The 72,089-nt window shown below is 38.5% G+C and overlaps 1 protein-coding gene across 1 annotated transcript; it reads right to left on the minus strand.

Moving 5' to 3' along the window:
- Positions 1–17,328: 17,328 nt before the first annotated feature.
- On the minus strand, positions 17,329–17,904 carry LOC149261810 (uncharacterized). Its single transcript, XM_089371222.1, has one exon. It carries the CDS (start codon positions 17,902–17,904, stop codon positions 17,329–17,331), a length of 576 nt encoding a protein of 191 aa, XP_089227348.1.
- Between the last annotated feature and the right edge of the window lie 54,185 nt (positions 17,905–72,089).

Here is a 72,089-nt window from a genome sequence, read left to right on the forward strand (position 1 = left end):
CGATATCTTGTTGCCCAAGAGCAAGCAATTTCACATTTTGAAAATATGTTTAGGCTGCTAAGAGATGATAATACACATGCCTGCTAAAGGAAATGGAACACACTGCCACACAACTTGAAGATCAGAGAATATCACTCCCCTCAAAGGTTGAGAGAGGCACTCAACAGGACACCTATGTATAAGCAATCAATGCAAAGGTTGAAGGTCAATTGAATAGGCCTAAAACTCAATCCACCACTACTCCTAGGGATGCTAGAAGGGAGAAAAGAAGAAGAGGAAAAGAGGCAGTGGGAAGAAGTAGAAAGGAAAGCAGGCTTCTATCAACAAGAAGAAGAGACCACAGCAGAAGCATGGGATGTCAGAGAGGCTACCAGAGCCATGAAGGACATGGAAATTGACTAAGTTGCTCAGAGGATGAGCAACACTTTCAGTAGGGGGGTGATGATGAGCCTCATCATTGAGCAATTATATGGGCCTTAATTGGCCTTAATTCACCTCCTATCTTAGTAAAACCAACTATTCTCACAACTCATTGCATACTTTTGATTATATTTTGTTTATGAAATGAGTTAGAGTTGGATATGTTGCTTTGTGGTCTAATGTGCATGAAATGCAGGAATAAAGGATAAAAGCAAGGAAAATGTAGGTAGAAAGGATAAAAGCAAAGAACTATGGCAAAGACCTTGGTAAAGACTCGAATGGGACAAGGGAGAGTAACTATAGGAGGTAAATCCTCCTCATTTACTACCCCTCCATTCGAATATTCCACCATCAGTTCAGAGTGCACACAGCCATCACGTTGAAGACTAAAAGACAATCGAGCAAGTGAAAGTGACACAAACCAATTTTTCTTGAGTTAGAGGCCAAGCCTCCCTAATGGGAAGGAAGTCGTTAGAGACTTCAAATGTATAAATAGAGAGGCTTAGGACCTCAGTAGGATTGGGACTTCTATTGTAAAACTCTGTTTTATTTCTGAGCTGCAAAGACTTGTGACAGTTTTCTCTGTAATCCATGGTTTTTTTAATAATAATGAGTTCTATTTAAGCCAACTCTGAGTTAACTCCGAGGGCTGAAGCTCTTAGGATAGGGCCTGACCCAAGCAACCAAAGCTCCTCTTCATTGTACATATCTGCTAGCATAAGAGTTTTGTTCTGTTTATTTGCTTAAGTAGTTTCATGGTTTGTTGATTCATTTGCTCAAGTAATTTTCTGGTTCTGATTCATTTGTTTAGATAGCTTTCTAGTTATGATTCATTTGTTTAAGTAACTTTCTAGTTCTATTCATTTGTTTGAATATCTTCCTGTTTCTGCTCATTTTCTTCAGTAGCTACATTGGCTTTAAGTTTACTTTCATTTGTGTTTTTTTTAATTCACAAGTTAGTTAAAGGAAAAGACTACTATCAGTCTGTGCACAGGTGTCTCGACCTCATCTCCTCCCTCTGGGACCATGACTTAAGGCAGAGACCCTTCAGCAGCCCCAAAAACATAGGTCTCTGGTTCTCGCATGGGCTATGGAGTTCATTGTTTAAAGTAGTTGTTTGTTCACCCGCACTGGTTCTCTCTATCATTTTCATTTGAAATCACCTCCAGCACGTTCCTCATGCATCGCTTCATCGTCATCCGATCACCAACAAACCTTCACAATCACCGTCCAATTCACTATTTTCTCCAACTGCTGCCTCGCATGGAGTCCACCACTCACTTTATGAACTTTAAGTCCCCACCGCCAATCTGCCTCACCTGATCCAACAGCCATCGCGTCACCTCCACACCTTTAGGCATGTTAAACCTCCACCATTGATTTGCCTTTCCTGATTTGATGGTTGTTGCTTCACCTGATCACTAACTAGCTTGGATGATCTCCACAATTGATCGGCCCCGCCTAATCCAATGGTTATTGCACAATCTCGTGCAGATTAGTGCACGAACGTTATCCGCCTAAGAGCACACAAGAAAAGTAGTTTTCTCACGCTATGTGTCATGCAGTAAGGCTAATCGCATGAAATTTCCAAAAGCTTCTTACAGCCTGAAGGTAGTGTGAGAAACTACTTACCGCATTAGAAACTCGCCCCCTCATTTCCGCATGTTTCTTTTCCCAACGATATGATATCTGATGTCCATCTCTTGACTTCACCTGCGCGATAAGATCTCGACCATTCATCTCCTTTGTTAGCCTTGTCCATCCATCCCTTGACTTAACTCGCGTGATATGATCTCCACCGTTCATCGTGTGCGTTCATCCTGTTCATCCATCTAGTTGCTTAAACCTTCGCAATAAGACCTCAGTCGTTCACCCTGTTCATTAACCCTATTCACCCATCTATCTACGTAACCTCCTACGATCCAATCTCTGTCATTCATTTGCCTTTCACCCAACTGATCCAATGGTTCTTATGCATTGTTGCTCCCTCACGTCCTCCTTTCACTAATTTCGACCTTCGATTGCTTTTTCCAGTTGAAACTCGATTTAGCCTAAGTTTCTTTGTTACACTTTAGTCTAGTTTTGATGCTCTTTACTTCTGCAACTTAGATAATTAGCAACAGGTTAGTGTTAATTTAGCAATTCTGCTTAGCATAACTGCTTAATTGTTTAGTTAGGTTATGGTGTAAGTTTAGCATTTCATGTTGTTTTCTTCATTACCGCAGTAGAGTAGCTCTCTCTTAGAATAGGTTTTCTCTCCTTCCATCAAAGAATTAAGCTTCTTCTGACCCTATAGAAGTTTGGCTTGGAAACCCTGGGGTCTCTTTCCAGACAAACAGTGACAATAGGCAGGACCTTCACTTCTACTTGTGCATATAGCACTGTCACCTCCAAGTTTTTACGAACCCCGGGTTGATAAGTAAAGCTGGTAGACCTGGGAGTTACGGCATTCTTGTTGCAATACCTAGGCTCATAACATACATTATATCAGGTCTGGTTGTTGTTAAATATATCAAGTTTCCAACCATACTTTTGTATAATGTCAGATTTGTGTTGTTGTTATAGTGTCCCTTGTTGTTACAACCTTCCTTGTTGTTACAAACATATTTTCTTAATTTCAACCCCATAAAAGTTGGAATTGGTGCAGACTTATTGTCATGCATATTATACCTCTTCAAAATGTTTGAGGCATATTTTTCTTGAGAGACAAACATCCCATTTTTTGGTTTCTTCAATTTTATGCCCAAGAAATATCTTACTAACCCCAAATCTATCATTTCAAACTCACTTTTCATGACTTCTTTGAAATCAACAATGAGGAGGTCATCACTCACAGTGAAAATATAATCATCTACATATAAAACAATAATAAGAAGATTGTTTTTACTCTCATGGATGTAGAGAGTAGGCTCACCATCACATTTGTCAAACCCATTGTCCATCAAATATGCATCTATCATGTTGTACCATGCACGTGGTGCTTCCTTCAGCCATAATGTGCCTTTTCTAGTGTATACACTTTGTCTTCTTGGCCTTGAACCGCATAACCTAGTGGATTCTCCAATTATACTTCATCTTTCAGCACTTCATTCAATAATGCCAACTTCACATCCATTTCATACACCTTCCATCTATGTTGCGCAACTATTGAAAACACTATGCGCACTGCCTCCATTCGTGCAACTGGTGCAAATATCTCTACACAATCTCTTCCATGGTGTTTCTTATATCCCTTGATGACCAACCTTGCTTTATGCCTTTCTATCTTCCCTTTAGTAGTTTTTTTGTCTTATAGACCCACCTAACACGTATGAATTATTTTCCTTCCAAAAGGTCCACTAACTCCCATGTGTCATTCTTTTCTATTTCTTCCATTTATTCATTCATTGTTGCAACCAATTTTTCTTCTATAACAATGTCTTCAAAAGGAATTAGATCATCTACAAGACCAAACATAGCATACAAACAATTCATACCTTCACTACTATTGTAACAGCCCTGGTGAAAATTCCATGTAAAAATATATAAATACCACGGATGACTGGGACACGTATTCCAAACTGAATGGTGGGGAAGACATCCTAGGGGGTGTTCATTTGATTGTTTATGGATAAGGAAATTGCAAAAGGCAATGGCTAAGGCATTAAAGAGGCAAAAAGGTATTTTGGCACATTTATTTATGAAAATAATGGAAATTAGGAGAAAAAGTAGGTGAAAGGTCACAAGTTGCATGGAGGAGGAAAATGAAAGAAAATAATGAAAATTAGGAGAAAATGAGGTGAAAGGTCATAGGTTGAATGTGAGGAGGAAAATGAAAGAAAATAATGGAAAATGAAGAAAATAGAGACCTCATTAATAAAAAGGCTTATGAGGATCAATGGGCAAGACTTGGTCAGTTTAGCTTTGGAGCTCTCTCATTATTCTCTCTCTCTCATACTCTTGGACACTTAGAGTTTTCTTGGAGCACTTTGGCATTGGAGCAAGAAAAGCAAAGAAGGCAATAGGAAGCAAGGATCAAGTAGGGAAAGACAGGATCAAGTGGCTACAACAGGCTTCATTGCAGGTATCAACTTTCATGTGTATTTTCCTTGCTAGATTTTGCATGCATGGGATTGCATGTGTTTCTTTTCTACCACGGCATGGGTTTTTCCAGGTGTGACAGTATTTTCAGCCTAACCTTTCCATTTCCTTATAGCTTTGATGATATGGGTTCTCTCATGCGTTTTGTGGGGGATGGCTGGATTGGATTCGAAGTTGAGTGTGGTGGATCTCCGAAATTGACAAACACATGGTGGTAGTGGTCCCTGAACCAGACTGAGGATGCATGAAGCCACTGGCCTAGTGACCCCTGAACCAAACTGTGGGTTGCGGTAAAGCCAGATTGTGTGCCTCGATGGGCCTAGGAATCCTTGCCGATGAATTGCGAGATATATGGTAAAGCCAAGAGGTGGATTTTCTCTCCGTTGGGTCTAGTGATTCCAGGATGGAATGCACGGTAAAGCCTGGAGAGTATGTCTCGGTGTAGGGCCTAGTGATCCCTAGATCGAACTGCAAATGCATGATAAAGCCTGAGAGACTAGGAGGCACTCAAATTCCTCACGATGTAGGTGGAGAACTCTGGTGGCATCCACAATGATTGGTGTTTTTTATGTGTTCTATGAGTCCCACATTCATGTTTGGAATCTGGCACGAGGGTGATTGGCTGAAGATAGACTTGGCTCAGCTAATCTATGGTCGGGTGGAACGTGGTAGTCCCATCACCAGTTAGTTCATTGCATTATTAATGAAAAGAATTCATTCCCTTGATTTCCATGTGAAAATGTAATGATGTATATATGGATTTTGATGGCTGAGATTTTTATTGTATTTATGTTCCTATTACGTTTTTTTTTTATATGCACATTTACCCTGGAGGGTGTTACAAGTGGTATTATAGCATGGTTCAAACACTTGGACTGGATGGGCTCTATCATAGGTAAAATGAAGAACAAAGGTTAAATTCTAGACCTTTCTGTCATATCTGTTATATTTTTTCTTCTGTGGAACATTAGAAGTCAAAAATTTGTCCATATTGAAGATAAATCTCACTTATAATGTGGTAAAAATTTCAGATATTGGTTCACAATACTTTAGAAATTATGATCCAAAGAAGATGACCTTCTTGAATGCACCCTTTTTTTTTTCACTTCTGCTTCACGGATACCCATGGTCAGTGGGTCCGCTACATCTAGGGTTGTTCAACACTAGAGTGGACCCCACCCGAAGGGGATCAACACCCCTCAACCTATTTACTAACCTGACCCCAAGAGCTTTCAGGAATTGACCCTGTGACCTCCCAATTGGCGAGGCACTAATTTGACTGATTGAACTAACTCTTGGGGCTTCTTGAATGCACCTTTAAACAGGTCACGTTGGAATTTCTGCAATAACTTTTCTTCTATAGGCTTTCAGAAGCTGAAAATTTGTCCACATTGAGGTGACATACCACTAATTACGAGGTAGAAATTTCAGATATTGGTTCAAAATATTTTAGGAGATATGAGTAGAGGGAGTAGAGCCTTCTGAATGTTCCTAAAATCAAGCCTCAAATAGGTCACGATGTCATTTTCGTTATAACTTCTCTTCTGGGCACTGTCAAGAGCTGAATTTTTTTCCACTATGAGGGGAAATCACACCGATATTGTGATAAAAATTTCAGATATTCATTCGCTATATTGTAGGAGATATGACCAGTGTAAATCGAGCTTTCTAGATACTCCTAGAATTGTGCACCAAATAGGATTGTGTGGGTATTTTGTTATAACTTTTCATATATGAAGTATCAGAAGTTGAAACTTGAACCATAGTGAGGGAAAATACCACTGATCATATTGTTCAATTTCCATAACTTGTACTACTATAGTTTAGGATATATGCATTGAATCATTCGCTATATTAGCTTGCATGAAAAGTGTTTGATGAAATGCTTAAATTGTTCAATGATTAATTGCATACAGACTATTTAATAAAATGCCCCAATGAATATGTTTTTTATGGTTTGGGATAACATTGATGTGTAATAGTATTTCTGTAGTGATATATGCTTACTTTTATCCAAATACTTTGCTATATTAGTTTGCATGTAAAGTGTTTGAAGAAATGCTTACATGCAAATGTAATAGCATAGTAGTTGTTTGAAGAAAATGTAGAAGTATGGTAATTGTTTAAAGAAAATGTTATTTTTTAAATGCAATAGTATTGTAGTATGATAATATGGATGTAGCTGATCTATGCGTATTTTGCATGCAAATAATTTAAAGAGTTGCATAGGGAATTTGAAAGGTTGCATGCAAGGAATTTGAAAAGTTACATGTAAGGAAATGGAAAAGTGGCATGTTTTTAGTTATTATGTTACAAATGGAATAATTGAAATGTTTTTGACTTAGTCTCATACAAATGTATAAGAAATAAAAATCAGTTTATTTTCAAGTTTGATTAAATTTAGTAGAGCTTTGGAGATCAGGTCATTATAGTAGCTTCCTCCTTCTACCTTAGTGTGGACCATGGATAATAAGGGGTATGCTTATAGGTTGTTAGTATTGGTGAATGTTGATTTCAAATTAATAGACACAATGTCTTGAATTTTGGAACATGTGGCTCACTTTGTATGGATTATATGTCACTTACATGTTAATTTCATGATACATACTTACATCCTTGTATGTTAGGTTACATTTTTTAATATTTTGATTACATGCATCAGTCTTGTAGGTTGATTACAAGAAATGATCGATTATGTTCGACTACATGCGGTTATGCGTATTGGTAGTTGGTTCGACATTTCTTATGCATATTCTTGGTTGCACATGGAAATGTGAACAATGGAGTAATGGTTGTTATCATGCATGAGATCATGGTTTGTGTACATGATATGGTCATGCATTGATGACTAGACTCTAGCTATAATGATGCGTATATGGTTTTGTACTCATTTGTTATGTGTGTATATGTAGTTCTTATGCATGTATAGTAGGTCAAACATGCCTTGTGAAGTCATTGTATGCAATTTAGATCATCATGATGCTATTGGTTGCTATGATGCTAATGTGTTGGATGAGATAGAGTAGGAGATGCAGATCATCATAATGAGGTTGCAGCATTGTACTTTGGGGTAAGAGCATATCGTCATATAGGTATTGCATCTTCGACATGTAGGTATGTAAGTTAAGGATTTTTATATGCATTAGGTTTATATACATTAGGTTTATGTACGTCTTTTGAAGTTATGGTTACATTCATGATAGATGTTGGTTGATTAGTGTAGTTATATGCACATGTGTTAGATAGTCAAGAATGATAGTAACCTGTAGTTGTTTGCATTGCTATTATTGTTTTATATTAGATAACCCGATGATTATGTTATATGTTGTTGATGAGTATGTTATAGGTTAACTTGTTGATTGTTATATGACAGTTAGCTTGATGATTCAGTTTTAAGTCGTTGATGAGTATGATATATAGCTTATTGTTGTTATATGCTATTAACTTGATGATTAGGGTCATTTCATTGAGATATTGATGTTATAATTTGGATTGGTCATATGTGATGGTTATTTTCATTGCATTTAATATCTTGATCTTATATATATTGTTTTAACCTGGTTTGACCTATGCAAATAGTTATGGTTGCGATATTCAGGTATGAACTAACATATTTGTGAGATGATGTCATACTAATCTAGATTGTGTTTGCATATGTGTATGAATTTAAGATGTGAACATGTTAGTTAGATATTGTTAATAATGGATATCATGATCTTATGAGTGATTGAGTTGACATGTAAAGTTATGTCTCGCTAACTAGATTGATTATGTAGACAAGATAGCCTCCCCTGAATTACACTAAGGTATGAGTTTGCTTATGTATCATACTTGGTGTTTCATAGTTGATTATGTCGTCTATTTGATATTTGAGCGTTTGGTGCCTATTATGTCATCTAATTGATTTATTTAACATGGTATGTTTGCAAGTGGTTGAATGTTTGATGAATTGCATAATATGAGTGTGTGTTCAAATGGTCTTGTTTTAAGATGATTGTAACAAAATATATGTGTTGAGACAGTTGATATGTACTTGAGTATAGTAGGTGATAGTTGTATTATTATGTCTAATGACTATGAGTTGACTATGGATTATGACATGATTGTTTGTAAAAGATGATTTCAAATTGATAAATATGATTTTCTTGATATTTGGAACATATGGTTTACATGTGTGAGCATGATGCAAGGAGTTGGCAAGAGAGGTTGCCATGAAATATTGAAGATGGCTCGGGTTGAGCTTTCCCTGTGAACCATGGGGATTGAGTCATGGTGTTTGTTGTTAGTCTTGAGATTTGGTCTTTTATGAATTGTTGAGCTTGATTTGTGGCTTTTTTTAGTGTATGGCCCTACCACTTTGTTTTGCGAAGTCATGTTGCTTGGCTTTTATGGTCTTCTTCTTGTTTGTTTTTTGATTTTCCTTTTATGTTTTGAGTCTTTAGAATTGGTTGGGAAAGATGAAATTTGATGGAAATAAGGAGAGATGTGTGGTAACCAACCGATGATATAAGACCCAGATGAAGCTTTATGTATGAGTAAGTGTAGTGGAAGGTAAGACTATGACATTTGGTTGGACTGAATGGATCCATTGTGGTAAATGAACAGTAGCAGTGCAGACACAAGAAATGTAACTAGAAAAGGTAAAGTAAATCGGTTAGAAGTGGCATATGCTTTGGCTATGTTGGGAACTTTTGCTCTCAATGCCTATACATAAATAAGGAAGTTCTCTTAACCTAGACCTTATGTTATCTGGTAATTATTTTGTGATCATGATTATGTTGAAGTTTATATATGTATACATATATGTATGTATGTCATTGTTTGACAAGATCATGACTGTTTTATGCTAACATTTATATATGTATGTATGTATCCATGTATCTATGTTACTATCTCACAGGGTTGTCAGGGATCATTCTTGTGGAGGAATGATTGCTTATGCAAGAGAATGACCTGAAGAGGTTCCTGATATTACGAGGAATCAATTGGGAAGAGTAGTCATGACAAATATATGAGGTCAGTATCATGTGGATATGACTTGGTATTGTATATTTGCATTATGCCTATGTTCATGTTATGACAGGTAATGTTGAAGGATACATCAGCAAAGTGAAAGCAGTGTGGTCTGCGGCATGCTAGGATAAGAATGGATGAGATACCGAAAGCAAGGTTTCTTGGTAAGGACAATGTAGTTTTGGATGTGTGGTACTATTGTTGTGCATATGTTGTATATGTTGTACATGTTGCATCTATGATGTGTGCACTTGTGATGTTGTGTATACATAGCATGTGTACATGTTATTTATGCAATGTTATGTACATGAAGGCACAAATAGGGTTGTGCGAATATTGCATATGGGGTGTTGTATACATATTCTATTGTCTTCATGATGTATATGCGGCGTGTGTGCATATGGTGCTCTGTGCATGTTGGATATGCAGTGCTATGTACAAGTGGTGTTGCGTGCATGTGGTACATTGGTACTATGTACATATGGTGTGGTGTGCATGATTGTACAATTGGTGCAGTGTGCATGTGGTGCTATGTACACATTGTACAAGTGGCATTGTGTGCATGTGGTGCTATGTACATGTTGTGCATATGGTGCTGTGTACATGTGGTGTCACGTACATGTCATGCGTGTGGTATCGTGTATGCATTGTATAGTGGTGTAGTGTACATTTGGCGTTATGTACACGTTGTGCAGGTGGTGCCATGTATATGTGATGTTGTGCACACGTTGTGCAGGTGGTGCAGTGTACCAATGGTACTGTGTACATGTTGTACATATGGTACTGGTGTACATGTGGTATTGTGTGCATGTCATCGATGTTGTGTTATGGACATGCAGTATTAGTTATGTGCATCATGTAGTCATGGTATTGTGGTGTTCTTACTCGTTGTGTAGTACTCTATGTAGGTACCTGCATTGGGTGGTATTACACATTGGGTATAGATGGATGCACTGTGTTGAACACTGGGTGTAGGTGTATGTGTTGTATGTCAAGTGTAGCTGCATGTATTGCATGGTGTGGTATGTTGTGTGGTTGTATATGTGTGATGCACACTATGTGTCTATGCACAAGGTTGAGTAGAAGGCACTAGGTGTTTGTTGGGTGTAGCAACTTATCTAGAGTGCGTATGGAATAAATACAAAAATAGAAGCTAAGGATTGATGAAAGGATAAGTATCATCATTTTATTTCAGTTTTATTATGCATGTGATTTATGACTATGGTATATGATGATTATATGGGATCTATGATTCTGGTTTATGATGGTTACATGTGATTTATGATTTTGTTGGTTATGTTTTGAGCTAACTTGATGTGATAATTTTATACATGTTTATTTGGTCAAATATGCTAGTTTGACTTGTTGTGACAGGAAGCGAACACGATTGCAAATGTACCTTATTGATGAGCTACCAATGAGGTATGTTTTGAAGTTATTTAAATTTATTTTGAATATAATGGAAGTTATGTTCTTGGTATAGGAAGAATGAACATGCCCATTTAGGTGGTTGAAATCGACTACAAGAATTAGCAGCAACAATGAAAGAAATTGGAACATGCACCAGTATGCTAGTAAAGCACTTGAGGAGCAGGGCCATTGTGGGGCACTGGTACCCAATAGTGTCCATTGATTTCCATGAGCATGCTATGGTTGGTATGGTAGTTTTGAGGCAGGTATATGCCTCGGTCTTTGAATCTTCTGATGCAAGGAAGTCGTGCCAAGGGATGGACTGCCCGGGATGGGGGTGCCAGCGAAACTTGGAAGGTGAGTGACTACACGGAAGAGGTGACCGAATCCCCGAGGGACTGTGTCGTAGAGAAGGGAAGGTCATGGATGGATTTTTTTTGGTCATTAACATTTACAGATGGAATCAAATGCACATTTGGAGTGCGCCCTGGAACAATGAGTCGATAATTGTTCGCTAAGAGGACAAGTGGCGCAGGATTATAATGCTAGATTTTGGATGTAGAATTGATTTTGCAGTGGATTTTGGACATCCTAGGAAGGAGGTGAATCCTGGTATTACTTTGACGTTGGAGGTGTGAGCCTCTATATTCCCTTGTTGATTGATACAGGCATCATATGCTTGATTTGCTAGTTAAGAAAATGTCTATATGTGTATATCATTGTAAATACCGTAATGAGTTATGTTATAAATCTCCAATATGCGGTATGGTTTTTATCTGGTCATGTTGTCATGATGTTTTTCTTTTGAGCGTGTCATTCATTGTAAATATTGCAACGAGCTGTATTATAAAGCTTCATGGGTAGTATGTATTGTTTTCAGCAGTCTTGTTGGTTATAGGTGCCATTGAACATCGAGGACGATGTTCCCCCAAGGGGGAGGGTTTTGTAACAGCCCTAGTGAAAATTCCATGTAAAAATATATAAATACCACGAATGACTGGGACACATATTCCAAGCTTAATGGTGGGGAAGACATCCTAGGGGGTGTTCATTTGGTTGTTTATGGCTAAGGAAATTGGCAAAGGTAATGGCTAAGGCATTAAAGAGGCAAAAAGGTATTTTGGCACATTTATTTATGAAAATAATGGAAATTAGGAGAAAAAGTAGGTGAAAGGTCACAAGTTGCATGTGAGGAGGAAAATGAAGGAAAATAATGAAATTAGGAGAAAAATGAGGTGAAAGGTCATAGGTTGCATGTGAGGAGGAAAATGAAGGAAAATAATGGAAAATGAAGAAAATAGAGGCCTCATTAATAAAAAGGCTTATGAGGATCAGTGGGCAAGACTTGGTCAGTTTAGCTTTGGAGCTCTCTCATTATTCTCTCTCTCTCTCATACTCTTGGACACTTAGAGTTTTCTTGGAGCACTTTGGCATTGGAGCAAGAAAAACAAAGAAGGAAATAGGAAGCAAGGATCAAGTAGGGAAAGGTAGGATCAAGCGGCTACAACAGGATTCATTGCAGGTATCAACTTGCATGTGTATTTTCCTTTCTAGATTTGGCATGCATGGGATTGCATGTGTTTCTTTTCTACCATGGCATGGGTTTTTCCAGGTGTGATAGTATTTTCAGCCTAACCTTGCCATTTCCTGATAGCTTTGATGAGATGGGTTCTCTCATGCATTTTGTGGGGGATGGTCGGATTGGATTCGAAGCTGAGTGGGGTGGATCTTCGAATTGACAAACACATGGTGGTAGTGGTCCTTGAACCAGACTGAGGATGCATGAGGCCATTAGCCTAGTGTCCCTTGAACCAGACTGTGGGTTGTGGTAAAGCCAGATTGTGTGCCTCGGTGAGCCTAGGAATCCTTGCTGGTGAATAGCAAGATATACGGTAAAGCCAAGAGGTGTATTTTCTCTCCGTTGGCCCTAGTGATTCTAGGATATAATGCACGGTAAAGCCTGGACAGTATGTCTCGGTGTAGGGCCTAGTGATCCCTAGATCAAACTGCGGATGCATGGTAAAGCCTGAGAGACTAGGAGGCACTCAAATTCCTCATGGTGTAGGCGAAGAACTCTGGTGGCATCCACAATGATTGGTGATTTTTTATGTGTTCTATGAGTCCCACATTCATGCTTGGAATATGGCACGAGGGTGATTGGCTGAAGAGAGACTTGGCTCAACCAATCTATGGTTGGGTGGAACGTGGTAGTCCCATCACTGGTTGGTTCATTGCATTATTAATGAAAAGGATTCATTCCTTTGATTTCCATGTGAACATGTAATGATGTATATATGGATTTTGATGGATGATATTTTTATTGTATTTTTGTTCCTACTATGTTTTTTTTATATGCACATTTACCTCGGAGTGTGTTACAACTATCAGCTTCATTTTGCGCATAAATTTCATTAAATTTTCTAAATTTTTGTATTATCATGCTTGCAAAAGATAGACTTGACATGTCATTCGATGTTGCGCTTGGAGAAAATGACATTGTGAGTCTCTACAGTGTACTTTGAGTAATATTTGCTTCACTGCGTGACACTTTCCTATTGTCTATCAATGGTTTCACTTGATGATTTTTTTTGTGCTTGAATAGGTGTAGGAGGAGTCACCAATGAAGAATTACTTGTTGCTGTCAATTCCTCTTTGTATTCTCGTGACATTCTTTTTGTTACATTGATTGTCTTCTCCAAACGTCCATCTCATGCTTCCTCTTCTATGAACCGCACATCTCTGTTGATTATGACCTTCTTGGTTAATGGATTATAGAGCTTGTAATCCTTTGGTTCATCATTGTATCCAACAAATATGCATTTTCTTATTGTCCAACTTCTTCCTTAATTCATCTGGTACATGTGCATATGACACACATCCAAACACTCTCATGCGAGTGACATTATGCTTCCTTCCACTCCATTCTTCTTCAAGGATTATGTTCTTAACACTTTTGGTTGGACACCTATTTGTAATATAAGTTGTGAAAGTGACAGCTTCAACTCAATAATCATTTGGAAAATTCTTTTCCTTCAGCATACTTCTTTCCATTTCCATGATGGTCCTATGTTTCCTTTTTGCAACACCATTTTTCTGAGGTGTATACCTTGTTGTAATCTTTTTGTGAATAACATGCTCCCTAGAGAACTAAAGGAAGTCATTTGAGATGTATTCTCTAGCTCTATCAATCCTCAAAAAAAAAAATTAGTGTCCACTTTTCTTCTCAATAACTTCTTTGAATTGAAGGAAGTGCTCAAACACTTCACTTTTATGTTTTAATAAGTAGACCCATGTCTTCCTTGTATAATCATCTATGAATGTCAAAAAATAATAGTTGCCACCAATTGATGGTGTCTACATTGGTCCACATAAATTTGAATGGATGATCTCCAAGGGTGCCTTTACCGTTATTAACTTTTGTGTTGGAAATCATTCTCTATGTTGTCTTCACATAAGTTGTCTGGTTTTTCTATGAGTGGAAATCCCTTCACCATACCTTTCCTATGCAACAAATATATACCTCGAAAATTAAGATGACCAAATCTTAAATGCCACAATCAGTTTTCATCTTTGACCTCTACTTGAAAATTTGTTTCTGTAACAACATTTATCTGTGTAGTAAAAATTTCCTTTCTTTTGTCTTGTGAATCCATTGACAGTTGTGCTTGTGCACCCTCTTCATTTAAATATAGCTTTATCTTTAGGGGAAACGTCCTATTTCTTGTCATTTTCACTTTTGCAATCATCTGTTTGCTTGTAAATTTATCCAAGATTATGAATTCACCATTTTTGAAGAAGACTTTGTAGAATTTTTGCATGAGTTGTCCAATGCTTATCAAGTTGTGTTTCAAACCAGTGACAAAATATAAATCTGAAACATATTTCTTCTCCCCCATTCTTTATTAGAATGTTGACTCTTCCTTTTCCCATAACGAAAACTTTATTATCAGTCCCTAATTTCACTTCATATTTCACACTTTCTTCTAAATTGGAAAATATTTCTATGTTCCCATTCATGTGGTTTTTGCACCCTGAACCTAGAAACTGTACATCTATTTGTTTATATTGTACTACATTGCAAGATAAAATTATGTTGTCTTGGATCTATTTTTCTTTGTCAAATTTTCATTTGGTTTGTTACTAATATCATGTTGTTTCTTCCTACATTCATTTTCATAATGACCATGCTTCTTACAATAATAACATTGAACTTGAGATTTATCATACCTCTAAGATTATGCTTGATTTTGTCTTGGACCTTGACTTGAATTTTGATTGCTCCCTCTTCCACTTGATCTTGAAGGGATGCTTCTTCCACCTCTCTGTGGACTTATTCCTCTTCTTTTTTCAATTGATCTTCCTCTGCCTCTAACTTGACCAAATGAAACTTATGTCTTGAAGTCATGCTCCAATGAAGAACTTGATGTTTTATTCAACTTGTGCTCATAAGAAATCAGTGATGTTTCAAGCTCATCCACTGAAAATTATGAGACATCCTTTTTCTCCTCTATGGTCACAACAATAGGGTCAAATCTTGATGGATAACTTCTTTAAATATTCTCAACTATCCTCCTATCTTCAAGTGTCTCACCATGAGACCTGATTTGAGTAACCAGTCCAATTAGTTGTGTGAAAAATGAATCTATATTCTCAAGATCTTTCATAAAAATGGTCTCAAAATATCTTCTTATCATTTGTAACTTGATTGTCTTCACTTTTTCCATGCTTTGATAGGTTGTATGGAGAATATCCCATGCTTTTTTGGACCTTGTTGTTTTTGAAATCCTTGGAAATATGCTCTCATGAACTGCTTGAAAAATATAGAAGAGGGCTTTGGAATCCTTCCCATTGTCTTTCAACAAATATCTTTCTTCTTATGAAAAATAATTGCATGGTGCTGCATTTTTTGGCTCTGGAAACCCATTTTCAACCAAATCCCGAATATCTTGAGAAGAAAATAGGGCCTTCATTGTGATAGCCCAATAGTCATAATTTTTTCCATTGAACTGAGGTATTTGAGTGTTAGTCAAGTGTGTGTTTGATGTTTCGTTAAAGAAAACTTCTTAAACCTTCTCTAATCCTCCTTGAACCTTCTATGATCCCCCTTGAACTTGCTCTGATACCATTGTTTGATTTTAATGTTGAGAAGAAAAAATAAGCAATTTATGTGCATTGTTTCAGCACACAGCAACAACAAACAACTCAAAGTAACAACACACTATAAAATAGAGTACTGTGCAACAAAATTGAAAAATAGTTTGTATTAAAATATTATGGAGAAAGCAATTACAAAGATAAAATGAGACTTCAGCTCATTCATTGTTGTGAAAGACAAAAATTTTACACACTTTAACAACACTTTGATATGTGTTGTAAGCTATTTTTCAGACTTTCTCAACTTCTCTCTCAACTACTTTATGCTTATATTCTTCTATGATACACTAAAAACTTATGTTGTTACATTAATATAGAAATTTGGAAATCTAGAAACTTCATGACTTGTACGGTGGAATTAACTTTTTATAAAATGAGAAAAACATAAAAGGAAAAGTTATGGCAGTGAGTCACATTAAATGAATTTTGTTGCAATTTCATTGAGTGTGTAATAACAACTCGACTTATCTGTCACCAACTCTGCGTCATCGAGCCTCCAAAACATTTATTTGACATTCCTTAAACTAATACATGAAATTTTCTTGCGTACTTTTTTAGATTGGCCGTTGTCAATTAAATGAGGTAGTTGGGAATAATTTTCTAACAAGTTTTAGGCATTAATGTTTGGTCAATCAGTATAAGGTCATCCTATCATTTCTCTTTCCTTAAGAGTAACACATTGTTGAAAGGTCCTAGCTTTTCCTTAAATGTTGAACTGGCCGAGGAAACCCTTGTTCCATACCAATTCCCTTTTTCTGAATAATATTACATGTTGAAATATGAAGTGCTTGTCGAGAGCTTTGCAGGACTTTAATCATTTGTATTTAGCAATATAAACAACAACAATGTATTGGGTTAATTCTTTTTGTGTTTTTATGGTGTGGAGTAAGGGATTATTAATGCAATATAGTAGATTTTGATTCATGTGCTAGTACAAAACATTATTCTTTTTCAGAGAGAAAATCAAGATGTATATTATATTCAGGAAATATAATGAGCTGATAAAGAGCTGATACATTGAAAAGCCAGATTCAAGCCTGCAGTTCCTAAATGATAAAAGATGGGCTGTTCAGAGCCGTGAAAAAGGAAAAGCTGTTCCAGAAAAGTTCCGGAGAACCATACCAAAAATCCAAAATATGTTCAAGGAAGTTCACCATAGCTGTCCAAAAAAAAGGAGAGATAAGTAGAATTGCATCCATGAGAAAGAGACCATATAGGTCGAATACAAAACCAAAAGAGAAGAAAAAGATATCAATCCGAAGCAGCCAGAGCAGAAATGTGCATTAACACAGAATCGATAGGAGCCTTTGACTCCTGGAAGATGCGGGAATTTCTCCACTTCCAAAGAAACCAGCAGGTGAGGATGAAGAGCGATCTCCAAGCTGGACATTGATCGTTCCACCACCTGTATGCATCCTGTACAGAGGAGAAGACTTGATGAGGAAAACCATAATTTAAAGAGAGTTCATACCAGATATGAGCCGATGCCGGACATTGAAAAAAGATATGGAAATTTGATTCTGGCGCATTACAGCACATAACACATCGACCAGGACCCGTCCAGCCTTTTCTTTGCAGGACCTCCCATGTGAGGTTCTTATTGGAGAAAACCAACCAGGAAAAAAGAACAGTCTTGAGCGGGCATGAAGCTTTCCATAGATTTGTAGGAAAGATGGGCATAAGAGGCGGCGGAGAAGATGATGAAGCGGCTGTGTACAGGTCTTTAACAGAGACAGGCCAAGAGGAGTGCGCCTTCGCCCATACCAATACATCGCTATTCTGATCCAAATGGAAAATGGCATCAACCCGTGGTACACATCCACCCATATTATTCATCGACCCATTGAATTTACCCATGGTATTGTAAATGGCATCTGCCCGTGGTATTCATTCACCCATAGAATTGACCCGTGGTATTGTAACTGAAAAATAATATAAGTAACAAGTCACATTTTGTAAAAGGACAGATTGTCCGCCATAATGTAGCCTTTACAGTTATTATCGGTTTTAATAAAAAGTTTCTTTATGGTTTTGTTTATTGGGCATTCTCCTCTCTTATTTTTCTTCTGTTAATTCAAGTTTTCAGATCTTGGGATTCTCTCCTCCCAAGATCCATTTCAATCTTTCAGATCTTGAGGGTCTCTACCCCCAAGATCCATTTCAATCTTTTAGATCTTGGGGGCCTCCTCCCAAGATCCGGATCAATGGTATCAGAGCAGGTTATGATTCCATGGGAATGAGGGTTTGATGCATATTTCAATTTCAAGTTTTGCAGCAATATTCAACAAACTTCATGCATGTGCTACAACCTCCACAAAGCACTTTTTTGGGTCAAGCAGAAAGAATTTTTCTTTTTTCATTTTTTTGCAGGAATTTTTTTTTTTTGGGCGGCGACTTTGCAGATCAGATCTGAAACATTTGGTACAAAATTTACAAAAACAAATACTAGATCTGGATTCCTCTCGAAAAATAACCCAATTTCAAAAAAAAAATGGGTCAAATCGGAGTTCGGATGTGGGAGATATCGCTGATTTAAAATCAGCTATTTTATAAGAATTTTTGTGACGTCAAAACTGTTGCAGCGCGAATCTGAGATCTTAGAGTGTCCAGATAAGGATTTCCAACTCGTGGGAAGATGCAAAATGATCCTTCTGCTTTTAAAAACAGGTTATAATAAATATTCTGAGTTATATTGGCCGAGTTATGCCCATTTTAATTTTGGAGCTGCATTCGGAGTGGGTTCCCATTGGAGACGTGCCCTTCCACCCCACTTTAGTAGGCACCTGCTTCACATTCATCAGTTTCAACATAGCAGCAATCGGCTTGGGTTATTTTGAGATGTGCCCTCCCACCCCAGGCTATGTAGGCACCTGCTACTTCATCAGCAACCAACATCATGGTTATGGGTCATCCACAAACCCACACTTCATCGAAGTCCATTTGCTAGGTTGCACACTGTTAGTATCACAGTTGGTCACAAGCATTACAGGGTATCTCTATCCTCAGATCTTCGTTCTTCATGGTTATGGGTCATCCACAAACCCACAGTTTATCGAAGTCCATTTGCTAGGCCGCACACTGTCAGAATCACAGTTGGTCACAAGCATTACAGGGTATCTCTATCCTCAGATATTTGTTTATCATGGTTTTGGGTTAACCTTATAAAACCCTTATCTTCAGTGGCTCTTCATATTCCACAAAGGCTTCGTAGGAGGGAACTTTACGCAATGGGGACCATTGCTTCTTAAGGAGGGAGGAATGATCCAAATGGAAAATGGCATCAACCCGTGGTACACATCCACCCATATTATTCATCGACCCATGGAATTTACCCATGGTATTGTAAATGGCATCTGCCCGTGGTATTCATTCACCCATGGAATTGAACCGTGGTATTGTAACTGAAAAATAATATAAGTAACAAGTCACATTTTGTAAAAGGACAGATTGTCCGCCACAATGTAGCCTTTACAGTTATTATCGGTTTTAATAAAAAGTTTCTTTATGGTTTTGTTTATTGGGCATTCTCCTCTCTTATTTTTCTTCTGTTAATTCAAGTTTTTAGATCTTGGGATTCTCTCCTCCCAAGATCCATTTCAATCTTTCAGATCTTGAGGGTCTCTCCCCCCAAGATCCATTTCAATCTTTTAGATCTTGGGGGCCTCCTCCCAAGATCCGGATCAGTGGTATCAGAGCGGTCTGCTTTTTCTCTGTTTTTCTTTGCATGTCCCCAACAAGGTCGGGATATAAGGAGTTAGGGCTTGAACTGGTTGAACCTTTGCAAGACCAGCCTCGCAAATCCCGACGGCCTCCCATGGCGGACGAGAAGAAAGACGAGGGGGCAGGAGATCCCATCAAAATCTTGCTCGAAGAAGCGCTCGAGCGACAACGGAACGCGATGATGGACAGCTTTGCGCAGATCCTTCAGCGGCTACCCAGAAGTGGCGCATCGGCTTCTAGCAGCTCCTCTGGAAACGCCACACCCTTTAAGGTACAAGTTAATTTTGAAATCCCCATATTCGAGGGTCAGATAGACGCCGATGCCGTAGATAAATGGTTAAATCTGCTAGAGGGTTACTTTTCTGTTCATGAATTTTTGAGTCGGGAAAAGATTGTTTTTGCTCTTCTCAAAGCAGCCCCCCACGTCAAGGACTGGTGGGAAACCTACTGCGAGCAGAAGGATGAAAGTACTGGCTCACTATTTTCAGCCGCACCCACCTGGGATTCGTTCCGGGATGCCATCAAGGAGCAGTACTACCCTGTCGGAAGCTATGAGGATGAATATATAAAGTGGACCACGCTGCACAGGGAAGGGACCAAGACGTGCCGGAGTTCACTAATCTTTTCCATACCCTTCGCACAAAGTTGGGTATCAAGGATTCGGAGCAACATTTGATACTCAAATATCGTGGCTGCCTGCACAAGTACATCCAGGAAGAAATACAGTTCCTAAACATCCCCCCGCTCGGCGCAGCATACCGGTATGCCGTCAAGGTCGAGCAGAAGTTTAAACAAAAGAAGCGAGACTTTGGATCTGTGAATCCAAAGCAGGGGAAAGGTGCCCCTAAACCACAGAACAAAGGACAAAGCCAAGGCGGGACAGCCCAAGACAACCAGTCGAAGCTGCAAGCAAAGAGCAACGCCGCGAAGCCGAGAAAGGACACTGGAAAATGGTGCGAGTTCCATAAGAGCTCCACTCACAACACAAGTGAGTGTCGGGCCAAGCAGTCACTGGTGGCTGAGCTAAAGGTTTCAGAATCAGATGCATGTTCCGACTCTGAGTCAGAACCCGATAAGGGGTATGAAAAAGGGAAGCAGATCATTGATGCAGATCCCAACTCCACTGTTGCTACCGCAAAGATCCAGAAAAATGAACTCGAAGATTCAGAGGAGGAGGAGCGTCTCTTCCACTCCCAGATGTGGGTAAAGGGCTCCCCGATACAGTTCATTGTTGATAGCGGGAGTCAAAAGAACCTCATTTCGGCAGAGGTCGTGAAGCGGTTGGGCTTACCGACCACAGCACATCCACAACCATACACCATTGGGTGGCTTCACCAAGGGCGAGATCTTCGCGTGAGCCAGCAGTGTCGCCTTCCATACAACATCAAGCCCTTCACGGATGAGGTATTGTGTGACATTGCTCCCCTTGAAGTTTGTGATGTATTACTAGGACAACCATACTTGTGGAAGCGACATGCTGTGTATGAATCAAGACCCCGTGCTATTATTATTACATTGGGAAATAAGTTGTTCAGGATACCAGAGGTAGCACCACCTGCCGCCATCTCTTTGATTACTGCAAAACAATGCAGTAAGATCATTTCCAAAACCAGGAAATTTGTTTTCCTGATGATACGCCCTCAAGGGAAGAAGAAGACAGTGGCCGCGGCCTCCAAACGGGGTCCCTCTGCACGGCAGCTACAGATGGACAAGATTGTGGAGGAGTACGAAGACATCTTCACCTCCCCGGCAGGGCTTCCTCTGCACTGTCAAGTCAAGCACTCCATCGATCTGACCCCAGGTGCGCCGCTACCCAATGGACCAATTTATCGGCGCTCCGTTCTGGAGAACAATGAAATCAAGAGGCAGATTCAGGAGCTCCTGCAGAAAGGTCACATCCGTCCGAGTTCTTCACCCTGTGGGAGCCCGATAGTGTTGGTACAGAAGAAGGATGGGACGTGGAGACTCTGTATTGACTATCGGGCGCTGAACAAGATCACTGTCCGTAATAGGTACCCGATCCCACGGATTGATGACCTCCTAGACCAACTAAAGAGGGCGAAATATTTCAGCAAGATCGATCTGAATTCAGGATATCACCAGGTACCAATTGAACCCTCAGGTGTGTGGAAGACTGCCTTCAAATCCAAGGAGGGCCTCTTCGAATGGTTGGTCATGCCTTTCGGATTGACGAATGCTCCTGCAACCTTTATGAGGCTAATGGATGACATCTTGCGGCCATTCACCAACTCCTTTGTAGTAGTATACTTGGATGACATTCTGATCTTCAGCCAGAGTTGGGAAGAGCACCTCCACCACATCCCACAGGTTCTCCAAACACTGCGGCAACACAAGCTATGTGCCAATTTGGAGAAATGCACTTTTGGCATGACCGAGGTTCAGTATCTGGGATACATCATTGATGAACAGGGGGTGCATGTTGATCCAGCCAAGGTCCAAGTCATTCGGGATTGGCCCTCTCCAACTACTCTAACAGAGCTCCGCAGCTTTCTAGGTCTTGCCAACTTCTACCGCAGGTTTGTGTTGGGATTTTCTCATATTTCTTGGCCCTTGAGTCAAGTCACCAAGGGCGGGGCGAAAGCAAAATTCTTTTGGTCTGAATCTCAACAGAAGGCATTCAGGGAGTTGAAGGATCGCCTATGCACGGCACCAGTGCTCGCGTTACCAGATTTACAACAACCATTTGAGGTCGAGACAGATGCCTCTGACTATGCTATTGGGGCAGTCCTTACTCAACATGGACATCCAGTGGCATATCACAGTGAAACACTTTCAGACACAGTCCGGAAGTACCCCACTTATGATAAAGAGATGTATTCCATTGTACAGGCCTGCCGACAATGGAAGCATTACATTTTGGGGAAGGAAACGGTCATCCACACAGACCACCGACCTCTGCAGTTCATACAGACCCAAGGGAAATTGCAGAATGATCGCCATCAGAAGTGGTCTACATACCTGCAACAGTTTCACTTGAATATCAAGTATAAAAAGGGCAACACCAATAATGTTGCAGATTGCCTCAGTCGACCACCGATCATGGCACTAACCACCGTGCTCAACTCTTGCGGGCACGAGACTTCTGATTGGCCACTTCTCTACAAAAGCGACCCAAAATTCGGCCACACATACCAGACACTCTTGGAGGGTTGGCAGGTTGCAGATTTTCACCTCCAGGATGCCCTGTTATGCCACCTCGGTCACCTTTGTGTTCCTTCAAGCGAGCGTGCCAAGATGATTTGGGAAGCACACTACAGTCGGGCTGCTGGGCATTTCGGGGTCGAGAAAATAGTGGCAGTACTGCAAAACTATTTCTATTGGCCGAATCTTCGACAGGATGTTGGGAAGTACATCCGATCATGTACTACCTGTGCCATTGCCAAACCGACCATTAAGAAGCAAGGCCTCTATACCCCGTTGCCTACCCCTAGTCGACCTTGGGAATCCATCTCCATGGATTACATGTCAGGCCTTCCTTCCACTAAGCATGGAAATGACTGTGTTTTTGTGGTCATCGACAGGTTCTCAAAGATGGCCATTATGATGGCCTGCAAGAAGAATATCACAGCAGAAGCCACTGCTAAACTCTTCTTTGAACGAGTGTGGGTGCACTTTGGGATCCCACAGTCTATCATCTCAGATCGGGACAGTCGGTTTCTCAGCACCTTTTGGTCCAGTCTCTGGTCAATGCTGGACACCAAACTCACGAAGTCCACAGCCTTCCATCCTCAAACTGATGGCCAGACAGACGTTGTCAATAGGATGATTGTGCACATTCTGCGCATGTATAACTCAAAGCATCCACGCACATGGGACGAGAGCCTCCCCTACGTTCAGCACAGCTACAACCGAGCTCTTCACAGCTCCACTGGCCATAGCCCTTTTCAGGTGGGTTTGGGATTCCAGCCACTATGCCCCATTGATGTGGCCATGCCACTTGCAGCTACTCACATGAATTCAGCTCATGTCCAGTCCGAAACAGATAAGGCCACCAGCTTCATTGAGCGCATCCAACATATTCGCCAGCAGGTCCATGACATTCTTGAGAAATCAAATGCCAAGTACAAGCAACGACATGATCAACATTGGGTGCCACACAAGTTTCAGGTGGGCGACAAAGTCTGGTTGCATTTGCAAAAGGAACGCCTTACTGGAGCCTATCGGAAATTGAGACCACTCCGATATGGTCCTTACACCATTACTAAGGCTATGGGAGACAATGCATTTGAGCTCAGCATTCCCCCATTCCTTGGCCTGCACCCAGTATTCAATGTGGACCGCCTTCGGCCATACTTTCCACCATTGCTAGACACATCCGACATTGCAGAACAGCTCAAACCCACAGAATTAAATCCAGATTGCATGGAACAAGCTGCAACTGATCGGATCATGGACACACAGATCAAGAACACTCGCCAACAGAATATCCAACTGTATCGAGTTGTCAAAGCGGGCCAACTCCTTCAGCAGGGCAAGTGGCTCACCAGGGAACAAGTTCAGCAGAAGTTTCCTCATCTCATGGAGGAGCTCAACACAATGGGGACCATTGCTTCCTAAGGGGGGAGGAATGATCCAGGTGGATATTGGTGGCCACCTGCCAAGTCCACCTGGACCCCCACCATTGTCTTTCTCAGCATTTTCAGTTTCCTTAATTGTAGCACAACTTACTATTTTTAGCAGTTTTTCGGGTCCTGAACTTCCGGAGCCGTTTTGAGGCCCTAAACGACGTTTTTTGGGGAATCCGGGGCAACACGAGTCCATGGGATGGACTGGTGTTGCCCATTCCAACAATGATAGTGCTCGGATAGATCTTTCTAATGAGCTATTGTACACGTCAAACGGAGATCATATGCCAAAGTTACGACCCCGGGAAGTTGATGTACCAACTTACCCCCAAACGGGGCCCACAGTTTGGCGTTTCATCTCCTAGGGTTAGGTTTTGGAATGATAAGGGTTTTTTCCATTGTTTCTCAACAATAAATAGGCCTTCGGGCCTCATTGTAACACAGTTCAGAGGCATGTAGCCATCACATCTCTTCTCAGAGATAAGCTACCATCGCCCTAGCTAGTTTATTTCCATTTCTGTTTGTAAGCATATTTCAGTATTTTCCATTAATGAAATCAAGTATTATTTCCGCCGCATCTTTGTGTATATGGTTATCTCTGTAATTTGTTGCGTTCCTGTTTAAATCTGGATCAGTGGTATCAGAGGAATGATCCAGGTGGATATTGGTGGCCACCTGCCAAGTCCACCTAGACCCCCACCCGCTTCATCATCTTCTCCGCCGCCTCTTATGCCCATCTTTCCTACAAAGCTATGGAAAGCTTCATGCCCGCTCAAGACTGTTCTTTTTTCCTGGTTGGTTTTCTCTAATAAGAACCTCACATGGGAGGTCCTGCAAAGAAAAGGTTGGACAGGTCCTGGTCGATGTGTTATGTGCTAAAAAAAGATATGGAAATTTGATTCTGGCGCATTACAGCACATAACACATCGACCAGGACCCGTCCAGCCTTTTCTTTGCAGGACCTCCCATGTGAGGTTCTTATTGGAGAAAACCAACCAGGAAAAAAGAACAGTCTTGAGCGGGCATGAAGCTTTCCATAGCTTTGTAGGAAAGATGGGCATAAGAGGCGGCGGAGAAGATGATGAAGCGGCTGTGTACAGGTCTTTAACAGAGACAGGCCGAGAGGAGTGCGCCTTCGCCCATACCAATACATCGCTGTTCCCTGACTGTTTTATACCTTTGTCCTCAAAACTCTTGACCGCGAATTCCCATAGATGACACAGAGAGGGAGGCAGGTTGAGATCCGCTGCATTCTTCCAGGTGGGCGTCGATGATGTCCATGACTGAATCAGTTTGTTCCAAGTGAATAGGCCCCGAGAGTGAAGGAAAGAAACAAAATCAGGTGAGAGAGAATCTTCCAACCCATGGACGGTGGGGTCCAGACCGATAAGAATGCTGGAGCCGGAATTGATACGCCATCTTAGGAACTCGAAGAAAAGCCCCTGTATCTTTCTGAAGCCAAGCCATATTGCGGATCCCCTTGATGAGCCCAGTGACTTTCTCCTGTACCAATAAACGACAGGCCTACCTTTCAAATATTTTTGATTGATGATAGAACTCCATTTGCCGACACCGAAAATACCTCTTTTAAGAGAATTACAGAGAAGTGCCGTGCCAAAAGTTCTCATGTGTAACAGTCCCCATCCGCCAGACCTCTTTGGTCTTGCTATATAGTCCATCTTTACCAGGTGAATCTTTGAGAGATGAGATCTGCCGCTCCATAAAAAATTTGCAGATATAGAAACCATTTTGTTGATAATGGAGGAAGGTAGATAATAAAGATGTGCCCAGAACACCGCAAGTTGAGACAAGACGGACTGAACTAAGATAAATCTGCCGCCTAAAGAAAGAAATCGCATCTCCCACCTTGAAACTTTTTTATAAAATCGGTCGATCAACCATGCCCAATCCTGTTTGCGATTCCCCTTCGGCTTAAGGTGAAAACCCAAATACTTAAAGCCGTCTTTGAGAGGAGCCAGATTAATACCAAATAGAACCGCTATCCATTGAACTAGATCCTCATTTGTGTCGTTATGATATAGCATTGATTTTTCCCTGTTAATGGGAAGACCTGATGCCGATTGAAACTTCTGAAAGATTTCATTGAGGCACAACCAGCTTGCTTTGCAAAGCATAGCGAATATAAGGATATCATCGACAAACAAGTTATGAGACAGAAAAATATTCTTGCACATCTTGACAGGAGCGCAGCGTTTGTCATGAACGGCTTTGTTTATCTGAGTGCTGAGGGCATTCATGACCAAAATAAAGAGAATTGGAGAGAGCGGGCAGCCCTGACGAAGCCCTCTCTCCGCCTGAAAGAAAGAGGATGGGGATCCGTTAATGATGACAGAATATTTGACATTCTCAACACATGCCATCACCCAGTTGATTCCCTGAGTTCTCAAACCAATTTTTGCGAGGAGGATACGAAGGAACCCCCAATCTACACAGTCAAATGCTTTTTCCAAATCTATCTTTAGAATAGCAGCGTCTGTGTTTTTCATTAAGACTGAGAACAAGCATTCCTGAGTGGATGCGACTGCATCGAGGATATTCCTATCCTTTAAAAACGCATGCTGATCTCTGGTTATGAAAGAGTTGAGGACCATTTTCATTCTTTCTGCGATAATTTTAGATATAATTTTGAAGAGGATGTTGCACAGGGCAATGGGCCTGAAATCCGAAAAAGATTCAGGCAAATCCTTTTTAGGAATGAGCGCTATAAAAGTGGCTGTAAGAGCACTATTGATATTCCCCGACATTCGAGAAGCATCTACCATCCCTAGCAGTTCATCTTTGAATAAATCATAGAAGTGAGAAAAAAATTCAATGGGCCAGCCATTCGGCCCAGGACTTTTGTCCTTTTTGAATTTCTTGATGGCATCATGAAGTTCTATTTCCGTGATGGGTTTAAAGAAATCTGTGTTAGCGGCATCATCAAACATAACAGGGACATGTTCGATCATCCAGAAGACATCATCAATCTCAGAAGCCCGCCTTTTGTATTGCTCATGAAAAAATCTAGTGGCCGCCGACGAGATATCCTGTTTAGAATGAAAGAAGCCCCCATTTCCGTCCTGAATCTTCCAGATTGAATTTTTATGTCTTCTTGCATTTGCAAATGAATGGAAAAACTTTGTGTTCCGGTCGCCCTCCTTAAGCCAGAGCGCCCTGCTTTTAAGTCTCCATGATAATTCTTCCTTTTCCAGCAGCGCTTGTTTCTTTCTCTCCAGGGAGCTAAGATGATTTTTTTGTGCAAAAGACATGCTGTCAAAATTGGCTGTAGCAGACAAGAAACTTAATTCCTTTTTTATGTCATCGAGCCTCTGTTTATCCAGCTTCCTTTTTTTGATTGTCCAGTCCTTTGCCACCACCCTCAAAGACTGAATTTTTTCGCGGAAGGTCATAAAGGGAGCAAACTCCGATTGCTTTAATTCATTCCATTTTTTCGAAATGAGTTCATTGAAAGATTGGTTAGATAGATAGATTCTGTTAAATTTGAAAGAGTATCCAAGTGTAGATTCCGCTTGCCTCCAGCAAAGATGGATGGGACGATGATCAGAAGTGCGTTCATTTCCTGTGCAAGCGACTGGCATTCCCCATTCCTCAATCACACTGGCATTAATGATAAACCGGTCGAGTCTTTTTGCGATATATGCCCTACCAAATCTGCTATTGTCCCATGTTGGAATCATCTTTTGAGGGATTACATCAACCAGATTTCTATTTAGAAATGCCAGTCGAAGTCTGTCAGTAATAGAGTCATGATTCCTGCAAATACCCCAACATTCATTAGAATTTAGAGTGACATTTAAATCCCTGGCAATCAATAAAGATTCAATGTCCAGGATTTTTGATGCAAGCAACAAATCCCAGAAGGCAGATTTGTTCCTGTAAGGCGCATAGATGTTCAGAATGTGCAAAATCTTTGGCCGACCTCTGACCGACGCTGATATAAGGATGCCTGCGCAGCATTTATAGGCTTTTTCTCAGACCCATGACGGATCCCATAAAACTGCCAGACCCCTGGACAAACCATCAGCGTCCAATGCAACCATATGCCAGGATGGGAGCATTCTTCTGAAAAATGCAATAGTGGCCTTACTAGAATGCATTGTCTCCTGTATAAAGATGATATGAGACTGCGCTGTTACAAAAATCTCTTTTAGCGCCAGAAATTTTGGGGAGGCGCCCAACCCCCTGATATTCATAGAAGTCAGGAAGGTCATGACGAAGGCTGGCCAGCCGAACATGCTCTAAGAGGCTGGGGCTCAGAAGAGTCGACGATTGGAACTTCGACCAAAGAGAGGTTCGTGATGCCATAGTCAGACACGATTGTTCTGCCTCTAAAATGCCGCGATCCTCCCCTCTGTTTTTTCCGGACAGTGATGTTCTTGGCAGAATTGGGGCTAATGGATGGGAAAGAGGGTTTATGAATGGTCAATGGTTCCAGGACAGGGGGGTTTCTCTGGAGGAGATTTTCAATATCACTATCAGATTTATTCACCGGGGATTCTGTCGGTGAGTTGAAAGGAGTAGGGGATGGCATAGGTTCCTTGCCTCTAGAAAGACCTGCAGGGGGGGTAACTGATGAAGGAGGTGAAGAGCTTAGCAGAATAGGATGACTTCCCACCACAAAATCGGCTTTTTTCATGGGAGATGGAGAGGGCACCGGGATGTCATCTATCGGCTCAGGAACGACAGGACAATTCAAGACCGGTGAGAGAGGCTCATCCGGTACAAAACATTATTCTTCCATACAACAAATCTCAAATTTTCTTTCGAATACTTGTGTTGATGATTTCCTTGCTCTTGTTTAAATATCATATATGTATAGCGATAGGAACCAACTAGAGCGTCAGTAAGGCGCTGCTGAAATTTTAGTGATATTAGCAAAGGAATTTTTTTCCATGTCATGTGCGAAGAGTTGTTCACAATGGTACAAATCGACGTGAAAATCTTTGTCAGATTAAAAATATTATGGGGTGAAATCTGCACGTTCAAATTTGTCTTAATTTGTATCGAAAAGTTTGATTTTTTTATTTTTTTTTGTGGTAGAGTAATATTCACGTTAGAAAATATGAGAGAGAAGCATGTTCGAAAAAAACAAACAACAAAAAATGATATTTCCATCACATCAGTACATAATATAGAGTATGAAATATTCCAAGGGAAAAATGGAAAATTAATTTATCTTTTATCGTGATTTTGCTTGGCCATAGGTATTGTGTAGGCTACGAGTGTACCCACAGCAAGTATCCCTGGGTCAAAATTGTATTCTGTCATATTATGTAATTTTGTTGAGTTGAAGTTTTGAACCATTTCCCAAGAAGAAATTTCGTTTTGGAACATGTCACAAAAATCATATATTTGATAAATGTAGTTAAAATTGACCTCCACCACTTAAACAGTTGGGTTGAATTGTTGATGAGGTGCCTTTGCAAGACATTGAGATACGTGAGTGGACTCGCTACATTATTTCGATAATGTGTGTGAGAGAGAGAGAATGGGTTGTTGTGGGTGTATATTGTGTGAAGATGCTTGAAGGCTCTATCAAGTTTGGCACATTTGAGAAAGATAGTTCTTTTCTCTAAGAGTTTGTTTCAACATAAATTCAATTTAGATTTAAACAATATTGATATTTCACATTTCTCAAATTGTAATGTAGGATATATAAACTAATATAATTAAAAAAATAACTTAAATAAATATTTATTAATCAAATAATATTATTTATTGATAAGTAGTTTTGGATTGGATCGGATCTTTAAAAAAATATTTTCTTCTTTTCTCTCCAAGTTAATAATTGTTGTTTTATTATTTAAACTATTATTTTATTATTTTTCTTTGGAAGGTCAATTTTAGGCTGGAATTTTCTTTTCTCTCCAAAATTAATAATTGTTATTTTATTATTTAAACTATTATTTTATTATTTTTCCTTAGGAGGCCAATTTTAGGGTGAAATTTACTCTATTTAATGTGTAGAGGTCTCTCACGGTCTTCCCAACCGTAAGAGGGTTTATCTTCCACGAGATTTACTCCTTCCTCTCAAATGAATAGTCAAGGAAAATTTTATAATTTTTTCTCCTAAACCCTTATAGTAGCATCCTGCTCTATATCATGGGTTCAAACCAATCTTTCTCTCCCATTGGTTATGCTTTGGAAACATCTGTGTTTCTCTCCTACGGTGTTCCTATACAAAAACCACTTCATGACATCTATCTCAAGTTATCTTTTTCTCTTTCTTGTGATCTATATCTGTCAAATTCATCTGAGTAATGGAAAAAGGAGATTTGTTTTCCTCCTTTTGTTTCTACCCTCTTCTTGGGAATAACTAATTCCAATTGTTTCCCTAACAATTAGGAGTTAAGTTCAATGTGATAGCCCTTAACACATTACCCAAAATGTTAACAAACAAAAATAATTTCGTGTTTGTTTATAAAAGTAAATGTTAGTCAGTTAACCTTAGTCCTTTTTATCTTTTACAACCATTTTTAAATAATAAAAGTAATTAATGATTATCCAAGGGTGTCACACATAAAACTATTCATAGTCTCACTATCTTCCATTTTCAGATTCTCAAATCTCTCCTCATGTTTTGTAACATGACATTCTTCACTTTGGATATACCTTAATAACATGTTTCAAGAGTGTTTCAAGCCTTCTTTGAAGAATATTCACTTGAAATATTTGAAAATATGATGACATTTACGCCTTGTTGAATAGGACTGAGAGCTTTATTATCATTCTTTATGTTCTTCATCAACAATGTTTTCTCAACATTCATTAAATCCATTCATACTACATTGTCAGTAGACTTTAGATACCCATTACTGAAAAAGACCCTAAGGTCATGAGAACATAGCAATGTTCTTATTATGATAAAGAAAGCATCATAATTTTTATCGGTTAGAATAGGAACCTGTGATTATGCCACACTAGTATCTGATGTCATTTAAATTTAGCTTCCAGACAGCTAAAACAATTTAAATGGAGGGAAACAACACTTTCTAAATCATATCAAATTGAAAGAGACAAGAAACAACATATCCACAGTTACAACAACCAACTCAGAAGAAAATATTGGACATGCAAAAAAAACCATAGAGTAGCACAAAAACTTCAACATAAAAATCAAAAGATTTCAATAATTGAATTAAGCTTTGTAACAATTACAATACTTTATTTACGACAATGAGTTACAATAGAATCTTAACAATAACTAGTAGAGTTGCAACAATAGTAACAATGAACAAATTTTTAGGAATAAGCCAACCAAGTTGCAACAACAATATCTTACAATCAACGAAGTAGCAACAACAATAAAAGCGACATCCAATGGAGTTGTAGCAACAAATAAGGAACGAACTTACAACAACAGATAGTGATCAATATTGAAGAAATGAACAATTTTAGCTATGTTGCAACAACTATGAGCTATAACTAAACAAAAATACATTTTTTTATTCCGCTAGTCTACGTGCTTACTTATGTTACATTCATCCATATTTATACACAACTTTCAGTTGGTTAACTGGATTTAAAAATTTGAATTCCCCCTTCACTCATAACCCTTCCAATCTCGACTGGGAAAATGACAAAATTGAAATAAATTATAGGACTTGATGCTCCTTCAGATTTCAATGAGTTGAGGCACGATTTAGTTACTTGTAAAATAATCATTGTAACTAACAAAAAATATGGAAGAATGATGTTATATCAAAATTCCCAAGTTTTTGGTAAATAAAAGATGGAGGACAATCATGTTAGGAATCTTTAATCTTTTTCTCTAGTCGATAATTTGCAACCAATCTTATAGGCTTCATCTCATGAGAATCAACATATGCATTGTCCAAGGACTTACCCTCCCAAGCCTATGAATGTTATGATTTGATGTAGCCTTCGTACTTATCCTTTCAATCTGATGAACGTGCCAATTTAATCAACTCTTTCAAACCTACCCCAATTTCTAGCTGATAATAGTGTGAAGCACCTATGATGATTATATATAGATTACTTTGTATTTTGTTCCATAGTATCACCAATATGCAATCAACAAACACTCTATGCTTCGCTGCATGATAATCATTAGGAAGCTCTTTTTAGATATTAATATAGCATATATTTTTCCTAAATACTTCCAGAATTAATCAAGGAACGTATATAATTTATAATCCATTGAAGAATGATGGTCATTCAAATCGATTGATCTATATTTGTATCGATTGTGATCCCTTGTGGATAAAATATAATTAGTTTGAATGAAACTCGCTACACTTTGCCTCATCACTTCTCGTATTTCCAAACATATCCATAGATGAATGAATCCCTTGTTTAAGTAGTTATTTATACCACTTCATGAGAGGGGTATATCAAGTAATGATTCCATAATCACTATTTCAACCTTTGGATGCAACATTATGTATGCTGGTACAAAGAAGTGAGTGGAGAGCGTGTCAAAGCCTCTTCATAGAGTGGAGAGTAGATCAAGAAAAAATAGAGAAAGCCTAAGACCTTTTCGCAGAGTGGAAAGGTGTTCACAAAATAAGAGAGATTATTATTTAACACTCTCCTTTAATATCAAGTGTTACATTCCATAGAATAACAAATCCCACTTAACTTTAATCTCAACTATTACATTCAGTATTATTAACAACTCCCACTTAATTATTACTACTATTGCTTTCATATAGAGGCATTTCATTACTCATAGTGATGGTGGAAACTCACACTATTTGTCTATTATCATCCTCTCCACCCTATAAATATTCTTAGAATTGAAACCCTTAGATCTTGAGATCTACTATGCTCTCTACTTCTGAAGAGGCTTGCACCTAGTTTGAAATTATGAGAATATTTACAAAGAGGGAGAGAAAATGAGGAAACACACACATTTATATATGACCTATTGCTCAGTAAATTACATTCATTAAATTTCTTGAAGCTACATGATTAAGTAAACTCAAAACCATTAAGAATAGATATTCTAATCTTATCTCACATATGCATGACTAACACTTCTAAATTCAGAATGCATGTAAATTTCCTAAAAATAAAAGCTCACTAAGTGTAATTGGGAGTAATTATCTCTAACAATCTTGAATACCTTAAATTTCAGTGTGGTTCATGTTAAAACTCTCCATTTCAAAAATGCATTTGTAAAGTCTCTTGGGGTAGTAGGAAATAAGGTGCACAACAAGAACATTGATAAGAAGTTTCACTTATGGCACCAACCAAGAATGATCCTTTGTCTATGAAACTATGGAATGCAATGCCAACCATGAGAGATCATCTAAAAAATATTTAAATCCCATCATGAAACTTTGTTGAAGTTAGACGACGTCAAAAAATCCCATGGATTAATAATTTCGATGCAATATCTTGCTTGTCCACAAGGATGGACCAAATGACTTTTTGTATTTTAGCTTGTGGGATAAGGCCGTAAAGGTTTGGAGATTAAGACATCTCATGTATGCAGAGTCAATTAAAGCCCATGATGATGCCCTGAATTTCAAATATGATTATTTACCCACTATCACACCACCATCGACTTCACTGTCTTAGCTTGTTCAAATTCAAACATTCAACATTGCTTGCAACCATACCACCTCAACTTCTTAGATTTGAAAGGATAAAACTACCTTAGATTATTCAAATATCAAGGGGTAACACCACATGTTAGGATAAATATTGTAATTGATGAAACTGACTCAATTTGTTTTGTATAAATAGAGATGCTCAGCCAAAGGTGGATATCACACTCTCGAATTTCATATTTATGTGTAATTTGGCACCTCTAGCTAAAGTTTATTGTATTCTTATTATTTTGCTCTATCTCTTTCAATAGGTACCAGAGTGATGTTGAGAGATTGTAAAATTGTGTGGTTTATGGAGTGGCCAACATGAATATTTAAGGAGTCAGAAGATGAAGAAGGGAGAGAAATTTTCCTTTTGCATTGTAGTTGTTTAGAAAGGATTGAACAACCATCATCCCTGTTGAGAATTGTGATGAATTTTCAAAGAACTGAGAGTTCCATAGGAGAAGAGCCACTAGGGACCTTTGCCAAAAGTCACAACCACCACTGCTATGAGCTACTCTGCCGCAATAGTGTTAGTTTTTATAGGTAGACTTAATTTCAAATTCCAAATTTGACCATATGTTAAGTGTGTTTTAAAATTTTGAACATTTATGCTAGTTTCAATAGTTGACTACATGGAGGGAATTTTTTAATGTTACAAATTTCCAACAATTTTATCTACATTTAGAGAAGGAAGGAATTTAGAATAAAAGTCTATCATCTTTTGCATTGTAATTTTATCTAACGTAGTTTTAAAAGTTGATTTAAGTGTGTCATTTGCACAGCCATCAATATTTGTAACAACCTGTGCTAAATTTGACTTTCAACTGCATGCATATGTCGAATTTGTAGTATTTGTTTTATTGTGGGCTCTCTAGAGAGTTGATTAACATAAGAAATTTATGAGTTAAAGTGTGTTTTCTACTACTATGGAGTGAGCCAAGGAAGAGGCACTATGAATTAAAGGAATTGAAGATTTTAGCAGTCTGTAAACTGAATTAAAATGGTGTCAAATACTACTGTTACTCAGTCATCAGTTCCTATTTTGACTGAGAAAAATTATGACTCATGGTCTATTAGAATGAGAACATTGTTACTTTCTCATGATATTTGGGGATTTGTTACTGATGAGTATCTAGAGTCCGTTGATCAGGAAACAAATATTACTCGTACAAATGTTGAAGGAACATTGTTGAGGGAGAATAAAAAGAAGGATAACAAAGTTTTTGGCTTGATTAAACAAGGCTTAGATGATGTCATATTTTCAAAGGTGTCAAGTGTAGAATCTTCAAAGAAGGCATGGGACACTCTTGAATCTTGTTATCAGGGTGTATCCAAAGTAAAAAATGTCAAGCTACAAATTGAGAAGAGATTATGAGAATTTGAAAATGAAAGATAGTGAAACCATGGATGATTTTATGACTCAATTCATGAGTATTGTTAATCAATTAAGACAGTATGCATAAGATCTCTCAAATAAGGGAGTGATCGACAAATCCCTTCGAAGTTTTCCAAAGAAATTTGAAGTTGTGGTTGTATCCATAGAAGAGTTTAAGGACACAAGTCAAAAGAAAATTTATGAGTTGAATGGTATGTTGATTGCACATGAATCTAGGATGTCAAGATAGGATGATAGCATGTTGGAGAACAATTTCAAAACTCAATTACAATTTAATAGATGAAGTGGTAGTGGAAAGTCGATTAATTGAGGACGACGCAGAAAGGTAGATGATAAAATATGTGTGTGAAATAATTCTTAGGATGAGGAGAAATCCCATCAGCGCCCTTCTAATCTAAGGGGGGGTAATATTAAAACCTGAGAACAAGGTAATCAAAGGTATTATATGTCTAATGTTCAATGCTCTCATTGCAAAAGATATAACCATTTTTCTATCAAGTGTTTGAAGAGGAAGGAAGGTGTTGGTAAGAAATTCACGCACATCTTAAACGAGCCTAAAGATAATTAGAAGCCAATGTTTTTGACTTGTAACGTACTCAAGAATGTTCAAATTATATTTGGTTTTTAGACAGTGGCTGAAAAAATCACATGACTAGAGACTAAGATTTGTTTGTTAGTCTAGACATTGGCATTCAGTCTAAAATTAAGTCGGGTAATGATAATAAGTTATTCGTTAAAGGTAAAGGGGTGATTATTGTTTATACTAGAAATGATGAAGGAAGGAAAATTTATTATGTGTATTATGTACTTATTTAAAATGCAATTTGTTGAGAATTTGACAAATGATAGAGAAAAGGTACAAAGTTCTCTTCAAATATAGAGTGTATAGTATCATTGATAAATATCAAAGTAAGAAACTGATAGCAAGAGTCAAAATGATAAAGAATAGGATGTTTCTACTTATAATGAGAAATGAATTATCTCCCTCATTAAATTCGTATAAAACTAAGAATTTGGATGAATCGTGGTTATGGAATTTAATATATGGTCATTTATATTTTGATGGCCTGGATTTGCTACAGAAGAAACAAATGGTGAAAGGATTTCACAACGTTCAACATCCAACAAGTTCATGTCAAAGTTGTATACTTGCAAAACATCACAGATAGAAATTTGTATATGGAGTTTCGTATAGGGTAAAATATCCAATTGATATTGTACACACAGATTTGTGTGGACCAATGCAAACACCTTCATTGGATGGTAATGTTTACTTTTTAACTTTTATTAATGACAACAATAGGAAAAATTAGGTTTATCTTCCGAAACAAAAATATTAAGTGTTTTTTGTATTCAAAAGATTTAAATCTATGGTTGAAAATGAAAGTGGAAAGCATATTAAAATTTCAAGATCATATATAGGTCGTGAATATATGCTAAATGATTTCATTGATTTTTGTCAGTTTGATGGAATCAAGAGATGACTAATGACACATTATACTCCACAACAAAATTGAATAGATGAAAGGAAAAATCGGATCGTTATGAATATGGCTTGAAGTATTTTGAAAGAAAAACATCTACCAAATGAATATTGGGGAGAATCAATTGATTGTGTTGTTTATATTCTTAACAGAATTCTGACTAAGACCATGAAGGACCAAGTTCTTGAAGAATCATGGAGTGGTAAGAGTTGTAATATATATCCTTAAGAATTTTTGGATGTGTTACTTATGCACATGTACCTAAATAATTGAGAAAGAAGATAGATGACATAAGTGAGAAGTGTATCTTTATTGGATACAGTAAGGATTCTAAGGCATATAGAATTTGTAATCACATTACCAAGAAGTATATTATGAGTAGAATTTTTTAGTTCAAGGAGGAATAATTCTAAGATGGAAGCATATATAAATATGTTGTAGAGGGAGTTGTATTATCTCATGGAGATGATGATGAAGATGAGCAAGAAGTACAATGTGGAAAAATGATTCTATATACACCTGTTGCAAACACTTCAAGAAGGAAATCACCAAGAGTCAACCCATTATAGTTCAGAACACCAAGAACTCAAGAACATGGTGAAAGATCAGTTTATGGTGGAAAACAAATAACAGGAATAGAGGTAAGTAATGAATCCAATCCTACATTAGCTACATTAATGTAACAACCCTAGTTAAAAATCCATGTAAAAATATATAAGACCATGGTCATGGGACACATATTCCAAGTTTAATGGTGGGCAATACATCCTAGTGTAGGTGTTCCTTCAGTTTATTATGGCGAAGGAAATTGGCAAAGGCAAAGGCTTTGGAAAAGCATGATGCATTTATTAGCATTTTATTTATGAAAATAATGGAAATTAGGAGAAAAATAAGGTGAAAGGTCACAGGTCACATGTGAGGAGGAAAACGAAGGAAAATAATGGAAATGAAGAAAATAGAGGCCTCATTGATAAAAAGGCTTTTGAGGACCAGTTGGGAAGACTTTTTTCAATTAATTTTTGGAGCTCTCTCTCTATTTTCTCTCTCTCATACTTTTGGACACTTAGAGTTTCTTGGAGAAATCTTGGAGGAGTGTGGAATACTTGGATTTTTGGAGAAAGAAGGTAAAGGAAAACAGGAAAGCACAAGAGGATATTGGGATCACCAACTACAATGGGATTTTATTGCAGGTACCGAGTTGCATGTATGTTTTCCTCACTAGTGTTGGCATGCATGGCATATGCATGTGGTTCATTGGTCATGATCTGTCACTGGCACAGAGGATTAACTGGATTGACAGTGGATTTTCCTAGCCTTGCCATTTCCTAGATAACCATGGTGTTGTGGGTTTATTTCTTTGTTTTTGTAGTTGGTTCTCATGTTTCCTTAGCTTTGAATATGGCACAAGGGTAACTATCTGAAGAGATTTTTGGCTCAAGCATATCTACAATCGGGTGGTATGTGGTAGTCCCATACTAGGTTAGATTTTGCATCATTAATATAAGTTTTTTTCTCCTTGTTATATCATGAGTATTATACTGGTTTATATGTGGATTATGGTTGTTGTTTCCTTGGTATTTCTATTGGTATTATGCTATTTATGAACATGTATTATGATGGTAGCTATGTATGGCTCTCATCATGTTTTTACTTGTAAATGAATGAACAATGTATCTATGGCCTAATGGATGAAATGGGATCTAATGTGTTGAGGCATCAATGCTTCTTAGCGATCCTCAGATGAGTATGATACTTCTATGTTTAGATATGTTCTTTACACCTATAGATTGCATATTTTTGATATGTTTGACAAAATGAATGTCATGTCTAGTAGGGATCAAGTCAAGGGTTTGTTTAAGAAATTGCATTTGTATCATCATTCTACTATTATCTTTTTGTTGTGAAGGTATCATTGAATTATGGGCATTGACCTGGGCCCTAGGCTTGAAAAAGTGGCTCAAATCCCAGGTACGTTGGAACAACACTGAGAAAAATAGTCCTTAGATGTTGGCATACCATGTTATGGGAGCATCCAGAACCTTTTATATGTTGTCATTCCCATATCATGGGAACGTTTGGGGGTTAATTGGTCCAAAAACTTAGTGTGACTCAGGAGCTAGTTACCTCAAAGGTTGGGATGGTTCCTAATGGTATTGTTGTTGTTGTGGAAGGTACGTATGGTGTGTTTCCATCAGTTCCACTTCCTTAATGTGAACTAGGAGGTCGAATCATATCATGGTAACTTCTCGTCACATGTTTACCCCGGTTGGCCGATTACTTGGGTAAATGTGGGAGGAGGGTGTTACAGAGTAGTATGAAAGCATGGTTCATCCCTCAGACGCGATGGGCGGTGTGTTGGTCATGCATTCATGTCGATTTCATATGTGTTCCTTATGCTTGTAGCCCATGTGCTTGTTGAATTTGCATAGTGTTGATCATGGTTGTAGTGATGTCACCATGTGAAGGTTGATGGTGTTGTTGTAGAATGTGTCGTCATGAGTGTATGGTTGTATATGCATTTGTTATGCATGTCAGTGTATATAGGTTTTTGTGCATGCATTGTTATGGTTATGGTTATGCATGCGTAATAGGTTAGATATGAATTGTGAGGTCATTGGATGTAGTTATGGAAAATTTCTCAAGGATAGTGATGGATTTTGGATGGCATTCCAAGTTCTGTTCGGTTGTGATCGGAGCACCGGTCTTGGTGTGATCATGGTTTGGTGAGGGTGGAGGTGGTTTAACCTCTGGATTCCCTTGGTTGTTCTTGGATTGGTTTTTCTATGTCCCACCTTCATGCTTGGAATATGACATGGGGGTGGCTTGCTAAAAGAGAGATTTGGTTCAACCATGTCTATGGTTGGGTGGTATGTGGAAGAAGTCCCAAACCTAGTAGGATTTTCCTATGATTAATAAAAGCTAAGTTATCTTACTTTTGCACTGATTTATGTGTGGATTTAATGGTTGTCATATCTCTGATATTTATATGGTTTTATGTTGGTTATAAGCATGGCTGAATGAATGGTTCATGTCATGGTTATTTCATGTATTTACTTGTAACTATTAAATGGATGGATGCAAGACCTAATTGATGATGTAATAGCTCAATGGAGAAGGAGGTGACCCTTTTAGTTATGTTTCATAAGTTGTTTCGGTCTTTTATGCTCTGTCTTGTATCCTAGACTTATAGGGTGCATTGATTCCAAGTGTTTGACAGAATTTCAATCCTGGTTGGGGTTTCTCAGGCCTAGTCCTAAGGGTGATTTTAATTGATCAACATTGTTAGTATGGTTTTAATTATTTCAGGAAGTTACAACAAGTTATGGGCAGAGACTGGTATTCTAGGCTAGAAAAGTGACTTAAATCCCTAGATCGTTGGCATAGAGCTAGCAATTTTGGTCCATAGTCATTGGTAGGTAGGCCTATGAGAGCGACTTTGGGTTTCTGGTCACTCCCTTTCCCATAGCATGAGAGCGAATATGGCCTAAGAGCTACAGAATAGTAGTGGGACCCAAGTACAGGCTGTCTGAGTGGCTGACTTGTCTTCCAAGGGTTTTGTTGATGATGATGGATGACTGTATGTGATGTTCCGTCAATTCCACTTCCTTAAGGTGACATAGGAGGTAAAATCTTATCGTAGTAGAATCTATCCTCATGTTTATCCTAGTTGGCATGGTTACTTTGGGTAGACTTGGGAGGGGGTGTTATAGATTGGTTTCAGAGCATGGTTTCACTCTCTTTGGGTCATATCTGGTGCTATAGATATGGGTGAATGTGTTCATCATGCATTCATGTCAGTTACGTGTGTGGCTCTTACACTTGCATTCCATGTGCTTGTTTCAATGCATCATACGGATCATGGTAGTAGTAATGTTATGATGAGGAACTTAATGTCAATTTTATGGAAGGCATCGTCATGAGTATATCACTGGTTATACAATTATATGCCGCTTTATTACATCCTTGTACGTTGGGTTGCATTTTTGGTTATTTGATTACATACATCAGTCTTGTAGGTTTATTACAATAATTGATCATTTATGCTCTACTACATGAAATATGTGTATGTGTAGTTGATTAGGCATTGCATATGCAGGTGGATAGTTACATGATGCAATGTGTATACTAGGGTAATGGTTGTTGTCATGCATGAGGTCATAACATGCATTCTTGATATGGGCTTGCACTGATGATTGGACCCTTGTTAGTATGATGGTTATGAGTTGATGCACTTATTGATATATGTCTATATGTTATTATGGTTATGTTGTACATACATCATGTTGATTTCATGATCTTGCAGACAAGGTATCCTCCTCGATTTATGATAAGGTATGTTGATTTTTGGTGATTTGGTTTAGCTGACATAGTATTCCTTACAGAAAAGAGATCATATGGCTAGTAAGGTGGTAGATTACATAGAATCTCCCTATGCATCAGATGGGAAGCATGGTGTGGGGCACTCTTCTGACTTGGAAGACACATTGAGAAGCTTACGGGAATAAATAAGGAGTTGCAAAGAAGACAATAACAAAATCATGCAGGCACAAGAGAAAAAAGCAGAGGTGAATGCGATATTACTTCAGAGTTTGTCAGATTTACAGCGACAGGGAACTCTTCAGATCAGCCATGGAAATGAGGACATAACTAATGGGGCATATGGAAGTAGGTCTCATAGTAGACATAGGTTGGATAGATCTGACACTATCAGAGATGGCAGGATGTTGGGCACTCCAAATAGGAGGGGTGATAGACACAGGTATTACTCTAGTTTTAGATCTGATAGACATCATTATCATCATCATTATCATCCGTACATGAGGACTAATAGGGGATACTTTCCAAGTGAGTTCAAGAAGGAAAATCCACCTAACTTTGATGGAGATATGAAGAAATCACAAGATGTAGAGGCTTGGTTGCTTGGCATGAGGAAATTCTTTAGATTGCATGATTACTCAGAAAACATGAAAACAAGGATAACCCTTTTCAGTCTCAAAGGTAAAGAAAATATTTGGTGGGAAGACATGAAGAATGGCAAGGACATACATGAGGATGATTTGACTTGGAATGCATTTGAAAGGCTCTTTAAGAAGAAGTACTTGTCTAAGAGGTATTATGATGACAAAGCTAAGGAATTTTATGATTTGTGTATGGGTTCTATGACAGATGAGGAGTATACTAGCAGATTTTTGGAGTTGTAGAGATATGTGCCTTACCTTAGAGAGGATAAGGCCAAGGTTTAGAGATTCATCAGTGGATTTCCAATTGCATAAAAAGACCAGATTGAGTTCGATGATCATATATCATTGGAGGAGGTAATCTAAAAGTTGAAGCATTGTTATGAGGAGTCGAAGTGCAAATTTGAGCCTAAACATGAATTGAAGAGAAACGACAAAGCTAAAGGAAAATGGTCACCAAAGTGAGGAAGACCTCAAGATGCAAGTGAGAAATATAATGTGGTTCCCTACAAGAAATTCAATACAGCTGAGAAGGGACATGGAGAGTAGCAGGCTAGAGGCGATGGTAGGGAACCATTGCAATGTTGGATATGTGGTAAGGATCATCGTAAGAGGGATTGTATGTAGTATCAGAGTGGTAGTAGACCCTAAAGCTATAGTGCTCAGTAGGCGCATACAGCTAGTGATGTTGGTCATAGCATTCCTCAAATTTATGCAGTTGTGTACAAAAAGCAGGCGGATCATCAGGCATTGGTCATTAAGATGGATGGTAAGCTTTGTGATCAAGTTGTTTCTATTTTGATTGATCATAGATCTAACTATAGTTCTATTAAACCTGACCTGGTGAATAAGTGTGGATTGATAAGAGCTTGTGCATTTGAGTTAAATGGTATGCCTATAGCAGTGCATTTGAATGTACTGCCATTGGGTTCGTATATTATGCTTTCGGGTATGGATTGGCTATACCTTCATAGAACCAAAGTGGATTGCTTTGATAAGGCCATTGAGTGTGTGGATGATAGTAGGGAAAAGAGGACCTTGTAGGAAAAGAAGAAGCCTGCATTAGTGAGGATGGTTACCTATATGCAGACTAAGCGTAATTGTAGAAAAGGTTGTGTGATGTTTGTAGTACACATTTCTAGTGACAAGGGTAAGGAGGTTGAGGATGTCGATGTGTTGAGAAGGTACCCAGTTTTGCAGCAGTTTCAGGATGTATTTCAGAAGGAAATATCAGAGTTTGCACCTCATAGGGAGGTAGAATGTTCTATTGAGTTAGTGCCAGGGGCAGTTCCAGCATCAAAAACACCTTACAGGATGATTACACCTAAGTTGGTAGAGTTGAAGTTGTAGCTAAAGGAAATGTTGGACAAAGGATACATTAGACCCAGTGTATCACCTTACAACAAACCAGTGTTGTTCGTAAAGAAGAAAGATGGTACTCTCAGATTTTGCATTGATTACAGGTAGTTGAACATGGTAACAATGAAGAACATGTACCATTTTCCAAGGATTGATGATTTGTTTGATCAGCTAAAGGGAGAAACAATGTTCTCTAAGATCGACTTAAGATCGGGATACCATCAAGTATGCACCAAGGAAGAGGATATCTTCATGACTGCGTTGAGGACCAGGTATGGGCATTATGTTTTTGTTGTTGTTCCATTCAATTTGACTAATGCTCCAACTACATTCATGTTTTTGATGAATATTGTGTTGCATCTTTATTTGGACAAGTTTTTTATTGTATTATTGATGACATACTGATATATTCTAAGAATGAGGAACAACATGCCAAACATTTAGCAGCAATGTTGAGATTTCTAAGAGAGCAATAGTTGTATGCTAAGCTTAACAAGTGAAACTTCTTTTAGACTAAGGTACATTACATGAGACATGTTGTCTCCAAGGAAGGCATTGTAGTATACCTAGAAAAGATAAGGGCCATCATGGAATGGGGAGCTCCTAAGAATGTGGATGAGGTGAGATCATTTATGGTATTAGTAGGTTACTATAGGAGGTTCATCAGGAACTTCTCACACATTGCATATCCTATCACATCATTGCAGCAGAAAGGTAAGAAGTTTGAATGGACAGTGGAATGTGAAGATAGTTTTGAGCATCTTAAGCAGTTGTTGACACATGCACTAGTGCTAAAGATTGCAGATCTAGACAAGGAGTTTGTAGTGTGTACATATGCTTGCAAGAGGGGACTTGGTGGAGTTCTCATGAAAGAAGGATAGGTAGTGTGTTATGAGTCACGAAAACTGAATGAGCATGAGTAGAACTATCCAACGCATGATCTTGAGCTAGCAGCGATTATACATGCATTGAATATGTGGAGACATTATCTTCTGGGCAGGAGGTTTACATTGATGAGCGATCATAGTGGGTTGAGGTATTTGTTTGACCAACCGAATCTAAATTCCATGCAAGCTAGATGGTTGGCTACCCTTAGTGAGTTTGACTTCGAGATCATATACATCAAAGGGAAGGAGAACCAGGTTGCAGATGCCCTTGGCAGGAAGGTACAGGTAAATCATATAGAATCAATAAGATCCTATGGGACAAAGTTACAGGATAGGATCTTGCAGGAAGGACCGTGGGATGAAAAATACATGGAGATCATGCACAAGTTACAATAGATTACATGCATAGGTACATGTTTAGGTGCAGTTATAGGTACAGGGGACCAGGATGAAGACTATCGTCTCACGATAGATGGCTTGGTGAGGTTTCGAGAAATGATCTATGTTCTGAATTGCAGTGAGCTTAAGAAGCTTATCTTGAGGGACTTTCATGTGAAATCGTATTCGGGTCATCCAGAATATCGGAAGACATTGACATCGGTGAAGAACTTTTACTATTGGCTAAATCTGAAAAAGGAAGTGGCAGAGTTCATGGCTAGATGTTTAGGTTTTCAATAGGTAAAGGTAGAATGCAAGCATCCAGGTGGTCTATTGCAGCCTATTGCAATTCCAGAATGGAAATGGGAGGTCATTTCCATGGATTTCATCATAAGTATTCGAAGGACAAGGAGGAAACATGATTATATTATTCTCATTGTTTACTGTTGAGAAAGGTAGCTCACTTCATTCTAGTGAAGACTACATATTCAGCTAGTGAGCTAGCACATGTGTTCATCAGAGATGTAGTGAGACTACATGGTGTTCCAAAGAAGATTGTGTCAGACAGGGATGCAAAGTTCACTTCCAATTTTTGGAAGGGGCTATTTGCTGGCTTGGGTACAGAGTTGGCCTTCAATGTAGCTTACCATCTGTAGGCAGATGGTCAGACAGAGAGGGTTAACACGATTTTGGAAGATATGGTGAGGATGTACGTGATGTAGCAGTAGAGGAAATGGGAGGAGTATCTTCCATTGGTTGAGTTCACATACAATCATGATTATCAAGAGTCCTTGAGGATGAGTCCTTTCGAGGCATTGTATGGACAGAGTTGTAACACTCCCATTAGTTGGAGTGATCCAGTGAACAGGGTACTTATTGGACCGGACATGTTAGAGGACATGGAGAAGGAAATGTAGGTTATAAAGAAGAATATAAAGGTAGCACATGATAGACATAAGAGTTATGCAGATCAGCACAGGGCTTTCAAGGAGTTTCAGGTTGGGGAGCATGTGCATTTCTGCATCAAGCCCAATAAAATATCTTTGAGGATTGGTTCATGTTCCAAGTTGGCACCATGATATTGCAGGCCTTTCAAGATCCTTGAGAGGATTGGACCAGTGGCATATTGACTTGCACTACCTTCAACAGTGAAATTCCATGATTTTTTCCATACTTCATTTCTTAAAAAGTATATAAAGGATGTTGATCATGTTATTGATTGCTCTGCATTGGAAGTGGAGAAAGAAGGAGAGTTCTAGCCACAGCCTCAGTGCATATTGCAATGGGAACATCTCATGATCAAGAACAAATCCATAGAGAAATTTAAAGTGCAGTGGAAGCACTTTGGGCCTAAAGAAGCTACACGAGAGATGGCAAATCAGATACGGGCCCTATATCCTTCATTTTTTGTCAGTTGAGGCAAAAAAAAAATTGGTTTAATGTTGGTTTATGTTTGCCATATGTTTTTCTGATGTTTTTGTATTTGTATATGTATACTACCATGACCTAAGTTATAAAGCTCTAATAAGCGATATGGTTATTATCTTGTCATGATGTTTTGCTTTTGAGCAAGTCCTTCATTGTAAATACTGCAATGAGATAAGTTATAAAGCTCCATGGGCACTATGTTTTCTTTTCAGAGTTTTGCTGAGTTCTTGGCGTGGTTTAACACCGAGGATGGTGTTCCCCAAGGGGGAGGGTTCTATAACAACCCTAGTGAAAATTTCATGTAACAAAAGTAAATAAAGGCAAAAATAAGACCACAAGTAAGGGACATGTATTCCAATACAACCTACAGTCAGTCATGAAACCATCAGCAATAAAAGATGCCTCCTATTAAGACCCAGTACTCCATTTGAAAACAACCATACATGAGCATATAGGTACTTCAATTCCACATTGAAATATGAAAGAAAGCTTTCCTCAACAAGAAATAGTAAGAAAAGAATAAGTGAGTTGATCCCTATAAGTAAAAATTGCTGCAATAAACATATGAAGGTAAGAAAACCCTTACAAGGCCTTCTCCATGCTCAAACACCTTCAAGAACTACTCCAAAACACTGATTGATCCATACATCCATGGACTTAAACCTAAAAAATTATCTTCAGATGTGCTCTAATCAGCAAATAGAGGTCACCATTGGATCCAGAATTTCCAAAAACCCTTAGATAGACTCTTATTGAGCTCCAAAAGGAAAAAACCTATCCAAGTTATGGCTCCAACAAGTTTTTTCTACTCATTCTTTATTATTCGGCCTACAAATCGGACTAAAATCTAAATGAGCAACAAATTTTCCCTGTATTCCACTGCTGAGGCGAGAAATTCACCCACTGAAGGTGCAATTTGTTGGACCATTAATTCACCCAATAACCCTTAAGTGCGAAAATTTTGGCTGCATGGGCTATGTAGCTAGGGGACGGGCTAACCACCTACCTCTGCCAACCTTGGTCCCTTAGCCTCCGGGACGTTGTCATATTAATACCCACGGGGCCGAGGGTCGGGACAACATCCCACCATTTCCATCGGATCTCCCTCGTCGTGGCGTCGCAGTCATATTGGAGGAATAGAACCAAGGTTTGGTCCCCCTTACCTAGCTCCTTGTCAGCCTCCTTACCAAGGTCTTATGCAGGTTCAAATGACTGAGGGCCAGGAGCTATCGTAAGCCCCCTCTCCCATTGATCTCTGGTGGTCATGTCAGCGTTTCATGACCAAGGGTTGGGCTAAGGTCCTGAGCCCCCTCCCGTTGGCATTTTGATTACATGGTGTTGTGGTGACTAGGTGTCGGCGCTGGAAGCCTAATCCCTCCTCCAAAACATGCACCTATTAAGACATAAAAGGCGCAAAGAGCTATAAGGGGTAAGAACCACCTGCTTGACACATTGGCAAGGAGCTTGGTTGTTGGAAGTGAGGTCCCAGGTTTGAATCCTACCCAAGTTGTTTAACCATAACCATAATTTTGGCCAACTGTGGGGTGCCACGTGGTGGCCTCTGGTTGGTCCATGTGGCACACCTTGATTGGTCCACCACACACAAAAAAACCCACTCAAATTGTGACATTTAGACCAAAACAAGGTTGTCACTTATAAGAACCTAATTGGTTCATACCTACATAATGGGACTAATGATGTTAGTACTACGGTAGCCCAATCAACAAACCTGCTAATTTTTTAACTGTTGGGCCAAACGATCAGAACACGATAACTTGAGAATACGATGTCGAATTGAGGTGAAATGAACTTTGTTAGATTTAGAAATATGAACACTTCGACTTGACGTTAGTTTTGAAACATTCTAGACACTTCCATTTTTGAGCTAAAATTTGATCACCAAATCAGCATTGATGTTAACTTTGGACTTGGTTTGGATATGTTATGCATATGCTTGATTGTTTTGATGGTATTGGTCTTTATAGTTTCTACGGAAAATGTTTATGTTGTAGGTGATTTGATGGCTTTGTTGGTTGGTAGGTCAATTAGGTCTCCATGTAGAAGATGCTTGAGGTGTTTCTCTTGAGATGTGTCCTTGATTCTCCTAAGTTATGGTTTGGAATTTTGATGATGTTTGAAGGTGTTGTAGAGGCTTTTATGATCCCATGTACAGCTGAGCCTCATGATTGATGCCACTTGATATATTTTCTGCTCTCATTAGTTAGTTAACTCTTTAGGTGGTTGCAGAGATGGTTTTGAGGCTTTTCATGGCTTGGACTAGATTTAAAGATGCCAAAGATGTTGAGAAAAAATTTGGAAGTAGTTATGAGTTGAATATCTAGTGGTTTTCCTTCATCCTCTACCTAGTTGCATGGATGATGGGTCAAGGGAGCGGTTTTAGGCTCCAGTTGCATGGAGAGCATCCCATTGTAGCAACTATGGATCCTAATAGCATGGAAGTTTGTGTTGTGCAAGTGAATATGCCTATGGATGAAGTCTCTCCAGATTTCTCGCGCTCCTTGGATGATTTAATCGGTTTTATTGATGTATCTTCTTCAAGGATTTTCATGGAAGATTCCAACTAACTAAACCAACATGTCCTAAAGTGTTTTGAAGTGTGAATGCCTTAATGAAGTAAGGAGTGGAGATAGTGGCAAAAAAAATTCAAAAGAAGAAGCATTTTGACCATTGTTAGTGGGTGAATAGAGCAGATATTTGTGTAGAGTGAAGAGAGCGACCTTCTACAGAACATAATTATGCATAGGTCGAATTTCTAAATAGGTGCACACATAGACATACTCTTCTAAGAGTATGTATTGAGGAGACTCATTGAGAAGGCATTTATTCTTGTAGTAAGGCAGACTTTGTTCTTCTAATTGTGACAAAGCTTTGGAGGACCTGCAGCAGAGGGCTTTCAAAGGTAGAACATTGTGTTGTTTGCAGCAGAATATTTAGTGGAGAGTTGGATGTGATGACCTTTCCTATTGAGTTGTTATCATGCTGGACTAATGGTGTATTGCAGGAATATATAGCATTTGGATATTTTTATAGTTTTGATTGCAGAGAGAAATATTTTCATGTGCATGACTAGAATATTGCTTCTATTAATTGCATGGATGAGTAATGCTTTAGGTTTTTCATAATATTGATGGAGTTGCAATGAAAGTTTCTTTGCAAAATAGTATGAGTGAGGTGTTGTGTGTTGAATTGATTTCTTGTGAGAGCCATAGCTTACATATGTTGCTAGTTGAGTTGTTAAGAGATTGTATGATGTTGATGTATTGGAGATTGCGTTGATGTTTTGAGCTTATCAAAGAGAGAAAGGTGTTGTTGTCTTGTTCAAGGGTCCAATTTGAAACATTGTTAAATGTGGACCTAGTGATCATCAGATCAAGATATCTTGGTGAAGAAGGGATGGTTATTCCTTTCCTATGGGTGTCAGGTAGATTCAATTGAGGAAGCAGCATTCTCATAGTCCAATGGTTGGTGGGAAAGGATTTTAAGGGATAGGAGTCTCTAGTGGATGGGTGTTCACTTAGTCAATGTCATGTGAGAAACTTCCTTGTTGGACATAGCCATATATGATGATGTAAATTGACTTGCATGATTAATCAAAATTGAAGAAGAGAAGCAGCAGCAGCAAAGGGTTGTTTTTTCCCCTTAGGGGGATTTTCTAGCAGGGATCCTTATGTCCCTTTTGCATGTGATTGTTTATGTATTTTATGTAATGATGGTTTTCACTTTGCTAGTTTATGCATTATATGAGCTAACCTACTAATGGAATAATGTGTGATTGTGAATCAGTAATCGAAAAAGAATTTTAAAGTATAAATTGTCACTACTGATTCACCACCCCCCAAGCAGTGAGCACATTTCGAACAACAGTCCCCACCAGTACATCTCATCCTGATTGCAAGACCCCGGTAGTTTTACAAAGGCAAACAAACGAATGCGCAAGGAGGGAAGGTTCTATGGCCTAAGTGCATGCACAAGGTCCCGTGCAGCGGTTGGAGGATTAAGGGTTCAGAAAAATAAAAGAGCAATAAAAGCTCTTGGAAACGGCTAAGCGTTGTTCGTTGTTTGTTTTTTGTTTCATATAGAAATAAAGGAGCGGCTAAGCGTCATCCCCTTTGCTCATGTCACATAGAAATGAGGGATATTGGCAGAGCCATTTATAAAAGAAAATTGGTCTATGGAGGGCTCAAAAGGGCTTAGCACTCATTTGGTTGGCCAATGGTCACATGACCCAGTCTTGTGGTGGAAAAGCAGAAAGGGTTGCAACAAAAAGGGACTTTATACCAATTCAAAAATACGGCAGAGTTTTTGGATTTAAATTAAGAAGGTTGTGAAGGCCTTTTTGCCTACAACAAAGTGTTGTGCAAGGAAGCACAACAAAGGCATGAGCCCGATAGAGGAACAGTTGGGAGCATAGAAAGTTGTGAAGGTTTTGGGATGAAAGTGACAGTGGTGTTTTTTGGCAGGTAAAGCCAAACATGACAGGTAAGAGGAAGATCTGTAAATTAATCCAGACATAAATAGCGGTGCAAAATGCATAGAACATTAAGTGGTAGCAAAACTGGTAGTTAGGCCAATATTAGTGGCAACTAAAAATAGCATACGCATTGATGAGTCCTGTAACAAACACATAATTGAAGAAAACAACAGATAAGCTCAAAATCTCTTGAAGAAATAGGTGAAGAGTAGAATAAGACTTAGAGATCAGAATTAAAAGATAAACTTGAAGAGGAAAATGGAAAAAATTAAACCATGTTGTAGATCGAAGATCAATCTAACTAAAGATCAGTCCCAAAATATCGTTCAAGAATTCTTTAAAGGCGGAATTCGAGTAGCTAAATTGTGGTGGTGAATGAGTGAGAGTGGTGGCTGCAAGGATTAATAGGTGTGAATAAGTAGAGGTGAGAAGTAGCACGTTGTTGCAAGGGCTAAGGTGTTGAAGTTGTTGGTAAGCAGAGCATGAAAATTTGTTGAAGGTGTTGCATAATGTGTTCAACAATCAGTAATTGTTGAAGGTGTTTATATTAGCAATGAGAAATTGTTGAAGGTGAAGGTGTTGGTGACTAAGGTATTAAATTAATTTGGAAGCATGGAAGACCTATTTATCTAAGTTTTAAAATATATGAAAGACGAATTAGCAGGGTTGGCAAGTGGTAGCTTGCGTATCAGTGGTAGGAGCTCCTTCTAGTGGGTGCTAGTAAATCTTTGGGGGAAAGAGTCCCTTTTAGTAGATATTGATAAATGAGCAGGGGAAAGTGTCCCTTCCAGTGAGAACTGGTAAATGAGCATGGGAAAGAGTCCCTTCCAGTGAGTACTAGTAAACAAGAATGGGTGGCAGTATTTTTCAATGGTAGTTGATAAACAAGCAGGGATAGAGGTTCCTTTCAATAGCAGTTGATGTAATCAAGTTGAAACTTGTAATTAAAAGAAGATTGTTGTCTCGTGTATATTTGTTGTTCATGTGCGTGTAAGGTTATATTTTACGTTATTATGTTGTGTTGTTGATCCATGAATAAATTGCTAAAGTGATTGAAGAGTTAATTTGTGAAGAATTGTATAATTTGGCCACACTACTGATTCACCTCCCCCCCACTCTCAGTAGTATCTTGGTTTCCATGATTTCTAACAATTGGTATCGGAACCATTGTACTTCAAGATCAGTTTAATAGTTGATAGGAAGATCAAGGAACATGGAGAACCAGGATTGGATGACCTCATATGGATTTCCACTCTTGAATGGATCGAATTATGAAACATAGAAGGTAAGGATGTGAATATACTTACAAGCTCTTGATGTGGATGTGTGGCTATCGATGGAGTATGGAATTATGTCTAAAAGGTTTGACAAATTAGCAAGGAACAAAAGGAAATTATGAGAGGATTTTCTAAGGTAGACATTGAGAAGGTAATATGTTTTAAGGTTGTCAGGGATATATGGGATAAATTGCATTCCATCTATGAAGAAGACATGCAAGTTGTGTGTCAAATCAAGAGGCTTTCCTTGGAGGATAAAGCAGGCAAATATTCAAAGAACACTAAAAATCATGAATAATATGATGATTCCTCTATAACAATGGGCCAAGTCGATGATCAACACCCAGAGAAGATGAAAATTGCAAGTAATTTGTTGTTTTGTTGTTTTTTAGTAGAACAATAGGTCATTTATGCTCAAATTGCTCAGTTGAAAGTACCAATGAAAGTGAGAATTTCTCATCAACTTGTAGTGAAGAAAGGACTACCTTAGGTGAAATAGAAAATATAGAAGAAAATGGGTCAACCTCTAGTGAAGAAGAATCCCTAGAGTTATCAAGGGAATAATCTCTTGAACATTATGAGAATGGAATTGACTCCAGTTGCTCCTCCAAAGACTTCGAAGATCTTGATGGAAATATCTATTTGAAGAAACAACTCATATTAGCTCTTAAGAAGATATAGAAAATAAATGTCAGCAATGAGCATCTACAAAAGGTGAAAATGGTATTAAGATAGCACCTATTGAATTTATAGTTGCATGTAGAGAACTTTGAAGGGTTTAAATAAATTCAGGTCAGGATAATGTTGGAAGATGGAAGTGAAGATGAATCATCATTAAAGAGACCCACCATATTTTTCAATGAAAAATCCCATTAGCAACAGCATCAAAAGGAACAAGTTGTCCATGTAAATCGAATTTCACAAAATTTTGCTTAGTGCAGAAGGCAGCTTCTCACATGTTTTTATTAAAGCAATGTAGGGCACTTTCCCTCCAAGTGTCCAAAGAGGAAAAAGATGCAGCAGCAAAAGGCGAATGCATTGTGTCAGCCGCAACAACGAATTCCTCAGAAGGGAAATTAGAACATCCAAGTGAAGAGAGTCATTTCTCCTCAAAGGAAATATTCTCAATGGCCCAAGATCAACAAGAGAGAAGATCTTAGTCCATGAAATTCGACAAGCAGTAGCCCCGGGAATATAAATACTTATTTTTCTTCCTTCTTGAATGAAATCGAATGCTACAAGTGTAAGAATATTGGCCACAAAGTAGTTGCATGCAAATATGGCAAGAAATTCTTTTTCTAGAATGCCACAAATAGAGTTGAGAGCCAATAAAAAGAACATCACAAGATATATTTCAACACCTCAAATGGTGAATAGAGGTAGCGCAGAACAATGTTTGGCTATGAAGAAAATCAGCATAAATTTAACATATCATATTCTTCAATTCATGTGGATGAAATCTCACAGAGACTTCAATCAGTTAAAAGAACCATAATTTGTCCTTAAATATCTCTAAAGCAATACAATGAGAAAGAAGAGAAATAGAGGTATGTGTGCTCAGGCAATGGTAGAAATCCACCCAGTCAAACAGATCAGTACAGGAAACCAGCTCATGGTGTTGAGCAAATTTAGCATGTGCATGTATGGAAGAAAAAGGATGACAATCTACTCAAGGTGAGTATATTTGTTGTTCCTATTCATTGAAAAGAACAAACTGACTTCGAGGGAAGCCAGAAAGGTCAGATGCAAGGAGTAGAAAGAAATATGTCAAGGAATGCATCTGAAGGATAAAAGGGAAGTATACCAATTTTTATGAGCAATATGGCTAATTAATTAATTGGTAGGATAAGCATGTGTATTTTGGTGATGATTTGTTCACAAGCTTCCTTAGAAAGTTATGTTTATAGATTTTGAATGCAAATAGGGAGCATGGCCACATGAGGAGTATACTCAAGTCAAGATTTGAGTATGATAATATGCATTGACAATTGGTGTCATTAACTGGTATCAGTGTGTGCTACAAGACAAAGACTAATGTTGTTTGTTGCATATGAGAGTAATCAGTATGGATTAATTGTTATGATGTTGTTCCAATTGGTAATGGGTATCAGACATCATATCTATGGTGACAAGAGCATGATCAGAGGATGAGGACACTCAGTCATAAAGTGCTCAACTATTTCTAAAAATGGCATCAATTGAGCAATTGGTATCACTTGTTAGCAAAGGTAATTGTCATTTGGTATTTACAGTCATTACACTCCTTGTCACGGTTTAGTGGTCATGTAGTCTAGTATTGATAGGAAAGTATTGATATGATTGTTGTTCATGAGGATTCAAATGTTCATGGTGAGTTTGTTGTCATTAGAAGTCTTCCAAGTGAAATGTGAGTTGTCTAAGTATGTATTAGTGAGAGTCCCTCTATGTTTTTCAAAGAGTTGTACTTTTCTGATGTCATGCATAGCCATGGTTGTGCTTATTGCTAGATGTTAGGTGTATGTGTCTAGGTAAGAACTCATGAATATAATATTCATTGAGACTCAGACTAGTAGGAGTTATTTTTCATTGCTCAATGGCACAAGCATGTGTTGTTTAAACAAGAGATCCCTCTTGTTTGTTCAAGGAAAAGATTGGGAGTAAATACTCTTTTCCCTTCTATTCAATCTTCTTCACATGATAAAAAGGAAGTTGTTGTTGGCTTAGGTTGGGTTGACTGAGGTTTGGATTTTACTGCACACTAACAAAACCCTCAATCATTGGCCCTTGCGGAAACGACTTGCAAGCAAGTCGCAATCTCACTCAAAGTGACTATGGTAGGTTGCAGAACCAGTTTTCTGCAGCCTTGAGGGATACTAAAATGTGGAAACTTAGTATTTTCTTATGATTTAACACTTATAAACTAATTCACATTCATGAATTACTTTGCAATTATATATTAATTCGCATAATTACATTCATTACTTAAACATATCATAAACATCCATGAACTTCATAGTACTAAAATAAAGTGTAGATAATAAGAAAATTAACACATGAAGACACAGAGTTTACCATGATTCATCCCAATGTGGGACTATGTCCACAAGAACTGTTATTTATAATAGATAATTTGGTACAAAAAACAGTTCTTCACTTGCACACACAACTGCAGGTTGTCTTCTCATTAAGTTGCAAACATTCTACGCACAAAGTTGCAGACCCAGGCCTCCGCGCACTCAGCTGCGGAGCCTTGCCCCTTTCTCTGAAGTACAGATCACAAAGATACAACCATAAACACAGATATGGATCCAATTCATGATTCCTTCCTTCTTTATTATTCATCCCTATATATACTATTACATTAAGGGATTACATCACTACATTACCATGGACTCAATACCATGCTTTCCAAAATACAAGGGAATATGGTCCAAAACGATTAAAATTTTACAATATTATATGCTTTTACAAAAAGGGAGGGCTTTTCCATGAATCCCCTATACTGCATAGTGATTTTTGTGTGCGGTCCACTTTCGCACTCCATGGCATCCTTTCTATTGTGCACTTTACCCACAAAATTTGGATTCCTTGCCCAAACTGTGGCCCAGTTGGGTTGCACCCAATACCTGATTGGATCAGATTAGAGGCATCTGTTTTTTTCAACTTAAGAAGAAGAAGTTGACATATCCACAAGATTAGAAGACAAAGGGAGATTTTGGACAGGGGGAGCATGCTAGTATATTTTCCATTGATGTCAAAGTGGGAAAACTCAAGATGGTAATGATCATTGGTAATGATGTGTTGTTTGATCTTGGTGTTGCCATCAATGTCAAAAGGGGGAAATTGTTGGAAATATGTTCTCATTGATTGAAAATGAAATAGCAATAATTTGCAAAGGTAATAGCATAGGTGGTACAGGAAAAAGAAAATCCAATGGAAAAAGGCAAAGAAAAGGCAAAGGTAATGGAAAATAGTGAAAGGTAAAGGAAATTATAATATGCAGAGACTTTGGAGCCAGTTTTGGGTGTAGCAGATCAACTCATGTGCAAGTGAAACCCACACAGATGGAAAGAGCTTGGAAAAATATTTCCAGCGATATATATAAGTCTCAAAATGGCCTTTTGGATTGAGAGATAGAGTTAGTCAAAGCTCTATGACCCCAAGTCAACCTAGTAGAGTTAGAGTAGGTTAGAGGAGGCTTCAGTGTGCAACCAAAGTTGGAATAAGCACCAAAATCAGTAGAGAAGGTTAGCAAAGACTCTGAGTGAGAGCTTCAGGCTCACATGGAGCGACATCACAACATCATGGAAGAATTTAATTAGACCGACGGAGTTACCCCAGAGGTAATACCCCAATCATATTTTATGGTGTGCCCAGGTCTCAGCGACTACTAGGCAGATGTAGCAACTAGCATGTAGCAGTGGAAGCCACATTAGCAGCGGAGGAGCATAGTGATTTTCCATAGGAGGAACCCAGCGTTACAATCTGGCCTGGCTAGAGTTCGCCCCGTAAGTTTTTTGGTGTGCCTAGGTCTAAGCGATCGGGCAGATGTTTCCAAGGCAACTTGGTAGGAAGCTACGCTTTGCCCATTAGGGACCGAGTGGGTGGAGCCCACCCAGCTGTAGCAACCTAGTGGGAGTACCTGGAGGATTCAATATGGTGCATTATGTGAAAGCGTTGGGAGATATAGAGTGGGTAGAGCCCACTTAGCAAGTGCATTACGTGGTGGTAGATGTTAGAGAGCCCAAGACTATGCATCAGGTTGTTAACACCGAGACATGGTAGCACCAACCCATAGAAAATTAACACAAACAACAAAAATAAAAAGGGAAAGTGCCAATGGAAGAGTTGAGTGGGAGGTCCACTCTACTAGCTCATCCCACTTAGGGTGAGCCCGAAAAGAAAAGCTCAGAAGAAAAATAAAAAGGAAGCACAATAGAGAGTCATCCCGAGGGAAAACAAAGGAAAAGGTCAGCAAGGCCAAAAATGAAATAACAAAGAAAAAGGTCACAAAACCAAAGTCTAGAAACCCCTTCTCTCTCCTCTAACAGAGGACATGTGGAAACTCATAATTGGCCTACACAGCATAGGACAATGACGTCAACACCAGCCAATGAGAGGTGGGCACATGGTATGTGGATATGGTTTTTCCTTGTACTCAAGTGGCCCTTTTTTTGGGTGACATGTGTCACCACTCAAAGGTCAACATGTGGGAAAAGTGACATCATCCCGGAGGGATGAGCCCAGTGGTATGGATGGTGTGCACATAGTGGAAGCGCCGGGAGACATGAGTGTTGGGACACGATGGTAGTTGAAGTAACAACATCTAATTAAAATGGTGTCGAGAGGACCCCACAGGACAGCTCATCCCTAAGAACCTAAGCCTGGAGGATTCAAATTGTTATGTCTTGTGGCAACTCTAGGTAGAATGGATTGGGCCATAAAGTCAGAAATGGAAGCCAATGAAACGGGAGTTGAGTAGTCCCCACCAGGACAGCTCATCCGAGCAGCTAAACCCTAACAGTTTTATAAAGGAAAAAAATGAATACGCTGGGAGGAAAGGTACTACGAGCCAAGCACCTGCACAAGGTCCCATGTAGCGGTTAGAGGACCAAGAGAGCAACAAAATAAAAGAGTCATGTAGGTTCTTGGAAACAACTAAACATTGTTTGATGTTCACTATTTGTTTCACGTAGAAACAAAGAAGTGGCCAAGCGCCAGCCCTTTGCTCATTTCGCATAGAAACGAGGGATATGGGCAGAGCCATTTATGAAAGAAAATTGGCCCATGGAGGGCTCAAAAGGGCTCAACACTCAATTGGTTGGCCAATGGTCATAGGACCCAGTCTTGTGGCGAAAAATCAGAAAGAGCCACAGCAAAAAGGGCCTTAAGACCAATTCGAAAATACGACAGAGTTTTTGGTTTTAAATTAAGAAAGTCGAGAAGGACTTTTGGCCTATAGTGAAGTGTTGTGCATGGCACAACAATAAAGGCATGAGCCCAATAGAGGAACATCTAATAGCATAGAAATTCGGGAAGACTGTGGGCTGAAAATGGCAACGGTAAGTGACAATGGTTTTGTTTGGAAGGTAAAGCCAAACATGACAGACAAGAGGAATATCTGGCAATTAATCCATACATAAAGAGTAGTGCAGAATACACGGAGCATGAATGAGGTGGTAGCGGTAAGTTAAGTGGTAGTAAAATTAGTATGTAAGCCAATATTAGCAGCAACTAAAAATAGGAGGCACATTGCTAAGTCATGTAACAAACACATAATTGAAGAAAACAACAAATAAGCTCAAAATCTCTTGAAGAAACAGGTGAAGAGTAGAAGAAGACTTAGATATTGGAATTAAAAGATCAACTTGAAGAGGAAAATGGAAAAAAATAAAACATGTTGTAGATCGAAGATCAATGTAACTAAAGATCATTCCAAAAATATCGGTCAAGAATTATTTAAACACAGAATTAAAGTAGCTAAATTGTGTTGGTGAATGAGTGAGAGTGCTAGCTGCAAGGATTGATAGGTGTGCATAAGAAGAGGTCAGTAGGAATAGGTGGTTGCAAGGGTTGAGGTGTTGAAGTTTTTGGTGAGTAGAGCTTGAGTATTTGTTGAAGGTGTTGCATCATGTGTTCAACAATCAATAATTGTTGAAGGTTTTTATATCAGCAATGAGAAATAACTAAAGGTGAAGGTGTTGGTGACTAAGGTATTAAATTAATTTGAAAGTAGGGAAGGTCTATTGCTATGATTTTGAAAATAAATAGAATATCGATCAGTAGGGATAGCAAGTGGTAGCTTGCAGATCAAGGGTAGGATCTCCTTCTAGTGGGTGCCAGTAAATCTTTTAGGGCAAGAGTCCCTTTCAATAGACACTGATAAACAAGTAGGGGCAAGTGTCCTTTCTAGTGAGTATTGGTAAACAATAAGGGGAAAGATTCCCTTCTAATGAGTACTGTTAAATGAGTAGGGGAAGTGGTCATTTTCAGTGGTAGCTAATAAATGAGCAGTGATAGAGGTTCCTTTCAGTAGTGACTAATAAACCTACAAGTAGTAGCTTGTGGGGAAATGATGTAATCAAGTTGAAACTTGTAATGAAAATAATATTGATGTCTCGTGTATATTTGTTCCTCATGTGCATGTAAGGTTATATTTTACATTATTTTTTTGTATTTTTGTTTCGTGAGTAAATTTCTAAAGTGATTGAAGAGTTAATTTGTGAAGAATTGTATAATTGGTCACACTATTGATTCACCCCCCCCCCCCCCCTTCTCAGTAGTGTCCTGGTTTCTATTTCTTCTAGCAGAGACTTCATGGCACAAGTTTGACCTAAATGGCATGGAAATTTTAAAATAGAGAATAACTTCATGGAAATTTAAAAACATAGAAATAACAAATAGAGAAATTATCAAGAATTTTGTATCCCTATTTTCTAAATCAAATTTTTTGATCAAAATTGATTTATATCAACTGAAACAATATATATCAACTCAATTAGTATTGATGCAAACATCCAAGTGATATAGTTCAGCTAAATTAGTGTTGACGCAAAGATGCAAGTGATATAATTCACTTACCAATAGTTTTATTAAACAAGTCCCTCTTCATAATTGTTATAGCTCTTCTCATTCATCTTCACCTTTGTCTTAGTTGCAATGTATCTATATATGTATGAATTATATCTACAAGAAGCAGAAGAAGCGATGTGGTGGAAGGGGAATATGAAAACTATAAAATAAGTATATATATATATATATATGAAGTAAAATAAGTGGTGTATATCTACAACTAGTAGAAGTAGTCATGTGGCATAAGGATATGAAAGGCTTGACACCAACCTTTGCATTGCAACAGTAGGTGGTAACTCATAATAGCACAAGAGAAAACTGCTAGAGCAATTAAAAAGAAAGGGTTATAATTTTAAAGGGCTATAACTATGGATAATGTATCCTTAACATAACATTAAATGTTAAAGAAGTAATGCTAACATTACTTCACTGAGAACACTTGGAGAAAATCATTAATCAAATGTATCTTATATCTAATATAAATGTGTATGCATTGGGAACAATTACCACTACAATAAGACATTCATTTATTTTTCCAATCAAATAATATAGAAACTAGCACAACCACATTTACTAATGTGGTTGATATACGTTGATCAACATCATTTGCATATGTTGATTGGCATATAAAAGATTGAAAATGTCGTCGATCGACATATATCAACCACATTAGTAAATGTGGTTATCAATTCATTTCACATGGTTGACAAGGATTGATGAGGTTGATCAAGGTTGACAACATTGACCATATTCAAGCTTACATTAATGTTAATGCTAATGTTATATTAATGTTACAAAAATGGTTACGTTAATGGTTGAGATGGTTGATGGTTGACCGTGGTTTACCATGGTTGATAATGGAAGACCATGGTTGATCATGGTGGACCTGGTTGACCATGATTCATCATGATTGACCATATTCAACCATAGAGACCAAGATCAACCATCATTGACCTTAGTTTACCTTATGCAACCATTCTAACAATAAAGATCTTGATTGATCATTATGGTTGAGCATGGTTGAGTATGGTTGATCATGGTTAACCTTGGTTGACTATGTTAAACCATTCTAACCATGTTGACCATGATTGACCTTGATTGACCATGGTTGAACATGATTGATCTTGGTTGACCATGTTCAACCATTCTAACCATAGAAATCTTGATTGACCATTATGGTTGAACATGGTTGACTGTTATGGTTGATCATGATTGATCAAGGTTGACCATTATGGTTGGTCATGGTTAACCTTGGTTGACCATGTTTGACCATTATAACCATGTTGGTCTTGGTTGACCTTGGTTAGCCATGGTCGATCTTGGCTAACCTTGGATGACCATGGTTGATCATGGTTAACCATAGTTCATCATGATCGACCATAGTTAACCTTGTTTACCTTAATTGACCATTCTAACCATGTTTACATTGGATGATGGTTTACCATGGTTGATCTTAGCCATAGTTGTCTATGTGAGTGGGGTGGATTCATTAACCATGGTTAACCATGGTTGATGATGGTTGATGAGGTTTATCAAGGTTGATGAGGTTGACCATGGTCAAGCTTACATTAATGTTAATACTAATGTTACATTAATGTTACAAAAATGGCTACGTTAATGGTTGAGATGGTCGATAGTTGAGCATGGTTTACCACTGTTGATGATGGTTGATAATAGTTGGCCATGTTTGACTATGGCTGGCCATGGCTGATCATGGTGTACCATGGTTGATCATTGTTTACCATGGTTGACCATAAAGACCATGAATGACCATTATGGTTTGTAACACCTGCTCCCAGGTCTACCCAAAATAACCATGCCAATCGGGGTTAACATGACGAGAGATGCTACTACGATCAAATTTGACCTCCTATGTCACCTTAAGGAAGTGGAATCGATGGAACATCACATACAGTTATCCAACATCATCAACAGAACCCTCAGGAGACAAGACATCCACTCATACGGCCTATCCTTGGGTCCCACTGTTATTCTACAGCTCTTAGGCAATAGCTGCTCTCATGCTATGGGCAAAGGAGTGACCAGAAACCTAAAGTCACTCTCATAGGCCTACCTCCTAGCGAATGTGGACCAAAAGTTCTAGTTCTGTGCTAGGGACCCTGGGATTTAAGCCACTTTTCTAGTCCATAACTTGTTGTAACTTCCAAAATTCATTAAAAACATGATAAAAATGTTGATCAATCAAAAATCACCCTCAAGACTAGGCCTAAGCATCCCCAACCGAGACTGACATTCTATAAAACACTTGGCATCAATGCAACCTACAGGTCTAGGATACAAGACAAAGAATAGATGATTGAAACAACTTATGAAACATAAATAGAAGAATCGCCTCCTTCTCCATTGAACTACTACATCACCAATTTGGTCTTGCATCCATCCATCTAACAGTTACAAGTAAATATATGAAATAACCATGACATAAACCAGTCATTCAACCATGCTTATAACCAGAATAAAACCACATAAATGTCAAAGATATGACAGCCATTAAATCCACATATAAATCAGTGCAAACGTAAGAGAACTTGGCTTTTATTAATCATAGACAAATCTGACTATGTTTGAGACTTCCACATACCACCTGACCATAGGCATGTCTAAACAAAACCTATCCTTAAGCCAGTCACCCCCTTTCCATATTCCAAGCATGAATGTGGAATCTCATAGAACAACCAATCCAACAACAAACAAGGGATTCCATAAGTTAAACCACCTCCACTCTCATCAAACTGTGATCACACCCAAAACCGGTGCTCAGATCACTATCAAACAAAACTTGGAATGCCATCTGGAATCCATCATTATCCTTGAGGAATTTTCCATCTCCTTGTCTCTCAAGATTTATCGCAATCCAAACCTAAATCACTAGGCCCTAAACCGAGACTGCTCCATCGGGCTTTATGTGTATCCCTCCAAAACCAGTCAAGGGATTCCTAGGCCTTTGGGAATGAACCTTGAGACCACCTCCACCCCGGATTCTGAAATCCATCCGGTACTTCCAAAGCTCAAAAAACCGAAATAACATCCCAACATACCATGGCATCTGGAAAAAGGCTAGGCTAGGCTAATAGCCATTTTCATAACACGGCAAAACCATGCCACCAACAAAAAGAGAACCATACACCAACATGCAAGGCCATGCATGTCCAAACCAGCTAGGAAATCACACATGCAAAAGGTTACTTGCAAGCATTCTTGTTGAAGCTACTTTATCCTACTTTCCTTTCCTTGTTCCTTGCTTGCTTTTCCTTTCCCTTCGCCTGTTTTTCCTTCCTTGATCCAATGCTAGAGTGTTCCAAGAAAACTCTAAGTGACCAAGAGTGAGAGTGAGAGAGGATAATGAGAGAGCTCCAAACTTGAACTAGCAAAAGGTTGAACTGACAAAAGCCATGAAATGATCCTCATAAGCCTTTTTATGCATGAGGCCTCTAATTTCTTCATTTTCCATTATTTTCCTTCAACTTCCTCCTCACATGCAACTTGTGACCTTTTACCTTCCTTTTCTCCTAATTTCCTTTCTTTTCATAAATAAATGTGCCAAAAATTCCTTTTTTCCTTTTAATGCCTTTTCCAATTTTCCTTAGCCAAATTAACACACATCCAGTGATGCCCACTAGGATATATTTGCTCAACATTCAGCTTGGAATACATGTCCCTTACCCGTGGTATTATTTTTCCTTTTAACAATTTTTACATGAAATTTTCACCAAGGCTGTTACAGAACCCTCCCCCATGGGGAACACCATCCTTGGTGTTAAACCACACCAAGACCTCAGCAAAATCACTGAGAAAAGAAAACATACTGCCTATGGAGATTTATAACGTAGCTCATTACAATATTTACAATGAAGAACCTACTCAAAAGCAAACATCATGACAACATGACAATATAATAACCATACCACTTATTGGAGCTTCATAACTTAGCTCATGGCAGTATTTACATCCATGTACATATACAAATATCAAAAAATCAGTAAAACATATACCAAACATAAACTAGCATCAAACCAAAATTTCTTTGCCTCAACCGACAAATAATGAAGGATATAGTGCCTGCATCTGATCCGTCATCTCCCATGTAGCTGCTTCAGGCCCAAAGTGCTTGCACTGCACTTTGACTTTCTCTATGGCTTTGTTCCTGAGAATGAGATGTTTCCGCTTCAATATGCACTAAGGCTTCGATTGTAACTCTCCTTCTTGCTCCACCTGCAATACAGACCAATCAATAACATGATCAACATACTTTATGTACTTCTTATCATGGACTTTCACTATTGGAGGTAGTGCAAGTCGATATGCCATTGTTCTAATCCTCTCAAGGATCTCAAAAGGCCTGCAATACCATGGTGGAAACTTGGCACATGAACCAATCCTCAAAGAGATTTTCTTGGGCTTGATGCGCAAATACACATTCTCCCCAACCTGAAACTCTTTGAACACCTTCTGCTGATTTGCATAACTCTTTTGTCTATCATATGATGCCTTTAGATTCTTCTTATAACCTACATTTCCTGCTCCATATCTGCCAATATGTCCGGTCATATAAGTACCATGTTCACAGGATCACTCCAGCTGATGGGAGTGTTACAGCTCCATCCATACAATGCCTCAAAAGGACTCATCCTCAAGGACTCTTGATAAACATTATTATATGTGAACTCAACCAATGGAACACACTCCTCCCATTTCCTCTGCTAGTGCATCATATACATTGTCAACATATCTTCCAAGATAATGTTGACCCTCTCTGTCTGACCATCTATTTGCGGATGATAAGTTTTACTGAAGGCCAACTCTATACCCAAGCCTGCAAATGGCTTCTTCCAAAACTTGGAAGTGAACTTTTCATCCTTGTCTGACACAATCTTCTTTGGAATACCATGTAGTCTCACTATCTCTTTGATGAACACATGTGCTACCTCAATGGTTGAATCTGTAGTCTTAATCAAAATGAAGTAATCAACCTTGCTCAACTTGTTAACCACGACCATAACAGAATTATGTTGCCTCACTATCCTTAGAAGACCTGTGATGAAATCCATGGAAATGACCTCTATTTCCATTCCAAAATCGCAATAGGTTGTAGTATACCACCTGGATGCTTACATTCTGCCTTTACCTGCTGACAGTCTAAACAACTAGCCACGAACTCAACCACTTCCTTCTTCAAATTCAGCCAATAGTAAAAATTATTCATCGTCGTCAATGTCTTCTGATAACCTGGATGACCCGAATATGGTTTCACATGAAACTCCCTCAATATAATCTTCTTGAGCTCACTGTAATTCAGCACATAGATCCTGTCTCGAAACCTCACCAAGTCATCTATCGTGAGACGATAGTTTGCATCATGATCTCCTGTACCTATACCTTCACCTAAACATGTACCTATTCCTGTACTCTGATGTAACCTGTGCATAATCTCCATGTATTTTTCATCCTGCGACCTTGCCTACAACATTATATCATGTAACTCTATCACATAGGATCTTATAGTTGTTATATGATTTACCTCTACCTTCCTACTAAGAACATCTGCAACCCAGTTCTCCTTCCCTTTTATGCATCTGATCTCGAAGTCAAACTTACTAAGGGTAGCCAACCAAACAAATACCTTAACCCATCGTGATCGCTCATCAATTTAAACCTCTTGCCCATCTTCAATGCATGTATAGTCGTTGCTAGCTCAAGATCATGCATTGGATAGTTCTGCTTGCACTCATTCAATTTCCTTGACTCATAGCACACTACCTGTCCTTCTTGCATGATAACTCCACCAAGTGCCCTCTTGCAAGCATCTATACAAACTACAAACTCCTTGTACGGATCCACAATCTTTAGCACTTGAGCATGTGTCAAGAGCTTCTTAAGTTTCTCAAAACTATCTTCACATTATGTCATCCATTCAAACTTCTTACCTTTCCATTGCAATGATGAGATAGGATATGCAACGCATGAGAAGTTACTGATGAGCCTGTTTTAGTAACCTACCAATCCCATGAATGATCTCACCTCATCTACATTCTTAGAAGTTGTCCATTCCATGATGGCCCTTATCTTTTCTGGATCTACTGCTATGCCTTCCTTGCAGACAACATGTCCCAAGTAGTGTACCTTAGTTTGAAAGAAGCTGCACTTACTAAGCTTAGCATACAACTGATGCTCTCTTAACAATCTCAACACTGCTACTAAATGTTCAAAATTTTCGATCTCATTCTAAGAATATACCAGTATGTCATAAATGAACACAATAAGAAACTTGTCCAAATAAGGATGCAACACACTATTCATCAAACACATGAATGTAGCTGGAGCATTAGTCAAACCGAATGAAACAACAACAAACTCATAATGCCCATACCTAGTCCTGAATGCGGTCTTGAAGATATCCTCTTCCTTGATGTGTACTTGATGGTATCCCGATCTCAAGTCGATCTTAGAGAACATTGTTGCTCCCTTTAGCTGATCAAACAAATCATCAATCCTTGGTAAAGGGTACATGTTCTTGATTGTTACCTTGTTCAGTTTCCTGTAATCAATGCACAATCTAAGAGTACCATCTTTCTTCTTTACGAACAACACTGGTGTGCCCCAAGGTGATACACTAGGTCTGATGTATCCTTTTTCCAACATTTCCTTTAGCTGCAACTTCAACTCTACCAACTCAGGTGTGCTCATCCTGTAAGGTGCTTTCGATGTTGGAGCTACCCCTGGCACTAACTCAATAGAAAATTCTACCTCCCTGTGAGGTGGAAACTCTATAATGTCCTCGGGGAATACATCCTGAAACTACAGCAAAATTGGGTACCTTCTTAACACCTTTGCATCCTCAACCTCCTTACCCTTTTCACTGGAAATGTGTGCTGCAAACATCACACAACCTTGTTTGCAACTACTCTTAGCCTACATATCGATAACCATCCTCACTGATGTAGGATTCTTCTTTCCCTGTAAGGACCTCTTTTCCCCACTATCATCCAGACACTTAGTGGCCTTGTCGAAGAAATCCACTTTTGTTCTATGAAGGTATAGCTAATCCATACCCAAAAGCATACTATATGATCCCAATGCCAATACATTTAAATCCATGTTGAAGGTATACCATTTAACTCAAATGCACAAGCTCTTACGCAATGCTGAACTTGCTTCTTTGTACCTGTAGCCAACTATACCAACCAAGATTATGAATGCACTTATTTTCTCAAACCACACTTATCCACCAGGTCAGGATTAATATAATTATAGTTAGATCTAGGATCAATCAAAATAGAAACAACTTGATCACAAAGCATACCGTCCATCTCAATGATCGATGCCAGATGATCTGCCTCCCTGTTGTCCACAGCTGCATAAATTCGAGGAATGCTATGACCAACATCACCAATTGTATGCACCTCCTGAGCACTATATATCTGGGGTCTACCAACACTATGATATTGCGGACAATCCCTCTTACAATGGTCCTTACCACATATCCAACACTGCAATGGTTCCCTACCATTGCCTCTAGCTTGCTGCTCTTCATGCTCCTTCTCAACTATATTGAATCTCTTGTAAGGAACTGAATTATCCTTCTCACTTGCATCTTAAGGTCTTCCTCTCTTTGGTGGCCATTTTCCTTTAGCTTTGTCATTTCTCTTCAATTTATGTTTCGGCTCGACTTTGCACTTCAACTACTCGTAACAATGCTTCAACTTTCATATGGCCTCCTCCAATGATCTATGCTCGTAGAATTCAATATGGTATTTGTATGAAATTGGCAATCCATTGATGAATCTCTGAACCTTGGCCTTCTCCTCTCTGGGGTAAGGCACATATCTTAACAACTCCAAAAATCTGCTAGTATACTCCTCATCTATCATAGAACCCATACGCAACTCATAAAATTCCTTAGCTTTGTCATCATGGTACCTCTCAAACAAGTACTTCTTCTTAAGGAGCCTTTCAAATGCATGCCAAGTCAAATCATCCTCATGTATGTCCTTGACATTCTTCACGTTTTCCCACAAAATATTTACTTTACCTTTGAGACTGAAAAGGGTTATCCTTGTTTTCATGTTTTCTAAGTAATCATGCAAACTAAAGAATTTCCTCATGCCAAGCAACCAAGCCTCTGCATCTTGTGATTTCTTCATCTCTCCATCAAAGGTAGGTGACTTTTCCTTCTTTAACTCACCCAGAAAGTATCCCCTATCATTCCTCATCTACGAATGATATGTAGGTTTTAACCCCGTACAGAAATTACCTGCATACGAATTCTAAAAACAAAAAATAAACAATGGTGAGAGAATAACACATAAAACAAATATACACAGAGATTTTTTCCAGGATCCAAAAACCGAGACTACCATATTGATCTTTCATTATGTTCCTTTCAATGTTACAATGCATATATATACATGTCGAAGCATCCATAAACCCCAATCCATTAACCCTGGATTAGAACATAACCATAGTTCCCTTGACCGGATATACAAAATAACATGGACCAAAAACCATCGTGCCCAAAACCATGTGAAAAATCCATGCACAAAACCATAGGTAGGTCCGCCCACCTAATATAGGGTCCAAAAAAAAAATTCCCGGGGCACTGCCCTGGACCCCGTAGAGGGGGGCTACTGCCCCCCTCAAACCCCCCGACAAGGGGGGCTTCCACCCCCCTCTAACCCCTCAGCTTAACTACTGGGGCTAGTCGTGGAAAGAATATAACACAACCCAAAATTCTCCCACTTGTTCTTTTCCTTCCACAGGGGGCCACAGGAGAGCTTAGTCATTGATCTAACCCTGCAAAGCCCATTGTTTCTCTACACCAAGAGAACTTCTCAGTTCTGACAGACTTTTTCAATGCATCTAAAGTATTCTTCAAAGTGTCCACCTTTACTAGAAACACCTTTTTTATTCTACCATATCCCTCACAAAGTGATACTGAACATCAATGTATTTTGTCTTTGAATGATAAGCAGGGTTCTTTGCCAAGAAAAATTCACTTTGGATGTCACACTCTATCCTTATAGCTCGTTGTACTAACCCCATACTTGAACACAATCTCTACAACCAAACTGCTTCCTTACTTGCATGAGTGGCTGCCATGTATTCTTCCTCTGTAGTTGACAATGCCACTAGAGATTGTCTCTTACTCATCCAACTAACTGCACCTCCAAATAGGTTAAACACATACCCACTTGTAGATCTTCTCTGATCCAGATCTCCAGCCCAGTCTGCATCAACAAAGCCATGGATGTCCAAAACTCTGTCTAATCCTGGTCTTCCTTGGTAGCACAAACCATAATCACTAGTGCCATGCAAATACCTGAAAACCCACTTCACTGTTGTCCAATGCTCCTTCCCTGGTTTTGACATAAACCTGCTCAATACTCCCACTGCATGTGCAATGTCTGGTCTGGTACAGACCATTGCATACATCAGACTACCGACTTCACTTGCATATGGAACACAGGACATGTCCTCTTCCTCTTCTTGTGTCTTGGGACACTATTCAACAAATAACTTTACACCTACAGGAATAGGAACCTTCACCGATTTACTATCCTGCTTATTAAACCTCTACAGTATTGTCTCGACATACTTCCTCTGGTTTAACCAGAGCTTCCTCTTTGCCCTATCTCATTTAATTTCCATGCCCAAAATATAGTTTGTAGCATCAAGATCTTTCATGTCGAATTTGGAGGACAATTGGGTCTTCAAATCCTGAATAATTTCTTTGTCATTTCTAACTAGTAACATATCATCCACATATAAGACCAGATAAATAACATGGTCACCAATTAATTTAAAATACATAGTGATATGCTTTTCTTCTGGTGAAGCCAAGTCCCCGTATAAATGTATCAAATTTTTGATACCACATCCTTGGTCACTGTTTTAACCCATACAGTGACTTTTTTAACTTGCATACCAGTTCTTTCTTACCCTTCACCGCAAAGCCTTCAGGTTGCTTCATGTAGATCTCTTTTCCAAATCCCCATGAAGAAATGGTGTCTTCACATCCATTTATTCTACCTCAAAATCAAAAGCACCAGCAACAGAGAAAAGTAATATAATATAAGCGACCTTGGCAACAGGAGAAAAAATATCACCAAAATCAATTCCCGACACCTGGTAATAACCTTTTGCTACCAACCAAGATTTGTATTTCTCCACCTTTCTTTCTACATTCATCTTCTTCTTGAACACCCCTTTACTGCCAATGGGTTTCCTTCCAGCCGACAACTCCACCAGATCCCAATCTTCCTTCATAGTTCTGGGATCATCATCAATAATAAATAAAGCAAAATTTGAATAGAAAGTAGATGGACTATACCTTTCTCGATGCCTTCTTTCTCAAACTGATCTTCTCACAACTGAAGCTTGTGGCTCTTCATCTTCTAATTCCTCTTCTGTCGTAGAGTCTGATTCTTCCTCCTTTAGCTCAAACTCTATCTTCTCAGGTTCCTTTCGTAGGAGTTCATGTTTAATAACATCTTTCATCTCTCTAAACACTACATCTCGATTGTACACAACCTTCCTTGATACTGGGTTCCAAAGCTTATATCCTTTTAAACCATCCTTATACCCAATAAAGATGCACTTTTCAGATTTACTATCCAAAATTGTTATTTTCTCCTTTGGAACATGTAGATATGCATCACATCCAAATACCCTCATATGTGAAAGAGAAGGTTTCTTACCAATCCATACCTCTTGTGGAGTCTTATCCTCCAACAATGATGAAGGTGATATGTTGACCAGGTAACATGCAGTCTCCATCGCCTCTACCCAGAATTCATGTCCTAACCCGACACCATTGAAAATGCTTCTTGCCCTTTCCATCAATGTCTTATTCATTCTTTTTGCAACTCCATTTTTCTCAGGTGTGTATGGAGTAGTATTCTGTCATGCTATACCACACTTCTTACAGAACTTTTCAAATCCCTTCTTGCAAAACTATCCACCGTTATCTATCCTTAGCACCTTTATCTTTTTCCCTGTCTAGTTTTCCACCAGAGCCTTAAATTTTTTAGACCTATCAAAGACTTCAGATTTCTTCTTGAGGAAGTATATCAATGTATTCCTTGAGAATTCATCTATAAATTATACATATACTTACATAGACTTACCCAGTGATGGAACCGACACGGGCCCAAACACATCACTATGCATAAGCTTTAATATTTGTTTCGCCCTATTACCACCAGAGGGGAAGCTCACCCTATTCTACTTCCCATATACACAATTTCCACAGAAATCAAAATCCAGAGAGCTATTAGACATACCTTTGCCATGAAGTATTCGAAGGCCCTTTTCTCCAATATGTCCAAACCTTTGATGCCATAGCATGGTCTTTTCTCTAGGGACCAATAGATTTTCTGCTCCACTTTCAGGAACCACAGAACTGTTGCACCCATCAATAACAGTGTTAACTTGCAGCTTGTACAGAGTTCCAATCCGAACTCCCCGCATCAATACCAGTGCTCCCCGAACCATCTTACAGGTATCTTTTTCGAACACTGTTTTTACACCTGCATCATCCAGCTTGCTTACAGAAATCAAATTTTTGGCTAATGCAGGAATATGCAGAACACCTGGAAGTGTTCTAATCCTTCCACCTTGTAACTTCAACTTGGCGTTTCTGTGACCAATGATTCTAACCTTCCTTTCATTCCCCAAGAAGACATCACCACCATCATATTTCTCATACTCGCAGAACTACTCTCTATGGGGATTGAAGTTAAAGGATGCACCTAAGTCAATCAACCATGCCTCATTATCTACATAGGTACTTGAAGAAGAAGCCAAGTACACATCCCCACCTTTATCTGAGGTGGTTTTTGCCTCTACAGAAGGAGCATCATCAACAAGGATAATTTTAGGGGCGAATGTTCGCCCTTTGGCGAAATTAAGGGGTTTTAAATTTTTAGTGGGCGAATATTTTGTATCATAGTACATTTTTACAAATCACCTCAAATAGCCCACCTTATTTTAAGGGAGAGGGTAAAAAAGGTAAATTTAGCCCTTGAAATTAGGACTTACAACCTTCCATTCGCCCATTTTCAAGAATAGGTTTTATTTAAGTGAATCCATTCGCCCATTTTCAAGAATAGGTTTTATTTAAGTGAATCCTATGGGCCAAATACCATATCTATAAAAGAGGTATGGTAAATTAATAAAAATATAAATAAATGAGAGGTATGGTAAATAAATAAAACATTTTTATATTTACTCCATAAGTCACCTTATATACATGTAAGAGTGTAAACAAATAAAAATATAAGTAAAGTGGAGGTATGGTAAATAAATAAAACGTCTTTTTATACTTACTCAAAAGGTATGGTAAATAAATAAAAATATAAATACTCAAAAGATATGGTAAATAAATAAAAATATAAATAAACTAGACGTATCGTAAATAAATAAAACCTCTTTTTATACTTAGTCCATAACCCTCGTTCTATTTATGAAGGCTCAAGAAAGAGGTTTTGTTTAAGTGAATCCTATGGGCCAAATACCATATTTGTAAAAGAGGTATGGTAAATTAATAAAAATATAAATAAACGAGAGGTATGGTAAACAAATAAAACATTTTTTTGTATTTACTCCATAAGTCACCTTATATTTACGAACACTCAAAAAATGGGTTATATTTAGGTGAAACTTATGGCCAAAATACTATGGGACAAATACCATGGACTAGATTGTTATTAATACCATGCAAAAAACCATTATTAACCCTAATATTAGAATTAATAAAAATAAAAATGGCACATGGTATTGACCCATGGTATTCACCAAAATGGCACATGGTATTGACCCATGGTATTCACCTAGAATGTAGCCTATTTAAATGGGGGAATTAAACTAGCATGTAGCATATGCTAAGATTCACCA

This window comes from Pinus tabuliformis, chromosome 6 (assembly GCF_031772625.1).
Source record: "Pinus tabuliformis cultivar Carrire ecotype Pingquan chromosome 6, CPIR1, whole genome shotgun sequence".
NCBI classification, from domain to species: domain Eukaryota; kingdom Viridiplantae; phylum Streptophyta; class Pinopsida; order Pinales; family Pinaceae; genus Pinus; species Pinus tabuliformis.

Coding starts and splice junctions, on each gene's coding strand:
- LOC149261810 (XM_089371222.1), bottom strand. CDS start 17,904: ATGGGTGGATGTGTACCACGGGTTGATGCCATTTTCCATTTGGATCAG.